The sequence below is a fragment of the Aspergillus brunneoviolaceus genome (assembly GCF_003184695.1).
Source record: "Aspergillus brunneoviolaceus CBS 621.78 unplaced genomic scaffold BO95scaffold_13, whole genome shotgun sequence".
Classification (NCBI taxonomy): domain Eukaryota; kingdom Fungi; phylum Ascomycota; class Eurotiomycetes; order Eurotiales; family Aspergillaceae; genus Aspergillus; species Aspergillus brunneoviolaceus.
Window position 1 is genome coordinate 1 of NW_020290743.1, and position 51,646 is coordinate 51,646.

Consider the following 51,646-nt stretch of genomic DNA (forward strand, 5'->3'; position numbering starts at 1 on the left):
CATTTTTAAGATTTTTATTAAGTATATAATAACTGTGCATTGAAAGTTTCTCGGTTATAGTTCCTCATTTGACCCATTTGGCAGCGATATGATACCATGGGCACTGCACTGCACTGACCTCTTTGGTTGTTGGTTGATGGCTGATCGGATCTCCGATAAGCCTCGCTCCGATGCCGGCGATAGCCTTATCTAGGCGTGGGGCTGTCATACCGCCGATATGCACCATTACCACTTCTCAACTTTCCCCCTCCAATTGTCGTCACGTTCTACCCTTGGGAGATCCCTGCTTGAAGATCCAGATTCGCAGGGATTCAGTGAAGGGATTGCACATGATGCAATGATTCGTGATTACCCCAGGTTTTCGTAGATGCGGGGAAAAGCATCAAATCCGTATCTGTCGGAAGTAACTCGAACATGTATGCAGAGCGGTATCTGAATTACATACAGTACATACGATACCCCGCCACGCCTTACCGATGACAGCATTCGCAATTCGATAGAATGATTTTACCATGCCTTCTAGGCTCAATACGACTGATCCACTTGCTCCTGAGATATCACCCTCACTTGCCAATCACAATCGCCAGGGGAAGCTGCTGTACTCAGTCCTGCAGCGCAGATTGCTATCGTGGACAAATCGCCGTTGTAGTGCGCGACGCTTGCCGGCGGAACCGGTCCGCCCGAGCTTTTCTAAAGCGGAGCAAAAAGCGGACGGGCAGCTGTCGGAGTGTGTGACTCGATTTCCTTTCCTTCTCTTTATTCTCACCTCTTTTTCACTCATCTTCCGGTGTTGCAACATCTCTTCCCCTTCACGCTGTTTTTTCTGCACTTTTCCGACACAAAGTGCGAAACATACAACAATACCATCCACTTACAGCCTATCCTTTCCAGCTTCCAATTCGACCATGAGCCCCGCGGCCGTTGACTCGGGCTCGGCTTCCGCTGCCGGACCATTGACAGTCGACGCCATCCCGGCCCTCAGAGCAAAGGGCGCAAAGATTCCCTTGGGCGTTGCGCCTGCGACCCATAGTGACCTCTTCAAAAGCCCAGTACGTCCGTTTTCTGGCTTTGCTGATGGCGCACGGAACTAACCCCTCATCTACTATTATCAGCACTGCTACACCAAGCCACAAGCCAAACGCTGGGATGGTTAGTACCCGCCACTATGTTCTTCGGACTGAATCCTGATTTGTTCCCAGATATCTTCTCCATCGAGGCAAAGGCTCGGAAGGTTCGTCCGTCAAACCCCACTGGCCCGGCTGCTCATTTCGAAGCTAACTTGTACTCGTTGGATATCTCTAGACCTCAACATTGAAGGGTGCGGCGCAGTATCTCAAGAACCCGGGCTTGATTTCCCTCGGTGGCGGTCTTCCCTCTCCTGAATATTTCCCCTTCGATGAACTCTCCGTGAAGGTCCCGACCCCTCCTGGCTTCTCTCCCGAAGAACGCAGCAAATCCGGTGCCGTTTTGACTGCAAAGAAGGGAGACACGCGTGACGGAACAAGTTTATACGGTGAGTGTTATGTGACCGCTTTCCTCTTGAGAAGCTTATTCAATGGCTGAGACTGTTTTCATCAGACTTGGAGGTCGCGCTTAATTACGGCCAGGCCACGGGATCCCCGCAATTGCTGCGGTTCGTCACGGAACACACAGAGGTATGTCACTGACAGGCAAACCACACTGCAAGAAGCTCTGTTCACGACTGATGCTTGGCGATTAGCTTATCCACAACCCCCCTTACTCCGATTGGCAATGCTGTCTGACGCCTGGCGGTACCTTCGCCTGGGATGCTATCCTCCGCATTCTCTGCAACAGAGGTGACTACATCATGATGGAAGAATACACTTTCTCGAGTGCCAAGGAAACCGCGCTTCCTCTCGGCCTCAAGGTAGTCGGGATCAAGATGGACGAACAGGGTCTTCTGCCCGAGGCACTTGACGAAACTCTCAGCAACTGGGATGAGGCAACTCGCGGTGGCCGCAAGCCCCGCGTACTGTACACTATCCCGACGGGACAAAACCCCACGGGTGCAACTCAGTGGACTGAGAGGCGTAAGGCTGTGTACGAGGTCGCTCAGAAGCATGACATCTTCATTGTGGAAGACGAGCCGTACTACTTCCTGCAGATGCAGCCCTACACCGGCGCCGACGGCACTCCTGCACCGCCCCCGGCCAATCACGCTGAATTCATTAAATCGCTTGTCCCTTCATATCTGAGCTTGGATACTGATGGCCGCGTTTGCCGGATTGAATCCTTCTCTAAGGTTCTCACTCCTGGATCGCGTGCCGGATGGCTGGTTGCTCCGGAGCAGTTCATCGAGCGCTATATTCGTCACAGTGAGACTACTGCCCAGAACCCGAGCGGTATCTCGCAGATTCTTCTCTTCAAGCTTCTGGACGAGCATTGGGGCCATGCTGGGTACCTTGACTGGCTGATCAACCTTCGTATGCAATATACCGGTCGCAGGGATACCTTGGTAGTTGCTTGTGAGAAGCACCTCCCACAGGAAATTGCGAGCTGGGTCGCACCCGCAGCGGGCATGTTTGTAAGTGCTCAAATACCTTATAATGAGTGGATTTCAACAAGCTGATCAGTTTTCTAGCACTGGATTGGCATTGATTGGCAAAAGCATCCCGGCCTTGCGGCAGGCAAGACTCGTAACCAGATAGAAGAAGAGATCTTCCTTGCTGCTATTGACAACGAGGTCCTTGTTTCCAGAGGTAGCTGGTTCATGGCCACTGAAGTTGGCGAGGGCAAGATGTTCTTCCGCGCAACTTTCGCTGCCGCCAGTTTTGAGAACATCGATGAAGCCATCCGACGTTTCGGCAACGCTCTCCGGGTGCAATTTGGTCTTTAGACGTGTAACTTCTTTTTGATACCCTGGTTGGATAAGTACATATGAGAAGAGGTTTAGCATGTAGGCGACGGGGGCGGAGGTACTCGGGTGCTCTAGGTACTTGACATGCCTTTTTTTACGATCTTGGCTTCCTAATAATCTCAAAGCTAGAGCTAGACAGACATCTTAAACGCAATCTACCATCACTTCATGACTATTACTTGCATGTGCTTACTGCAGCACGATGTGGTCGGTCCGGATCTGAATTCGTAGCCCAAGCGAGAAGCATAGCCGCGTAAAAACAATTTTCCGCCCCTGATCCACAAGTCGAACGATTGATTAGGAACTTTAATCGAACGTTGCTCAACCCTGATAACGCGTTACATGTCGGAAATCCGGTCCATGGTGAGATAATGGCGAGCTATTTTGACAATTTATAATCCTAGACTGAGTCTTACAGCATTGATACCCCTAGTGTTTCTTTTTCATCGCCTGTTTTCCTGTCATCTCTACGCTTAATCTTGGACTCGTTGTATCCTCACCCCTTTGTTAGCCAGCTGGATTGGTTTACTAGGGAGCTACTTGTTGGTAAGTTCGACCTCAAGCCTCCTGTGGAAGAGCATATCCCCTATGCGTGCTATTTTTTTTTTGCTTTGTCGGGATTCCCTGGCCCAGGTCAAGCACAATTCAAGCGCTCTGTTACTGCTGTGTTCTCATTCATCACGTGACACTGTACAACCCCATGCCAGCAAGCTCCTCAGCTGGGATCCTCAGCTGGGATTTGAGTCTGTAAGGTTACTTTATCATAGATGAATGATCTATAGCTTGTCGAAGTCTGCAAGATATTTGCGCTGTGTTGTTTCTTATGCCGTAGGTATGGAAGACAGAACTAACTTGGCTATAGATCAGCATATCACTGTACATTGTGCCAACTCAGCACGAACCCACAAGGTGTGCTTTGAGAGGCCCTTGCGTCCTACCTAGTATCGACTCTCGGTGATTCTTGGTTCGATCCAGTCGAATCTACTCGAATCTTCTACCGGTTTCTATCCAGCCACTCACTGGCGGAAGCTGGGGATATCGATCAGCAGGCTGTTGTTCCAGTGCATTTATTCCTGTTGACATCTGGGCTGGAGCGGTTCTTCTCAGTTTGAGACAACGCTAACGCCTTTGGGACTGGCGCTCCCGTCTACACATATCACGCGTGGCAGCTGCCGATATACAGGCATATATCAACACAAAAGGAGTATCAACGACGGTGAGTATCTACAAGTTTACAGACCGTTTTGTCAACCCTCGATTGCAAAATAAAGTATAGATATGGATAGAGACTAATATGAACATAGTATACGTTCTTTTCTCCGGCAAAAGTCGACTGAAAACCGGGCGTGGAGCTCGAATTCGTGTCGCTACACCGAAGTCTTCGCCGTGCTCGTTTTGGAGACTTGACGACTGGGCACATACACCACCGACAGGCGATACAACTGCCTTTGGATCAATCAATTGACTAAGCTACAAGGTGTGTGATCGCCAGGATGAATCGTATACCCTCCTGGCTCGACTTCCTTCGAGCCTGCTTCCTTCTCTTCTTCCTCTTCTTCCTCTACTCTCTCCTCGTCACCAAACCTCCCTCTGTCATCAACCTCTCTATATGTCAACGCCATCCTTTGGAATCATCATCGTTCATCTTCATCACTTGATGAATCCATCTCCACTACCTATCCGTTCTGCTTCTCTACTCTCCTGAACCAAGACCTCCATCCTACCTCTACCAGCATTGCGGGTTGACCATGGCTGGGTCCGGGCTCTCAGAGCGACGTAGAGGCATCTACGGGTTTGCAGTCATCGTTCGTTATCTCGTCGAAAGCGTGCTAACACTCTTTGCCTATCGATAGAGCGTCGCCCGATCTCGCGCACGAACAGCCAACAGAGGTTCAACAGACTACTGTTGGAAGATACCAAGGAAGGCACGAAAGCCAAGACAAGACCGGAGGGGACAACCCAGAACCTGAGACTAGCTGTCAGTCATTCATCACAAATAAGCCTGCGGTGGTTAGCTAATGAGATTGCAGTTCTACTAAGCGAGTCCAGTTCAGACTCAGAGGGTGAAAAGTACGTTCAGACGCTTTCGACTATATGATTATAACTAGATTTCAACACTAACATGACGGGGCCAGGGACCCGAAACCTTACGCGGTCAACCAGACTCCGCCACTAGAACCGCCCACAGAAGAGGAACAGAAAGCTTCGAGGCGATTCAAGTGGTTCCACAAAAGACACACAGGTTCGAAGGATTCAAAGGGCTCCAAGGGCTCCAAGGGTTCGACAGGGTCTGGAGGTAGTGGGACTCCCAGCCATCGGAAGTCAAGCTCTGGAGAGCAGACCGGCGTCTCACGGAAGGACAAGCGCAAGAAAAACTCGAAGAACTTGCCACTCATCGAGCGGCTTGCACTTGCAGACGCTAAATTACGTATTGAAGAAGCGCAGGCAATCTCGACCCAGGACTCCCAGCCTGCAAAAGATCGTTCTCCCGAAGGCAGTACTCCTAAGCGACCATCTCTCAAGAAATTCTTCCATATCCATTCGAGTAAAAGCCAAGGCGACAGCGACGCTATCGAAGAAGAACATTTGACGTCGGCAGAAGAGTACTTGTTGTCCAATAATCCACTAGTCTCTGGTCAAAACACACCTGAAAGCACAGGCCAGACACCACCAAGCAACTCTCATTCCCGTGAATCGAGTGGTGGGCCTGCAATCCGGTGCCTGCTCTGTCCTGAGATTGTTCGGCCAGCAGGAGACCCACACTTATCGAAGCCTCAGGCACCCGTCGAGGGTACTCCAGCATCACCAAGAAGTGCGTCGCCTGACAACCTTATCTACCTCACCTCCATCTTGTCAAGTTCAATCTCTCATTCTACTTCCACACCGACAAAGACCCCTCATTCTACTTTTACTCCGCACCCTTCCCCAGAGAGCAGACCTGACACATCTGGTGACACATCTTCATTCGACGACTCTCTTGTCCCGGCACCGCTCCGAATCACCCCTAAGGACAAAACCGACACTCCCGCACCTCATTCCCCGCTCGACAAAATGAATCCACCCCGTGTTTCTCGTCTCCTCGACCCCGCCATGGCGGCTATCACCAAGCATAAAGCTGAAGCGATCAAGCTCGCTCGTGAGCAGAGCTCTGCAGTCCAAGAGATGTGCCGGAGAGCGAAATCGGATGTTCCTGCCTACGAGTTCGAGGAACTGATTGGCAAAGGCTCATATGGTCGAGTTTACAAAGGTCACCAGCTTCCCTCCCGCAAGCTCGTCGCGATCAAGGTTTTGGACATCGACTCAATCGACTACAAATCTCTGCGGGACTTTCGAGACGAATCAATCAACGATTTCATCCGTGAAACGAAAGTGATGAAGCAGGTCAAAGAATCTGGCGCGAAGAACATTAACGAACTCATCGAGGCTATCTCTATTCATTCGCAGCTGTGGCTGGTTTGCGAATATTGCCCTGGTGGCAGTGTTAGAACCCTGGTAAGTTTCCGTTATTTTTACTCGGTCTGATCTTCCAACATTAGCACTTTGTCTCGTCTCTCTTCCACATTTCCTAGCATTCTTTGCAATTGATCACTGATGATTTCTCCTCTTAGATGCGAGCCACTAACGACCGCTTGGAAGAAAAATTCATTATCCCTATTGCACGTGAACTTGCCGCTGGTCTCCGTGCCATCCACAGTGCTGGCATCATACATCGAGACATCAAAGGTATGAGATCACTTGGACCAAGCCCCCTCTTTGAGAATCTCTACTGACATTCTTTTTCTAGCCGCAAACGTCCTGATTCACGAAGAAGGAAAATTACAGATCTGCGACTTTGGTGTTGCTGGCGTCCTTCAGTCTCAGTTGGACAAACGCTCGACCTGGATCGGAACCCCTCATTGGATGCCACCAGAGATGTTCTCGACCCGCGGCGAAGCTCACCAGTACGGAAGTGAGGTAAGTGACACGTGTTTCGCATAGACAATATCATTGCTGACTGGTCTAGATCGATGTGTGGGCGTACGGATGCACGATTTTCGAGATCGCCACGGGCAATCCTCCCAACTCGAACCTCCGAGAACGCATGCAGATCGGGAGACAGCTGAATCGCAGCACCCCCAAGCTAGACAATTCGAAGTACAGTGACGGCCTGAAGAGTATCGTATCCTTTGCCCTGGAATCAAACCCCGTCTCTCGACCTGCAATGGCAGACATTCTGACCCATCCATACATCGCTGATACCGAGGAAACCCACCCCACTTCGTCCCTGAGTGAGCTTGTTCGCATGTACTATCAGTGGTCTCAGCGGGGTGGACAACGTATCTCGCTGTTTCACCCTGGCGGTGCTGCCGCTGCAGAGATGCCAGATTCCGAGCCTAGTGACGAGGACTGGAATTTCAGTACCACTGATGGTTTTGAGCGTCGCTTCTCTGTCATCGATCTCGATCAGCTGGCGGCCTCTATCGCTGAATTGGAGGCAGAAATCAGCCCGACCACGAAACCTCAATCCATGTCAGACATCCCTGATGAACCGAGCGATCAGGAAATGACAATTGAAGACAAAGCGAACTTCGATGAGCGGGTTCGTCGTGGTGCCGAAGCCATGGAAGGTCTTTTCAATGAAGAAAAGCCAAGCTATACTTATGAGACAAAGAATGACTTCGTTCCTATTGAACCCAAACCCCCCGCATCCGACCTCCCCCTGCGTACAGAGACCGATCGCTCTTCCGTCACCTCTACCTTCATCGACATTGACATCGGATCCTTTGACTCGTCGCATTATGCGGCTGGAGCGTCATCTGCGCAGCCCTTCCAGCTCGCAGACGCCGATACCATTCGCGCCAATAGATCCAGCGGTCGTCAACAGCGCAACTCCACCGATGGTCGCTCTCGATCTTCCAGTAGTGGCGTGAGCAGCACTCGTGACACTGACGATGTGCCATTCCAGCCATCAACCGGCCCACGACCTCCGACCATGGATTGGAAGTTCCCTGTCTTCATGCAACCTGCGACAGAGGAGGAGCCTAAGCCCGCGCCCGCGCCCGCGCCCGAGCCCGCGCAAGCGCCGAAGCCAGCTGAGCTAGACACCTCAGAGAAGCGCGCTACAATGGAGTGGACATTCCCAGTCATGACTGCTCCAGCCGACGATGACCCCGTGAGCCACGAAAGCGATGCCGACGTGACCCGCAATAACACTCTGAAAGCGCCCATCATGAGTCTGCAGACCTCGGACACCATTCGACGCTCGAGCATCGGGGAGCCCGGTGATTCGCGGCCTTCCACCTCGCGATCCATTGATTCCAACGTGTCTGCGAGCTCCGAGACCGATTATGATCCATTCCGCTTCGACCGTCCCTCCACCCCGCCTGGCGCTCCAGCTGCTGCGGAGCCTAAGACGTTTGACGAGTCGGACTTCCCCACAATGTCATTCGACGAAGACGAAGAAACGGATGTCCTTGATGGCCCGGGACCCGATGAAGAAGAAGAATCGACTTCTGCCTGGCATGAAAATCCCGAGCAACAGCACTCGCACTCGGAGCCATTCCCCACCGCCATTCCCGTCAAAGACCTCGAGCTCGCCCCCTTCCCCTCTACCACGGACTCTCCCACCTCCGAGCCGCTCCCCACCGCCAGACGCAACCTCCCCATCCTATCCACCGAAGACACCGAGCCCGTTCGTTTCCCGGACGTTCCTCTCCCCCGCCTTGATGCCCTGACGGAAGGTGTCGGTGACCACGCCATCAAAGAGGAACTGGACCGAATGCTCGATGGCTTCCTGCATGCTCTCAACGCCACCGGACGTGCAATCTCCCAGACCACGGTTGGACCCGAGGCGGAGGTCAATTCCGACATGGTCTCGACCCCGGAACATTCCGAGTGAGGGACATTATCTTTCAGACGGCGACCGCCCGCGAGACACGACACGAGACAACCCCGAAACCCAAGACCGAGTTTTCTTTTTCTCTCCCTTACTTGAAGTTACGAAAATAAAATTAACAGGTGGTGCATTGGAGAAAAAACGTTTTTTTGGAACCGTATGCCGAAAATTCGGGTATGCTGGCTCATGCATGTATTTGACGCGACGGACTGAGAATGATGGAACTCATGAATTTCACGAACGAATGATCTTGCATTTACGGGCCTGTACTTATAGAGAGAATGCAATTCACACGTGATATCCAAATCTAGATTCCTGCTGGTATAATTGATAGTGTAAGATCCCGATCTGAGTAGAGAGGCTGGACGGATGGGTGGCTGAGATGAGGTGCATGGCCCAGGGGTGAGACGGGCTTTGGTGCCGAGTCTAGAAGCAACCTTGTTCTGTGGGTCAATGTATGGTTGGTTCTATTACCAACACCAGATTGACCCGTGATATGCTGTAGCTGTATATGCTGGGGAATCAGATCTCAATCGCCCGAGTGCATGGCTTGATCTCGATAAATCTATAAATGTTGCGGCACCATTTTTTAGGCTTTGAGGAAAAGAATTAGTACAAACAATTGTATGGTCCTGAAAAAGTAGACATCATGTAAGGGGATTAGCCTGGTCAAAGAGCAGACGCAGCGGCCAATTGAGTGGTAGCATAATGATGCTGCGGCTGAGATTACCTTACCTATTTAAAGTAAGATGGACTGAGTCTCGGTATTCTTGATATGAGATTGGACGGAAATGGTCCACTGAAGTCCTTTCGTTGAATGTTTTGCAGTCAGTAATTTGACATGAGGTCTTGTCTTTGTCTAGCGCCATGCAGTCAGACTCACTAAAGTACCTAAAGTAACCCGCTCGGCCCACGGCAAAATGGCGAGGTCGGCGCCGCTAAATCCGTCACCACCCCGTCTCTCTCGCGCTCAATTGTTCTTAAGAGTTCAAAGTCAACAATCTTTCTGTCATGCATCCTTGCTTCATGAACACAAGCGACCCTCGTTGACTATCATACTATGAGTGCCGGGAACGACAAACCCCTGGAAGGGGCCCCCGGACTTCTTTCTACCTGGTGGGGTCAATTCCGTTATACGACTATTCCGTTATTATCAAACAACACACAGCAACAAAAGCAGCCACGATGGAAGACCTGGCTCCCTCACGGTCTTTCACAAGATCCCAATGAAGGACGAGAAGGACGAGAAGGACGAGAGTGGCTCAAGGGAGCCGTCATCTGCTCCTGGATCACTGCGACAATCCTGGCCGTCAATTCCATCATGTTGATTGTGGCACTCATCTTCGCCTATCGCCAGTCGAGCAACCACGGTCAATTTCAGATGGTCGAGCTCTTCACGGGGAATTGCTCCCTGGCAAATCGCTCCGCGACGGGTATACATGTAGTGATCAACGTCTTGGGAACGATTTTACTTGGGGCCAGCAGCTATGTTATGCAGTGCCTAGGTGCGCCCTCTCGCTCAGATATCGACCGGGCCCACGCGCGCTCGCGCTGGCTGAATATAGGGACCTTTAGTTTTCGCAATTTTGCGATAATGGGTCCCAAACGAAAAGTTCTGTGGGGGCTACTGTTGCTCAGTTCCACTCCGATCCATATGATATACAACTCGGTCATCTACTCATCCATTGCGGAGCTCGACTCCGGGAAGCTCTTGATCCCGCACGACCTCTCGTCGAACGAGTCTTTGGTCAATGACGCGGCGAGCCGCGAGAGATTCCGGGCCAGAGTTGGCCTCGATCCGGCGATTGTGCAACAGCGGATCTTCGATGGAACTTTCACCAATTTGACAGACAAGGATTGTTGGACCAAGCGGGCCGATGAGACATTATACAGTACACTTGTCTATGTCGTTGACAGGAAGTACTTTCACAATACGAGCAGTCTGTGGGTAGACGGGGGACAAAACCCTTCCTCCGAGAACTACTACCCTGTGGAACCAGTCTATTGGAGCTATCGCGTGTGGAACTACACAACTGTCGCGAGCGGGCATCCATACCAGTTCAACTTTGCCGATGATTCTTTCCAAAGTCTGTGGAACCCCTACGACAAAACTAATGCAAGCACTGCGTTGCAGGCTGACGTGGTGGGTCTGCTAAGTTACAATTCGCAATACAATCCGACTCAGGAGGCTCTGCGCGAGTACTTAGACACCCCCTCACACTGGCAGAACAGCTCCTGGGCAGCCGCAACGACATTCGAGTTCTTCGAAGAAGGCGACTTGGAGCTCGGAATATATCCACAGGTCCCTGTTTCGCACTGTCTTATGGATGAAAGCCGACAGCGCTGTCAGCTGCTCTTCAGCCCACCGATTGCAATCGTTGTCATAATTTGTAATGCGATCAAACTGAGCTGCATGATGATAGCAGTCGGAGCCAGGCGTAGAGATCTACTTTTGACTACAGGCGACGCGCTGGCCTCGTTCCTCACCCGACCTGATCCAACAACTCGGGGTCGATGCTTGCTCTCTCGCGCAGAGGTGGCTCAAGGACTGCATTTTTGGGGCTGCTCTGCACTCACTCCCGGTCATGAGACAGGGTACTGGGTGCAAGCACAGAGCTCAAGCCGTAGCTCCAGCCCAGCTCCTAGTCTAGGTCTCGGGCAGAGCCCAGGATCCTTGAATTACCCGATAGACAACATATTAATATCACCATCCGCGACGCAGACAACCACTGAACTTCGCCCAAGAGAGGTTACTCCGCGACAGAGATGGTATCAAGCTGTCAGCTGGCCTCGCAGGGTAATAGCCTTATTCTGGTTAGTCGTTGTCAACCCCGACGAGCCCTCCCCTACAGAAGCCCCATCTACACCTGTCAATCCCACTAACCCAACTCCTAGCTACATATCATGCATCGCAGTGAGCTTTGCCCTTCTCTTCCACGGCATCGGTTCCGAAACCTTCCACGAGGCCATGTCCATCGGCTTCAGCAAGTACTCGGAATCCTATCTAGCCAACACGAACACCACAAACATCCTCGCCCTTGTACTGTTAGCCAACACTCCCCAGCTCGGCTTGTCCGTCCTATACTTTGTGACCAACGGCGTCTTGACCTGCATGCTCCTTGACGCTGAGCTCCAGCGGTACGCCACGCAACGCCGCTCACTCCGCTGTTCCTGGCCCAAGGGCCAACAACGATCGACCTACTACCTGACTCTGCCTTACCGGTACAGCCTCCCGCTGCTGACGGCATCCGCTTCGCTTCACTGGCTTCTATCCCAGAGCTTCTTTTTTGTTCACATCCGGCGGGTCGATATCTCCCAGCGATACGTAGTGGATGAGGCGCGGGGATGCTGCTACTCCCCGTTAGCGATCTTTATCACGATTTGGGTCGCTGTTGCGGGGCTCTTGGTGGTTGTAGGGCTCGGGTTCCGGCGGTTTGAGAGCGGAATGCCGCTAGCCGGGGGTTGTAGTATGGTTTTGTCCGCACTGTGCCATCCACCGGAGGATGATGAGGGCGCGGCCGAAAAGACGGTGATGTGGGGTGAGATTTTAAAAGGTCCTGAGCTAGGTCCTGCACAGAATGACAAGAGGCGAGTCCAAGAGAGGTTTATGGAGGGTAGGGGGGAGACGGGGGCTGCCACTGCCGCCCGGTATGGGACGATGGAAGGATGTGCACATTGTTCATTTAGTTCCTTGGACGTGATGGCGCCAGGCCTGGATCGGTTATATGCTTGATCGAAAGTAGTAGGCTCGAGATGAAATGATTGATCTTGCCCCTTCTCAAACACACGGTTGATAACCTGCCGGGGAATGCTGGCTCAGCGCCTCACAGTGGAGGGCTTCCAGTCAGACACTCACATTGGCGACCGTCCGATTACTATCAACCCAAGTAGCAGCATCTACCACAACTCGCCTGTAAGGCTCTCTGTACTAACCGGGATCTCCCCTGCACTCAACATCAGAGCTTTCTGTTGAAACCCCTTTCTCAGTTCATCCTCCCGCTTTACTAGTTGTGTGCATGCACAAGACATTATACAAATGCAGCCTACTACTGATGCTCATAACACTGCTACGTTTATAAATATCCAGTATATGAGAAATTCACTGGTGATATACTCTTAATAAACCTGGGACTGTAGATCAAGAATACAGAAACGCCCAGGTTGGTGTATTACAAACTGACGACACCGTCTTGCTCCGGGCGCAGTTGACTCCATGTTCCGTGGAATTAGGGCTGTGGTTCCGACGGAGCTTCCGCTGACAAAAAGCCGCTTTGCTTAGTTAGTTAGTCACAACACGACCATTGTATAGGTGTAGCACTCTTGGCTTTCGCCTTGATCTTACCAGTAATTTAGTTTCCTCGGTGATGAGATATCGCCATCGCGGCCTTAACAACCACAAAGATGAGATGAGTTCGGAAGCCGAGATGCGTCAGCATCCCTGGAAATGTCATCCGACCAGAAGAACCCCTACGAAGATTACGAGAGTACGGAGCAGGTAAACAACAAAAGATCTTTTGGACTTATATATAGGCGTCGTGGGAGTCTTCGAGTTTGATTCCTCCCTCTCTACCATTCCCAACAGTTGTCTTCTCCTTGTCTTGCATTCTCACCCGTCGACATCACCACCTGAACATTTCTAGTCAGAGAGCTGAAATATGGGAATCAAACCCGGTATCACGCTATATACCGAGGGCACTCCCAATGGCCTGAAACCCACCATTCTGCTGGCTGAGCTAGGTCTGGAATACAAGGTACAGTGTCTCACAACTTGAAGCTCTTGACGTCCAATCCAAAGAGACAATGTCATCTAACCTCCGCAAAAGCTTCACCCAATCAACATCCCCAAGCACGAGCAAAAAGAGCCATGGTTTCTCGAGATCAACCCCAATGGTCGGATCCCTGCCCTAGTCGACGAGGACGAGAATGGCAACAAGATTACGCTTTTCGAGAGCGGCAGCATGTTGCTGTATCTTGTGGCCCGGTACGACAAAGACCACAGGGTCTCATACCCCTATGACTCTCCCGAGTACTGGGAGACTGTCAACTGGGTCAGTGTTGCAATTCCCGCGTTTCAGCCGCCACGAAGATTTTCCATCGGTTCGAAACTGACAGACACATAGCTGATGTGGCAGATGGGAGGCGTGGGCCCGATGCAAGGCCAAGCCAACCACTTCGCGAGTAAGAGAAGACAAATGCTCGCATTTGATGATAGGAGACGTGCCTAACCTGGTTGGTTGTCTAGGAATGGCACCCGAGAAGCACGAGTACGCCATCGGCCGCTACGTGAACGAAACCCGCCGCTTGTATCGCGTTCTGGACGGCCACCTGGCCAAAAGTCAATCCGGCTACGTGGTCGGTGACCGGGTCACGGTGGCGGATATCGCTCTGTGGAACTGGGTGGCTGCTTACAGTACGTGGATGCACCCCCCACCCCCCTCCCCCTCTTCAACACAGAACACTGACAGTCGGACAGAATATAGTGGCCTGTCCAGCATCGACGAGTTTCCGCATGTTCAGAAATGGCTCTTCGAACTGTTGAAGCGGCCCGGCTTTGAGGAGGGGCGGAATGCCCCCGGGCCGCACATTTATCTGGAGCTCAATAAGCTGTCGGACGAGGAGTTGAATGCAAAGGGCCGCGCTGCTGGGGCTTGGATTCAGGAGGGCATGAAGCGGGACGCGGAGGTCTGATTGTGGACTTGGTTCAGGCTGATTTGGACTCTTTGGGCTTGGGCTTGGGCATCGTATGAGTGCGGACCCAGAACATTCTTCTTATCATGAGAGGCCATGTATCCGTCGTGTATGTGCGAGATGTCCTTTCAGGGCTGCTCTTCCATCATCCTTCATCTCTCGTGGTTTCTTTCCACGTTGGGAAGGACAGTGATCTATTGAGACTTGACCTTGTTAGTTGTTCTAGTTGAAATAAGGAGACTCTTGATTTGTGACGACTCAAAGCGAGCTACGCTATTCGCCATTCTCAATCCCCGGCTGTTAAAAAGACCGCCGAATAGAGCTGGATAGGCTTCTTGTCACTCAAGCATGAGCTTTGAGTCAACTCCGAAAACTTTATTGATTGTGGTATGGCGGGTCAACAAGGCTAGTGCGTAGTCGAGAGTATATCGCCGCCCGGGAGAGACTGCAGGTAGGTTCGACTATCATCCATAGAATACTTCTACTTCTACTTCTATAGCGAATGGCGAGTGGGATCGTCACTTGCACATGTAACAAGATGCTCAAACTACTATCTGGAACGACCTTTGCTCGACACCTTGCTATTTGTTCACTTCTAAAAGACCCATTCATAAGACTCTGAAGAAGAGACGAGGCTGATGCCACTGACGATGATCGGTGATCTGATGCTGGGTCATTCAAGTGCAAGCCGCTGGCTCGTCTAAATAATTGGTATATTGGGGAGAGCTTTTGCAAGGAGTGAAAGAAGAAGAAAACTACATCGTTTTCATGTGATTACAACGAAAGCTGTCTCTATGAGCTTGCGATAAGCTGATCAGCTTTTGCTCATTTAGTCGATGAAAAAACAACAACTTCGCGAGAAACGCAAATTTTTTTGAAATTACGCCACGATATCCTGGGCTTACTGTGTCCGGCAAATAGTACAGGGTTAACCTAATCCCATCAAGCAGTTGTTCTGGCCTGTGAACGCGACTTGGATTGAGTGAACTCCCAGATTCAGATAAGCCTGTATTCCTCTTTTTAAATCCCTCATGCTGGACCCGTCCAGCCACTACGGTGCAGCCATTCCTCAAAAGAGGATGCCTTCAACCCCAATTCCTCAAAGGAGTGGTCCTCATTCTCAGCGAAGGCCCCGTAACAGATCTTGTCCGCTGGCAGTATGGCAGCCCATTCCATCATCTCGGTGGCATCCTTCTTAAAGGCCGGCCCAACGAACGGAGCTGTCTTCTCTCCGAATTCCTCTGCGGTTATTGGATCATGAATTGCGGGTTGACCAGTGACCTTTGTGAACGTCTCTATCATCTCAACAGGGGTGACTCGAGAGCTTAGCACAAGGTACGTCTTCTCACGGGTTTTCTCAGCACCCAGCTCGAATACCCCTACCCGAACAAATTAACATTTCAGTCGTACTTCAATGCGTCTCAGAAGCTCGACACTATGTATATTCGAGGATAGAAACTTACTGGATGCAAATATACCCATGTCATGGCTCGGATCAGTCCACTGCGCAACCTGGCCGCTGGGAATAGGGATGCGAAACCGAACAACACCGTCCGCTATGCGATTATCACATTAACCCAAATCTGTACCGAGAACTGAATTTTTCAAGCTGAACTTACATTGACGGTCACAGTAGTGAGGCCAATACAAATTGGTATAAAAGAACCCTATGCAACAAATCAATTGTCAGTGAAAGGTGTGCAGCTGTGGACCCTCACAGCAATTGCTGCTGCAGAATCACGAACCCGGGATGAGACAAGTCACCGCGCCGAGCCTTTGCTTGGCGAATTTCTCGACTTCATGCTTGTTGTTCATGTGATGGATATTCGGGTATCGACCTTCGGTTGCGCGGACCATATCCGGCAAGCTACTGAAGACGAAGTGCTTGACACCACATTCCTCCGCTGCCAGGACGATACGACGACCTGCCTCAACCTCATGTTTCAGGTCTTCTTCTTTGTCCAGGATTCTGCCAGCTTGGGTCTCGGAGGTCATGGCAAACACGCCGTATGCGCCTGCGAAGGCGGCTTGGAGGGACGTTTGGTCGTCGACGCGCCCGGGGACGAGCGACAGGCGTTGGTCGATGGTCTGGTGGTCGGCCAGAAAGTTCTTTGCTTTTGTTGAGTTGGGATCTCGTGTGATTCCTCGAACGTGCCAAAGACCTCCGTCCGGTGTTCTGGAGCCCAGCAGGGCACGAACAATCCCCCCTCCTTGGTTGCCTGTGGCCCCCATGACCACTATAATGCGGGAGGTGTTGGGGACAGACATCTTTTTCTAGCGTGCAATGTTGCTAGATACACAGATGACAGGGTACAAGGATAAGAAATGAATGATGAATGAGTCGAAGAGGAGTTCAGCTGTATGGGTAGAAGTGAAACGGAATGCACTCCGGAATATACATGGTGATTGTCGCATTCGTCAGGTTTTTGTACTTGTTCTTTCAGTTGAGATGTACCCAGTAGGATACCGGCAGGTTCCACGGAACCAGGGTTCCCTGCATCTAAGACTAAGGAAATCAAGTTGGAACACAGAAGTATTCTCAAGGCTACGAGTGATGGCCCTGGGTGGGAAGAAGTTGTTAGTTGTCTGGGTTAACTTACCAATCCGCAGAATTAGTCAGCTGGCCGCCTGCTTCCGCGGAAGCAGCTGAGTTAATGAGGGTACTTAAATTACCAAGCAGCAGCTCCAAGCAGCAGCTCCATGGAGGTGCAAGTAATCTCCTGAGAAGACAATTCCGACAAGCTACAATGGACTCCAGTAATCGTCCAAGAAAGGTCGGGACTAAACTCGGAAGCCGTGTTTTACCCCGAAAAACATCATTTAACTGTATTTCGAGCAGGCATGCGACCTGTGTTATACTCGCAAGATCAAGTGCGACGGGCAGGAGCCCCGCTGCTCCAATTGCATCAACTATGCAACCGAATGTACACACATTGCTCTGCGCCGTAAAGCGAGACCGAGAGCACAACGTCGCGCCACGCAGAGTTTCCCATCTCAGCCAAAGGCGCAAAGTCGGGCAATTCATCAAGCCGAGCGGCTCAGGGAGATCACAGGAGAAGCACCGGTTGACGATCAATCGCCCAAGGATCCGAACCATGCAATTGACATCATGAAGCTTCCTCCACTGCCAGAGGCTATGGCAATGGTTGGAATCTTTCTCAACACAGTAAACACGGCTCTACCGCTTTTCCATGCCGACACACTCTTGCGTATGGTTGGGCAGTGTTATGCCCTCCACCCGCGACAACGCGATCCACTCGTTTGGGCTGCTATCAATACCGTCTTCGCTCTGGCCAGCCAACACAGGCCCAGTAGCACGATTGAAGGTGTCTTCCATCGTCAGACTGAGCACACGAATGAGTATCTCAGCAACGCACAATCGGTTGTCTCAACGGTGATGACGGGAGATGTTTCCCTATTGAATGTACAGACACTTCTAGGCATGGTGATGGTGCTCCAGACGGCGCGTGACCCGACTCCAGCTTTGACGTTGCTATCCGCCACCATGCGTCTTGTACACAAGTTGGGCCTACATAACCGTGCCGCATCAGCGCATCTTGACCTTGTGCACAGGAGACAACACGCCCGCGTATTCTGGATCGCATACATTCTCGACAAAGACCTCAGCCTGCGGGCGGAAATCCCCCCCGTGCAGCTCGATGACGATATCGACGTGGACCTGCCTTCTTCCTTGCCGGTGTCCCTGGATGATAATGACAACACTGCTGGCACCCTTGTCACCGATGATGGGAAAGCCAAGCTGAGTTATTTCTTCGCCCGGATTCAGCTCGCCAGCATCGAGGGTCGTATCTATAGGTATCTCTACTCGACGCAAGCCTCAAAGCAGAGCCCGCTGGAAAGGACCCTGCTACGAGATAGTATTAGTGTCGCATTAGATGAATGGAGAGCGTCCATCCCGCTCGAATTCGGCGCCGCGGTTGTCACCTTGACCGCGAGAAGCAAGCCGGCGAGTCTGGGCTTCTTCTGTGTGCTTCACTCAAGCGGGCTGCAGTGCAGGATGCTCATTAACCGAGCCCAGGCGATGGACGAGCAATGGATAAAAGGGGTCCGCAATTTCAGTCGAGGCATCAGCCCTCTACAGATACCGCCATGCTGGGAAGGACTTGTACACGAGGCTCGAGACTTCGTGCTCTTGTTCCAGGAAATCTGGTCGCGAGACAGTTGGTTCCGATGGTATCAACTCCTACTCCCTTTTCGGAAGGTGTATACGTGACCGCTAAAATCACAACAGGATAACAACCTGTCCTTACATATCTGCTACAATGCTGTTGACAGCAAACAGCCTCTACAACATTCGGCATAAAAAAGTCGCACTAGACATCGAGCTGATTGATGCCGCCCTTTCTTGGCTGAATGACCTCATATTAGAGGATCCATCGGATGCTAAGAAGAAGTTTCGAGATATTTTCACCGAGGCCGCTCACAAGGTGAAGCGAAAGCTTGCTGTCAATGATAGGCTCGAGTGAGCAGGGTTCTCTAGGTATCGGTGCTAAGTTCGGCACTAGCTAGCTATACAGTAACTAGTGCATAAGCTACGCGAGACTAAGTTGCTTAGTGTACGATGACTTTCCCATATCTATGACTGCTGACTGCATCTGTCTCCCCTCTTCGTACTCTTCGTTTCTCTCACTTCACATCTTCCTTTCTATTCCCCGCCTCTGGGAGATATTTTCATCCTACACACGCATACACATACAATGTCCGATCAAAAACAACCACAACCTCTCACCTGGGTCGTCACCGGCTGCTCCTCCGGCATTGGTGAGGCCTTGGTTCGCGCGATCTTGGACAAGGTGAGTCAGTCCTCTTCCTCAATACAGCTATGCGGATGCTAATCAGAAGGGACACATTAAACAGGGCGACCAAGTCATCGCGACTGCCCGCCCACGCGACGGTGTCAGCGGGGGAGACCGTCTCTCGGCTCTGAAAGACGCGGGCGCTGCTGTGTTCGAGCTAGATGTAAGCAGCTCGCAAGAAGAACTCGACACTAAGGCCCGCGAGATCTGGGAGATATTTGGCAAAGTGGATGTGTTGGTCAACAACGCAGGATATATCGATGCAGGAATTTTCGAAGAAATCACGTTTGTCCCGCCTGTTCTACTTCTAAATCCGTCATGACAGTTCAAAAGACCTAAGACTTTGTTAACCTCTTCTAGCGAGTCGTTTCTCATCAACGCCATTCGCACCAATGCCTTGGGTCCTCTCAACCTGACCCGCGCCTTTCTTCCTCTGATGCGCGCCCGGCAATCCGGAACCGTGCTCTTCTCCAGCACCGTAGGAGTCTACTACGGTGCGCCGGGGGCTTCGAGCTACACGGGTGGCAAGGGTCTGCTGGAGACCGTCGTCCCCAACCTGGCCCTCGAGCTGGCGCCCTTTGGCATCCGAACATCGCTCCTCACCTACGGCTACTTTCGCACGGAGGTGATGGCGCCCGGCAATATTCATTACCGGGCCCCCCGCCAGCTGCCGGAGTATGCGGAAATGAACCGTCTGGTGGCGGCTGGTTGCGCGGCCTCGAACCACAATCAGTCGGGCGATCCTGCGAAGGCAGCTGCAGTGGTTGTTGAGGCGGTGAAGGGGACAGGTCGATGGCAGGGCAAGCAATTGCCTTTGCGGTTGCCTATTGGGAAGGATGCTATCAGTGCCATCCGCAAGGCTTGTGAGGAGAGACTGGCGATCTGTGCGGAACTGGAAGGGATCGTGGATCAGACTGATCTTTAAATGTGCTCTTTCTTTCTTTCTTTCTTTCTTTCTTTCTTTCTTTTTTTTTGACGGGATGTCAGTGAATGGATACCTATATGGTGTTTGTTAGGAGAACTTCTTGAAATCGTCGGTCAGTGGACTTGTACATGGCCTGTCGATGTGATCGGAGTTATCCGCATGCCAAAAGGGTATGGGGCAGTAGTCTGACACGATCGCAAAGATCATTGGTGATTATGTGCAGCATCGGACGGAGTAGGCATCTAGGACCAGATAGTTCGAGAGGGCTGAGGACTTACCGAGCTGGTAAGTGACAGGAATGCTAGCCATACGTTCGACATGCACTGTCAGATTTCGGGATGTGAATTGGGTTGACATTCACTTCCTGATCAGGAAGGCATGGCATGCCGGGACTGCAGGCATGTGAGGCGTCATCCCCTCCTCATCCTTTCCCCATCCACCGGGAAGCCTCTACCCATCACATGAATGACCTCATCAAAGAAAGACAAAAGTTATTCTTATAATTGCACACTCTTCAGCTCACACGCCAAACACCAAATCAACACGCACGCCCCGCTTGGACGTGTCAGAGACGTGATTGTGGAGACTGCCCCATCTATACAAAGCTTACCTCAATACCCTCGCAACCACCTTTCTAGTCACCATTCAACAGCTCCTGACTCGCCTCCTTCTGGTCTGGCTATGGTGTCACCCATCATGGCTGAGAAGAGCATCAACTCTCCTCCATCCAGCCCTCCCATCTATCCTCAATCACCTGAAGGATGGCAGGTTGCCCTCCGTGCCATAAAACGTCTCTATGCCCAGCGACAATACAAGCAGTGCACTGCGCGCGTCTCGGAGCTGCTCATAACCGCGTTAGAGCCAGTAAGTATCTAGCTCTTGGGAGGCGAGTCGACCAGATCCGAAATGATTACCCCGAGCGAGCCGGGGGTGTGCGTGAGTCGCGTGCTTACACCGATCCTTCCAGATCCATCCTGTCTACCAGACGTTCCTCTATTTCTACAGCGCCATCTGCTATGAGGCAATGGGCCTTTCCGCTCACAATTACTCTCGCAACAAGCTCCCATTGCTGCACTCTGCTCTAGACTGTTTCACCAACTGCAGTGCTGCCTTGCCGAGCCCAGTCCCAACCACCGAGCGCTACTCACACATTTCCGAGGCTTTGTTTACTTCAGTCCCCTCGGATTATTCCTCGTATTCTGACTCCCCGGGATCGAGAACTAGGCCCTCGAGCCTTGCAAGCAGCCTTGCGGACATGATCGAACGATCTCTCATCTACGGCAGCGTGGATGGGGATCCCTTTGTCTCGAACGATGGCGATGATGAAGACAGGCAGTTTCAAGAAGAGCTATGCACAGGGATTCTAGCGACAAGCGCCAGTCAAAGCCACTTGATTCCCTCTCCCTTGAATGTCAGAAAACCTTCCGGGGCTTCTATTTCTAGCATATCAGGCACATGTGATGATGCACCGAACGCAAGCAAGACCAGTGATTTACATGCTTGGACAAATCGCCCAGCAGCCAGCAGTGTCGGCACAAGCAAGATTCCTCTTGCCCGTCCACCTTCCAAGGTTCCTGTCAAAGTTGCTCCACGACCCGTTCGAACCCCTTCTCCCGAGCCTCGACACGGGACAAATTTTGCAGATGCCATTTCTAGCTTGGAAGAAGGGCGGAGAATTCTTCCATACCCCACAGAGTACACCAACCATATCTCAAACTACAACAGCAGTATACGCTCTCTTAACACCCAGATCACCTCGAGCATCACCACCATCCGGGCCATGATTGAGGAAGTAACCGAGATGCAGCACGCTCGCCGGGTGTCGAAGAGTATCCGACGCTCGGCATCTTTCTGGAGCTTCAGTCCTGTGAAGGAGAGAGATCGGAGTTCTTCGTCGGCCGTATCTCGTGCCAAGTCTGCTGATAACAGCTCGGGACGAGTACTCGTCACCGAGAGCATGGAGCAGCGAATTGAGAGGCTACGCAGTGAAGGGTGGCAGACAGTCGGAACCAAGTCTCAGCGGCGAGGGTGGAAAGGAGAGGAGTACTACCGGGCCTACTGCTCCAGAGTCTTGGAAGAGCTATACCTGAAGGAAGTGCAGTGATCCATTGCTTTTAGTGGTTGCATAGATGTATTGGCGTTTGAGTTACATTGAGCTTGTTTGCCTCTGGCGTGTCGGTCCAGCGATCTTTTGAGGGTTGCGCTTGGCGTTGAGGATTGCATATGCATAGCATGGTCGCGTCGTTTGTACAGATAACTTAGCATTGGGGTGAGAATTGTAAGGGTAGCCGGCGCACGGGGCTGTCTATACTTGAAGGAGATGCAGAAACTCTTCTGGTTCCGATTGCATCAATGGGCTGGTCTCCGTACCTGAGACCAAATGAGAGCACTAATTAGGGCAACCAGATAGCCACTGCACCTTCAATTACATGAATCGGGAATCGATAAGTGGACACAGGATGCATTTCATGCATATCATTCATTTCTTCCTCGAGACTTCCATGCATCGACTTAGTGAAACACAGCTTTGGGGAAAACTCCTTCAACCCTAGCAGTAAAGGGCCATGGAGCTAGTGGGACGTGTCAGAGTTGTTTCACAGGGCTCCGAGCAAAAAAAGAGACGACAGATTGGCTCCAAGCCTGCACGATCCAATCCGTGCCGGGCGATTGAACTACAGACTTTTGTGGCTGGTGATAGTCGATTTAGGTAATGTAGTACTCATTTACAGCTCCGATTGAGATAGATCCGATTTCGAGGTGCAAGCTTGAATTTTTTTGTCCCCCTTGGGGGCCAAATGTCGCTGTCTGTGGTTTAGCCAGTGTGCAGTACGAGTACGAATTGCTAAATATAGCTAGTCAGTTGACATGGCGTAAACTTCTAGCATAGCAGTGACAATTGCTGTGGGCGTTTGTGGATTCCCACATGTCTTACTATGGACAGGATAACTTCACTTATCTGCGTAGTGTACGTTACCTTTCTCCTATAACATCCGTGGGCGGCACAAAATTTGGGCGAGAGGGAGGGAGGGGGGGGGGCGCCGCCTGGGGATTTAATTAAACAGGGCTGATTTAGCGTCAGGGACTGGCGGTTTCAGGTTCAGTGCGCGAGTTCGGTGGGGTGCCTGATTTGCAAGGCTGCATTAGTATTTCAAGTAGATTTACCTACCCTCCAATGGTCATGAGACGGACTTGTATTGGCCTGATCCATTGGGCTGAGATTCAGTTCCAATTGGGAGTTGACGTCAAACACGATAAGTTAAGTTGACTTGAGCAAACAATGGAAGTTTATGTAGTGTACGGAGTACTGTACATGCAGAGGGGAGCTCCATTAATGCGGCAGCCTTGTCAGTAGCAAGTAGAAAGTAAATGTAGCCGTGGCTGTGCTTTCCACCACCCACGGGCCAGAACTTGGGACTTTCGTACTTCCTCCCACTGCCTCCCCACTATCCACTATCGAGGTCTCGCTGTCTCTCCCTGACTCTCACCTCTCTTTCCTTTTCAAATAAAACCCTCGCTGGCCCTTATACCTCGCTCTTATTGACTTTCTCTGCCTGAATCTCCCCGTCTCTCACTCTCTCACTCTGCATTGCATTGCGTTGCCTTGCACGTGCGTTGCCGATTAACGCCTCAGGTACAGTACCGCTGCCGCCCGCCCGTGTTTACACCCTCAGCTCTCTCCGCCCTCTTTTTTTACGCTTTACACTACCCCCCCCTTATCGCTCATCCACAACTTGTCTGCTTGCCTTTCCCCCTGGATTTTCTACCTTACACCTGACGCAGTTTATTTCTTTTGATCTGGTCAGAGACTCACCCGTAATCACTGCTCCTCTAGTCCAATCTCTCTCCCACGACTCTCGACCGGGATTTTCTCCGACCTCGTTTGAACCGCCCCGCTACTATTCGCACGTGCGGGGTTTCCCATCGATTCTTCGCGCGCTCGCTGGTCAGAGCCCACCCACCGCACACTACTTTTTAGATCCTAAGGCCAGGATAATCGGCCTTATCACCCGTCGAGATGAGTTGTACGTTGTCAGCCTCTTTCATGCTTGCTTTCTCATCGCCCATCCCCGTCCCACGAGACATGGTCCACGCCTCGTGGTAGCTTCGCTTGCCTTGAAGCGCTATCGCTGTTCCTTATCCTATCTCCTATCTTGCTGGTGGTGGTGTCTTGGAGCTGTCGGGCTTCACAACCTCCCCATGAATGCCTCATTCCCAATCACCTTTCTCTGTGACCCCAGTGTCCGGGTTTGGGGTGGATTTCTCATTCTGATCTGCTTTCTTGGTCCGCCAATCTCGTGAGGCATTGTTGTTGTCTCCGTTTTCCTTATACCGTCCATCTGTCTTGCCTTGGGAGTGTGTGTAGCTCATGTGCATTGATCTGTTGCTTTCCTTTGCAAGCAAATGACTCGACCAGCATGCGCTAACCTTGGGATTCTCGTTTAGTCTCTAATATGCTCAACAAACTGTCTGGACAGCCGGAAAGCTACGAGAAGAAGTACGGTTCTCTCCCCTGCTTCATATTGTGTGGAAGGCGTACTAATAAGTGCTTTTGCTCTTTCGGTATAGATCCCACTACAAATTCGGAAGAACGCTCGGTGCTGGCACATATGGTATTGTCCGGGAGGCGGATAGCAGCAAAGGGAAAGTCGCGATCAAGATCATCCTGAAGAAGAATGTCCGAGGCAACGAGCGCATGGTCTACGATGAGCTGGAGATGCTCCAGGCTCTGAACCACCCCAACATCGTCCACTTTGTCGATTGGTTCGAATCAAAGGTCGGTCAACACGGTGGCTCGCCTCGTCGTTGCTTCTCTCTTTAACAGCTCGATAGGACAAGTTCTACATCGTCACGCAACTGGCCACAGGTGGAGAGTTGTTCGATCGCATTTGCGAATACGGAAAGTTCACAGAGAAGGATGCGTCTCGAGTCATCCGACAGGTGCTCGGTGCCGTACATTACCTGCACGAGCGAAACATTGTCCACAGAGGTGAGTGCGCTCCTGCCTCGCTTCCAGATTCTACGAAATTGCCCTGCGCAGAAAACTGATTTCCAAATGTGCGCATTAGATCTGAAGCCCGAGAACCTTCTATACCTCACCCGCGCCCCTGATTCCCCCTTGGTTCTGGCCGACTTCGGTATCGCCAAGATGTTGGATAGCCCCAGCGAAGTTCTCACCAGCATGGCGGGATCGTTCGGCTACGCTGCCCCCGAGGTGATGTTGAAGAAGGGCCACGGCAAGGCCGTCGACATGTGGTCCCTCGGAGTCATCACCTACACCCTCCTCTGCGGCTACTCGCCCTTCCGGTCCGAGAACCTGACCGACCTGATCGAGGAGTGCCGCTCGGGGCGGATCATCTTCCACGAGCGCTACTGGCGCGACGTCTCCCAGGACGCCAAGGACTTCATCCTCACGATGCTGCAGCCAGACCCGGTTAAGCGCGTCACGTCCGAGGACGCCCTGAAGCACCCCTGGCTGACCGGCGAGACCGCCAGCGACCGCGATCTGCTGCCCGAGATCCGCGCCTACATCGCCCGGTCGCGTCTGCGCCGCGGCATCGAGATCATCAAGCTGGCCAACCGCATCGAGTCCCTCAAGATGCAGGAGGACGACGACGAGGATATCCCCAGCGTCGTCGAGGTGGCGGGCGGCGAGGCCGACGCCGCGGCCCCCCACTCGACCGACCCGGCGGCCGCCTCCCCGAACGGCAAGTCCGCGCCTTCGTCCCCGGAAAGCGACGCCACGGGCCGCAAGAAGCGCAGCCTTAGCAAGGTCGCCCGCGGCGCGATCTTCCGGGAGGTTGTCCTTGCCAAGGTGCGCGAGGCGAAGGAGACCGAGGAGCGCGAACGCGTGGAGCGGGAGGCTCGCGAGAAGACCTCTCATGCTTGATGTGGTGGTTGAGTCCTACGAAGTTTAGCGAAGTTTCCCGATAGAGAGGGGCAGAGAGGGGGTGAGATGTCTTTCCGACCCCTACTATCTGTGTGCCACTTTTTGCTTTGGGGGTGGGGGGCATTGGCTTCTATTCCCGTTTTTCTTTTGGACACCATGAACACACACCGTGGAGAATGCTCCTTCTGCAATTTTCTTTTCTTTTCAAATGATTCCCCGTCCATAGTTTCCTTGTCTTCTAGTGGGTTATGTCCAACTTTGTGAACGAGAATCTGATTTTGCATCTGGCTGGTTACATCGTACGGTTTGTAACGGAGTTAGAAGACAGTCATCGAACAGTATTAGTAGAGATATCGTGGTTCATTTCTTGGATTCACAGATGGAACAGAAGACCAGACAAGGCAAGACGGGGAAGCATTAGGCGAGGCAGTAAGAAGATATGTGGATGTGGAAGTCCAAATGCTAGCGGAAGGGTGGGAGGAGGGAGGTGGGAGATGGGAGATGTGAGAGATCCGTGTGAATCCCAGCCTCAGCCTCAGCCAGCCAAGGGATTTCGAAACCAGAAACAAGAACAAGAAGAAAACTCCAGATACGCCCGCGCCAGTAAACCCCCATGCAGATGGAAAACACAACAGACGACAGAGGTGTGAAAATAGAACCCAAGAACGAACCGCGGGAAAGAGATCACTCAAGTATGGAGTACATCACTCCCCGATCCCGCCTTTCAACCCTCTTCATTCAATCACCCTCACCCACAATTCCCCCTCCCCCTCAATCCAGACCCCAGAACAGGAAGAGGAAGGGGCTATACATTATCATCATCATACATGAAATTGATATCCCTGGGCCGACGGCGGTTATACGAGACGAAATCCTTGTCGCCGGGGGGCCGCTCGTTGCGGCTGTTGGCGGTCAGCATGCTCTGGATGCTCATGCAGACGCTCTCGACCGTCTGCACGGGCGACCAGCCGGCCGAGCTGAGGAGGTCGAGGCAGATGATCCCGTTGCTGTAGATGTGCGGGTGGATGGGGATGGTGCGGCGGGGGTGGGTGGTTGCAGTCGCGTTATTCTCGTCGGCGGCGGCGGGAGTGGTGACGAATTGGACTTCGGGGGGTTCTATTATTTTCCCCCGGGGGTCATTAGCGATGCGTATTCTCATATATATATATATACACGGGTACCGATGTGTATGGTGGTGATGGTGGTGGGAGGTTTAAGCCTTGGGGAGAGCAGCGCGGGGTTTGGATTCAGATCGCGGGGCATCCATCACCCCCCCCCTCTCTCTCCGAGTCTCTATCTTGTGGCAGCAGGGGGGGGGGGGGGGGGCGGGAACGCACCAATTGGATATTTATTGCTGAAGGTGAACTTCAACCGGTAGGTTTCGTTCAGATATAGCGGGTTCTCGTCCAGCACTTTGATGTCCATGAGCCATTCTTCAAGGTTGTCGGATTTGACGATCGAGATGCCGGGCGGGAGGTGTTCTTTTATCTGTATAGTATGGCACGAACAGGCGCGGGGTGTTAGCTGGTGGGCTGGGTCTTTTTGAGGGGTGTGTTGTGTTAAATCTTAGATGTCGAGGAGAGCGAGGTTCTTGCGAATGGGGGCAGAGCCCTTGATTGTTGAGGGACCCGTGGTGGGGAGAGGGGGAAAGGCAAAGTCAACTCATTCATACCTTGAGAAGCTCCTGCGACAGACGGTGTAACGTTAGCCGGGGAAATTTGTCTTCGCGGGGGAACATGAGGAGAGACACAAAAAAAAAATACCTTGCTTAACCGCTTTGTAGCGAACATCTTGTAGAAGGGAACCTTGCACAGCACACTCTCAGAAGATCAAAGGCATCAACTCCGGGTTCCAGCGGTGTCCAAGTATCAAAGCCGGTGGCCGTTGAGTGAGGCTCTGCGGAGTCGAGTCGTACGGTCAATTTGGAGATGACGTCTAGAACTTTATGGGTGGGGCAGATGCGAAACAGGAATGCAGTCTCGGAAAAAGTAGGAAGGTATATCTGCGAGTTGAAGGGGGGGTGTTTTCTCTGGCAGAAAGGTTTATGCAAGATAACTTGAAATTGTATGAAGCAAAGACAGAGAGCGTCTGGTCTCGGGCGGCTCCCCCAGAAGTATGGAATGGGAAGAGTAGCTCCGCCCGTCGATCAGCTGGAGATCTGCCCGAGGCCCCCGTCACCTGATCTTGGTATTTCCACGTGATCGTTCTTCGGCCGTACAGACGGGACAGTATAGTAGTTACCACATGCAATACAGTACATGATCAGGTCAACTTCTCTTCCCTCTTGACCAATTTAGGTCATCTCACCCATGATCATAGATACTAGGTACCTAGTACTCTGTATCATCAATCATCCTGTTACTCACTACCATGTTTCCAGTGTCAACAGTTGTCAAGATTTTTGAGGTCACTATACACAGGGTGATTTGAAGATATAAAAGGAAAACTCGAGACATGGTCACAGTGCAGCACGAGACAGAAAACATAGGAAATCAGAACAAACAGAGTCAACGCCATGAAAACCAATTGGTACAACTGATATATCACCACAGCTCCCTGCTCCCACACACTTCCCATACACGCACAAGTGATATAGACAATTAATCTTTTTTTCTCTCTTGGTCATTTGTATTCGCTTCTAAATAGCAAAAGAAAATAGTTGGGTGCCACATATCAGGATCACGTGTCTTGAAGCTGTTTTACAGGTCTTGGAAATAACTCAGCCACGCTTCATTCAACTTCTACCGATCGACTTCACCGAACACAAGATCCATAGTACCTAAAGAACAGTTAGCTGATTGTTTCCTTTCTGTGAGTGAAGAACGGGCAGGACATACCAATGATAGCGACAGCATCGGCCAACAAGTGACCACGAGATACTTGGTCGAAACCACCCAAGTGAGCAAATCCGGGAGCACGGATCTTGCAGCGGTAGGGTCTCTCGCTACCGTCACTGACCAGGAACACACCCATCTCACCCTTGGGAGCCTCAATGGCGGAGTAGGTCTCTCCGGGGGGCACAGAGTAACCCTTGGTGAACAGCAGGAAGTGATGGATCAGAGCCTCCATGTTCTCCTTCATGGCGGCACGAGGAGGAGGGGAGATCTTGTAGTCCTCGACACGGACGGGACCAGCGGGCATCTTGTTCAAGCACTGGTGGATAATGCGGAGGGACTGGCGGAATTCCTCCATACGGCACAGGTAACGGTCGTAGCAGTCACCGTTGACACCAACGGGCACGTCGAACTCGACCTGGTCATAGGCGTCATAGGGCTGAGACTTGCGGATATCCCAGGGAACACCGGATCCACGCAGCATGACACCGGTGAAACTCATGTTCAGAGCCTCGGCGGCGCTGACGACACCGACACCCTGGGTTCTGGCCTTCCAGATACGGTTGTCCGTCAACAGCTCCTCGGTTTCGTCAATGCGGTCACCGAACTGGGTAGCCCACTGGTAGATATCGTCGAGAAGACCGATGGGGATGTCCTGGGACACACCACCGGGGCGGACGTAGGCAGCGTGAAGACGGGCACCCGAAACTCGCTCGTAGAATTCCTAGAATAAATGATCACAGATTAGCTCAATGGAGCTCAATTGACGCGGACAGCGCGGCTTACCATGAGCTTCTCACGCTCCTCGAAACCCCACAAGAAAGGCGTCAAAGCACCAACATCCATGGCGTGTGAAAGGACGGACATGAGGTGGTTCAGGATACGGGTGATTTCGCCGAACAAGGTACGGATCCACTTGGCTCTGTCGGGGATCTCAACGTTCAACAGCTTCTCAACAGCCAGGGAGAAGCACTGCTCGTTGGTCATCATGGAGACGTAATCCAATCGGTCGAAATACGGCAGGGCCTGCATGTAGGACTTGTACTCTATCAACTTCTCGGTACCACGGTGGAGCAACCCAACGTGAGGATCTGCGCGGACGATTTCTTCACCATTGAGCTCCAGAATCAACCGAAGCACACCGTGAGCAGCCGGGTGCTGGGGACCGAAGTTGACGGTGTAATGGCGGATCTTGCGATTAGCCCCTGTGTCCGTGGACTCCATGTCGGCGGCGTAATCGTCTTCGGAGGCACCTTCCTTGTTGGCGAAGGAGGAAAAGGTCGGGTCAGTCGGAATGAGCTTGGTCGCCTGGTAGCTGGTCGGCTCGGCCTGCCGGCGAGGCAGAGTCGTCGTGATCGAGCGGCATCTGGGGAGAGCAGTGTTTCTGGAGAAGGTAGAGGGGCGGAGGCAAAGCCTTTTGGGCGCATTGCCCGCCAGGCGAGCGAAGGGAGCAGCCATTCGGAAGAGCGGGGTAGAAAGGACGAGGGTGAGAAGAGGCGGAACAGCCCTCAGCCCAGACACAATGGAGGTGTTGGAAGGAGGGGTGGAGATGCGGGAATTGGGGATGTGGAATTGAGGCGGGCTCAGTGACGCCTTCTGGAGGTTGCGCTTTCCAATCGAGATACATTTTGGATCGTCACGTGAGAGGAGCTTTCTGGTCATCAGGCCGTCTCTGGTTGGTCTCCCGCTCGGCCCTCTATTGCTCAGCTCCCTAGTGCGGCCGACAGCCATTGCCGCTGGGTGCAGAATAGAGAGCCCTGCTCTGCTCCCCCTCCCGCTCTTCGCCGCCTTTGGCCCTGCAGAAAATACTGCCGCTGCGGTCAAAGAACTTTTCTGAGAATCCGCTTCAAATTATTGTCCCTTCGTCACCTTCTTCAATTCCCCCACTTTTCTCGCCCATCATGGCACCCCTCATCGCTTCGCAGGAGGAAGTCCAACGTAGACGGGTATGCCTGGCTCTTCTGCTCTTGCTTCTAACATCTTCTCCGACCCTTCGTACTAATTGCGCTCCCAGATTGTCGATATCAACCCCGAAACCGTCTCCAACTTCGCCTCGACAGATTTCCCCGGTCACTGGCCTGGCGAGTCGCACGAATGGAACTTGCAAAAATTCCGTGATGTATGTCCGTCCAGCTCAAACTCAAGTCCAGCTTCCTTCACTGCCAATTTGTTTCTTGCGCGCATGCGCTAACGTATCTTACTCTCGCACGACATAGAACTTCAATGTCGAGTTCCACCGGAACGAGCAATTCGAAGCTTCCTTCTCGCTGGTCGGCGTCGACGCCTCGATCGCCAATGCCTTCCGCCGCATCCTCATGGCCGAGGTGCCCAGCATCGCCATCGAATTCGTGTTCGTCCACAACAACACCTCCGTCATCCAGGACGAGGTGCTCGCGCAGCGGCTGGGTCTGATCCCCCTCAAGGGCTCCGTGGAGGGCATCAACTGGATGCGGTGGTTCAAGAAGCCCACCGAGGACGACCCGGAGGGCGGCAGCACCCCGAGCGACTTCAACACGATCGTCCTGCGCCTGGACGTCAAGTGTGAGAAGAACCCCCACGCCGCCGCCGGCGAGGACGACCCCCGCAAGCTCTACAAGCACGCCCACGTCTACGCCCGGGACATCACCTTCCACCCCGTCGGTCGGCAGGAGCAGTTCTTCGTGGGCGATGACGCCATCCAGCCCGTCAACCCGGACATCCTCATCGCCAAGCTGCGCCCCGGCCAGAAGATCGACATGGAGCTGCACGTCATCAAGGGCATCGGCGCCGACCACGCCAAGTTCTCCCCCGTCGCGACCGCCTCCTACCGTCTCCTGCCCGACATCAAGATCCTCCGCCCCATCGTCGGCGAGGACGCGCGCAAGTTCGTCAAGTGCTTCCCCGCCGGGGTCATCGGCCTGGAGCAGGTCACCCGGGAGGAGGCGTCGCAGAAGGGAAGCGGCTACGAGGGTCACGAGGGCGAGATGAAGGCCGTCGTGCGCGATGCCTTCAAGGACACCGTCAGCCGCGAGTGTCTCCGACACGAAGAGTTCCAGGGCAAGGTGAAGCTCGGTCGCGTTCGTGATCACTTCATTTTCAACGTGGAGAGCGTTGGCCAGGCCGACAGCGACGTGCTGTTCTTGGAGAGCGTGAAGGTGCTGAAGCTGAAATGCGCGAGATGGAAGCGGGGCCTCGTTGACCTTGCGCGCTGAATTCGGTTTTCCTCCCCGCACCTAAAATGATTTGAAGCTATATAATGCATTGGCCAGGCGTTGGATTCCTATTTGTTTTTGTTGTCCTGTGCTTATTTCTGCGTTTGTACATTTTACGGACAAAAGTTGGTCCACACAAACCTTCTTTACAACTTGTCGGGAGTCCGGACAGGGAAACAACTTTTGAAAAAGAAAAAGCAGATTTGACTCCTACTAATTGCTTGACATGGCTCATCGTAGGAGAATCGTGTACTCTTCGTAAACTAGTGTGCATTTGCACTATGTAAATTCCGGTACCCGCAGAATATGGTGTGGCTTTTCCTTAGCTGAAATCCAGCCTGTACCGGAAGTCGATGGTATAGGCGGGGTCACTGACTGCGATCTCCTGGCCATCGGCGATCAGATCGCTGAGCTTGAGCTTCAAATTGGGCCGGGTCTGCTCCTCCAACTGCGGCGGGAACCGCTGGTAGAGGGTCTTCTCCTCCGTGCGCATGCTGGGCTTCTTCAGCTGGGCCTCGGGTCGCTCGCCCAGCGCCTCGATAAAGGCCTCCAGCGTCATGTTCGGGTCCACGGTCATCGCGCGCGCGAGGTTGCCGCAGACGGGGCAGTCGGGTTTCTTCTCCGCTTCGAAGGTGTACGTGTAGACGCCCTCCTCGCCGGCGTACATCATGTAGTTCTCCAAGTACGGATTGCACGAGGTGGCGATCTTCAGGGCCTCGGAGGTGGTGGCGGCGGCGATGACGGCGTTGGTCGAGGCGATGGCCGGGATGATGTTCTTCACAACGCCCTGGGTCATCTGGAAGGTGACTCCAGGGATCTGGAACTGGCGGGCCCGCTCCAGCGCCGCGTTGTAGATCCAGCCGATGTGTTCCAGGTCGTCGCTGTCGAAGGTGTCGTCCTTGCGCTGTTCCTGCCAGGCGATCTGGTGGGCCCATTCGATGCAGTGCTGGGGCTGGCGCGGGATGGTGGCGATGGTGCAGAGCGGCACCGCCGGTCGGGGCGCGTGCATGTCCAGCTGGCACTCGATGCAGGAGGAGAGCGTCGGCAGAATCACACGAGCTTGACCCTTGAACCCTGTTTTCCTGGACATGAGCCTCCGTTGGGTGTCTTTGGGGGAAAATCAAGGGACGCAAGTTACCTTCGGTTCCGCCATCGATGATGGGCTTCAAGCTCTCCGGGTTCTCGAAGTCAACCATGCCGACCAGTGTCGAGTTGATCCAACGTCGGGCTTCGATGCTGTCAAGGCCGCAAACAACGATCTTGAATTGCATGTAGTAGTCTTCGTCTTTGTCTTGGATCTTGCCAACATAAGGGGTGATCTTCACGCCTTTGACACGTTTCTCCACAAAGGCAGCCGCAACCTCGGCTTTGGGTTTCCCGATATCAGATTGACGGAACAAGAACTGACGGTTGAGGTTGGAGATGTCGATTGTGTCTGTCGTGGTTGATTAGTTGGTGGTCAACTCGAGCGCGGGGATGAAGAGCAACTTGCCCATGTCGATGACGTGAATGTCTTTAAAGCCTGATAAGGCCAGGTTCTTTAGGATTTCACATCCCAGGCCTCCAGCACCTCTATGGACGGTCCCGGTCAGCTCTTATCAAGTCGCTGATGATTATTTTTGAGCTTACATGACCCTATTCCCTATTAGTGAAAAGCACGGTTGAGACAATCACTGATACTTACAAGATCTTGGATGATTCTAGAGTGCTTATCGTCTCCGGTCCAGGAACCCAGTCCTCGTCACTGAATGGGCCCGACCTCGTCAAGACATTATACAAGTGCTTCCTGGACGGGTTCAGCATCTGTGCTCGTAATTCGCCGGGCCAGAAAACTGTACCATCGGAGCTTTTGGTCTATGGCAACCATTTTGGTGGGATGGAGTTATAAGAAAACGCTAAGAAATTCCCACCGGAATTGCTGATACTCCAGGTTTCTGGGGCGCGTGTACCTCACCGGTACAGCCGAGAGACAACAGTTCTGTCGCTTTCCGACCGCTGGATTGAACGCAAACTGAATGGTATAGCCGGCCAATATTTCGGATTCTCCGACCTTCCGTAACTGCGGGTGTAATGCAGCGGATGATGAGACCACAAGAAGTTCGTTGGTGACGAGGGGCAAAGCAAGTTGGAATTGAATCCTCGATCGTTCGAGGGACCGGATTCCGACTACAACACCCGCCTCACGTGACATGACATCCCATACAAACTCCTTCCACCTGAGGTAATTTTGCTCGTCTACACCACGAACCGAATCGACGGTTTCATCCACTCATGACATGGACAGCCTTCTCACAGTCGTGAAGACGGTCACGCCGGATCGAGAGACGCTCATCTCAGCGGCTGCCGAGTCGTCGTCGCCTGTGGTCACCCCCGAGAAGCGGATTGTATCCGAACTCAATCGGGACGTCTCGTCACCTGAGGATATACTAGCGCTTTTGAAGTCCAAGCCCGACCAGGACCAACTCGCTCACGCCCTGGCAGTCCTTGACCCGGCAACTAAGACAGCGACAGTGAAAGACTTTGACATTCGGGTTCCAGGTCCCAAAACAGCGCAGATCCTAAATGTCCTGGTCACCGTTACTCTTCCGGATCATTGGGATGCCGTCCATGCGGAATCCCGAAGATCGAAATCGAGCTCCAAACTACGTGCGGCCTTGTTAAGATGCCTCAGTAGCGTTGCAGGTATTAGTTGCTTGTTGGCCCAGCTTCGCTCTCTCATCACCGCCTGTCGGTCATTTGCTCAGGAAGCGAGTGCATCGGGCCATCAGCTACAGGCTAGAGGCATCCTGTCAGTGACATGTGCTCTGCTGGAGCCCAATGATTTGATGTACCGTCTGTATACCGATATCGAAGGTCTCTATCGTAATCCAGCTCAGAAACAAGCGGCATGGAGGGAATTGCTCTCCCACATTGCTGCTAGTAGGATCCTCTCGACAGCCGCGGAGGCGATATCACTGATTAAAGACCTTGATGGGGTCAGCTCTTTGTCGTGGGTGGGAGAAGGGCTCAAGTATGCCTCCTGGCTCGGCACAAACATATGTCACATGGCTTCAAAGTTGCCTCTCGATAATGAGGAGGCTTGGAAAGCCATGGCTACTTTGACCGGACGCTCGTTGAGTCTTGGGTATACTGGTAAGATGCGCTGCTCCGACATTATCTTCGGTGTTAACGTGGACTCTAGACCATATGGTGCGGGAGATCTATCTGGGGCTTCTTGTAAACGAAGCAAACTACCAGCAGTATTATACTCTTTTCGACCATCTGCGACCGAATGAGCAAATCGCAATCATAGAAGCCATATTCAGAGACATTGAGAAGAAGCATTTTTCATCAATCATCCCTGACGAGACACAGAGTGTTTCGCAAGAAGTGCTTAGCGCTGCTGCAGCCTTGTGCTCCCTTGTCACGAAGGATAGGCCGCAAGTACAGGCACAGATTATTGATTGGCTGTCGAAAGGCCAGGGCGGCTCCATACATACTATCGAGTTACGCCGTGCACTGCTGGCAAGCTTTGCCCATACGACAGGTGAGAGAGAGCAGGAAACATGTCACTAGCTTGTGTACTGACTGACATATGTTCTCGAGATTTGATGGTCTCTTTGGTCACTAAGAGCCTTGATCAGTCCGGAGACAAGCTCTACATTCAACATGCCCCAATCAGATGTCAAGAGGGTACTGTGTCCCTGAACCTCCAGTCTAGTCTCGCACTGACATATCTCAGCAAACACCCAAGTTATCCTTCTGACTTGCGGATATCTTCAACAAACTGATCCGCTGGAGGTGATGCGTGTGGGTCGGTCGGGGATATTCCTTAATACAGTATCAAATCGCCTGGCAGCCTCTTCCGGGCGAGCGCGCTTTCTTGGGATGCTCATTGGTACAGCGATATCGCAACTGATCGAGCCAGCCGGCAAGGGCATGAAGTTTGACCTTGAAGAGATGGAAGGCGATGAGGCAAAGTGGTATTTGAGTTTGCTCAATCTGCAGGACAATGCAGGGTCCCCCGAGTCGATCAGATTTCTCAAGGGGTCGACACCGTCAACACAACAAACGCCTTCACAGAAAGTTCCTGCTATCAAGGGGATAGGTACCTCGAAGAAAGGCAACACAAGGACGGCCAAGATTGTTGCGATCGAAGAGATCGAGGACTCCGAAGAGGAATCCGAGGATGATGGCCTTGTTCCTTACGAGAAACCCGATGAGGATTTCTCCGATGACGACGAAGATCCGACACTGGTTCAGCGGAATAAGCCCACAGCACCTGTGTAAGCTCATAAAGCGGGTCCTCACCACAACACAACTAATTTGATTTTAGATACATTGGCGATCTTATCACCTACTTACGGGACACCGAGAATGTCGAACGCTTTGAATTGGCCGTCTCCACCGCCCCTTCCCTGATACGACGCAAGATTGGATTTGGTACCGAGCTTGCTGAGAATATCGAAGAGCTTGCTCTTGTGGTGGTAAGCCTGCAGGAACAGGGGAAGCTTTCCAAGTTCCACGAGTACCAGCTCCAAAGCATGATCGCGTTGATCGTCTCTCAGCCACTGAAGATGGGTCACTGGTTCGCAGCGCTATTCTTCGACGGAGACCTTTCTCAACCGCAGCGCTCTGCTGTACTGACCGCACTCGGCCTAAGTGCTCGCGAATTAGCTGGTAACGGCGAAGCCGATGCCAAAACTCTTGGTCTTCCAGCCCTGCCAGATGCCTCTTTCCCATCGAAGAAGCTACCAAGTAGCCTGGAAGCCTTCTACTCGACAGAGTCACCCATCGCAGGCCTGACCAGGTCACTGGCGCAAGCTTCTCTGGAGCCGCTTGCAGCTCATGCGGAAGACTCACTGTCTGGACCCAACGCCCTCAAGGTGCGCACGTTTTCTTCGCGCATGGAGGTCGAAAAGAGGCGCCAGCAACGTGAAGCGCAGCGGCAGAAGTCGACGGTCAAGGATCTGTACAAGGTGTTGGCACGAGGGTTCTTCTATCCCCTCAAGGGACGTTTCGAAATGATGATGATGCAGTTCGGCTCGTAAGCCCTCCCCCATGTCTAGCCTGGCACCTGAGAGCACACTAACTTCTTTCCTCTGATTGCTAGATCCACCGCTCCCTCGTACAATCCCTTTTACGTGCCGCATTTGCTGTGCCTGTTCATCCAAACACTGACCCTCGTCCTCTCAACCATGGGCCCCAACACACCGTACCTGCCCAACCTGACGGGAGAAGCCCTGTCATTCTTGCTCTCGCTCCACGGCCGCCCGCTCGCCGAAGACCCAAGCATCCTCTCCGCCCTCCTCTCACTTTTCCTGGCCGTAGTCGACCTGAACGTCGCCTCCGGCACGACCGGCGAAGAGCGGCTGGTCACCGAGTTTGCGACGCAGGTCGTGGAGCTCCGCGACTGGGTCGGGGAGGTCTTCGACCGGACGCCCGCCGTGCAAGACACGAGCGATCCACGCGAGCAGGTGCGGACGTTGGCTGCGGGCGTGATGGTGAAGCTGGGGGAGGTTATGGAGAGATACCAGGGGCGGTTGATGGGCGTGAACTCGGGATTCAGATATTAGATTTAGCTTTGTTCAGCGGATAGCGCAGAAATGCTGATCTGGTGGATTCTCTTCCGAATTCAGCTCTAGCCCCAGTGACATACATCCAAGGCCAAAATCCCACCTGCACACTGGACTGGACTGTACATGATACTTATTTTCACACGTACAGTATACAACTACACATACCCTACCCCCATCATAAACATCCCTCCTCCTCCCCCTCCACCATCAGAACGTGCATCCACCAAAATCTCCACTGCAGACACCAAACCCCAGCATACATAAACACCGTCCACTTCGTACAATCCAATCCCCCAAAACAACCCCCCGAAAATTCCCACACAACAGCTCAGCTGGCCGCCACCAACACTACCCCAAACTCAGTCCCAAAAGGACCCCCACCAGGACTCAAACCCACCCATCCACGTAAAACATACACTATGCCGCTTCGCAAAAGCACATACTGTACATACCATACCATACCAAATGCCTAGCATCCAGCCGGTTGTGCCATCCACCATCCACAGCAATAAGATGACAGTGCTAAGTCACGTACCTCCTGCACAAACCACAAAAGCTAGGGCAAGTTACCACTGCATCCACCCATCCCATCCACCCATTAGGCCCCGAGCACACGACCACGACCCCCCCCCGGCCTGGCAGTTATCAACAAACCCTAAACGACCCAAAATCAATTGCAAAGCAGACAGACCCACACAGCAAAAGCCCTAGTGCATGAGCATAGACCCTCAACTCCCCAGACCCCAACCCCAACACCTCCCCTTCTCTTTCTTTTTGCTTGACTAAGACTGAGACATACCATACCCTGTGGATAGTGGAATATGAAGTTTCGGGGCGAACGGAGGAGGGGATATCGTGCCTGTATGTAGTCTGCCTGTAGGGTGACTCGGGGGGAATGGGTGGGAAAGGGCGAGGGTAAAGGAGAGAGCGAGCGGGTCGTGCATGAAAATGAGGCGCACGGGGCAGGCAGGAGCAGGTTTGAGAGTTGCGGGTGGTGGTGGTGGTGGGATTCGGGTGCTTGCTTTCTACTTTTCTTCTTCTCGGGTTGGAGAGAGCCTAAAAGGCATTGGGGAATGGACAATGACTCGGGATAGAGTGCCTGTCTAGTCTATTGAGGCATATAGCAATGGGATGTTCAAGATTTGGATGGGCGTTTCAAGCAAGCCGAAAGAAAGTGCCGGATGTAGCCCTGCGACGCGGAACACAACTGATCGGAGAGCGTGTAGAGTAACAATGCCAATGTACAGTACTATTAAACAGCTCAGCCACCATTCTTGCCCTCAGAGCTTTACTTGGAATACACAAAATACAGAGAATGCAGATACATGTTCATGTCAAATCTTTATTAGACAATTAATGTATGTAGCGACCGTGGTGACACTGTTGCTTGTGTCTCTAAAGTGTATATGTTTCCAACCAAATTCGAACCATGACATAGGAAAGTGAACAGAAAGAAAAAGATGCAAAACCACCTGCCATTGCCCAATCCATGCTCCGCCCAATTGCAACAAGGGTATATCAGCCAAGCACTCAGAACAGGAAGAGTGCGCCGCCTTTCTGTAAGGTAAACCCCCGTCGAAGAATTCCAGACAAAACCCATTGTCAAAGCCCAAGAATATCTCGTGATAGAGAACAGACAGCCATATGAAAAAGGGCAGGCAAAAGACAAGTAGAAGCCAAATCCGAACCGGGTCAAACAGCCCTGCTGCGTGAAAATTTCCTCCCGCATTGCATACCATGCCCTGGAAACGCGAAACAAAATCAACCACTTCCCACTTGGTATCGGAGTAAGAAATCATGCCAGATGTAGAATAGAAACGACCAACTCCCCAGTCTAACAGACATGACAAAGGAAAAAAGAAAAAAAAACGATAATAAAGACAAAACAACCAGTGCTCTATGGTCATAACTCTGGGTATTCAAGACATCACGAACAACCCACCCAAGCCGTTGTACCATGTCCTGCTTGTCCTTGGGGATATAAGATAGAAGGGGGGGAAATATAACGGAGGAAATAAACAGCAAAAGAAAATATAAACGGGGTATCAACACTCAGCCACGTCGGGCGAGTCGGAAAAGAGAAAAAATGGTGGAAGGAAATGATGCTGTTGTACAAAGGAGGAGGCCCCATCATTGAGACAGGCCGCGTCGCACAATGTGATCATCGCGCGACGTAGAGATGAAATGTTGAATTTGCCCCTCTTCGCTGTGAGAGGTTTGAGAGAGGCGTTCGACGTGGACGAGGAGGGTGATTGAATTTACTCCTCGTCGTCGCCGGATCCACCCTCCTTTTCTCCTTTGTGGACCTTCTTGTGTCGGCGCAGGTTGGAGACAACCGAGAAGTGACGACCACAGCCTTCCACGTCACATGCAAATGCTAGATCCCATGCTGTTAGTTTCACAGAACCCCACGTTCGACAGATTCGGTCTGGAACTTACGCTTTTCGCCAGTGTGACTATACATATGGGTCTGGAGCGACGACGGGCGGGTGAACCGCTTGTCACACACCTTGCATTTGTGCTTCTTCTGTGTGTTGGACGGCATCTTGGAGCTAAACTGACTCATCATCGACTGGGGTCCGGGTGGTGCGCTTCCCGTCAAAAGGTTCGAGGGGCGCGGAAGGGTCCGCGACAAATGACCGTTCTCGTAGGATTCCGAGGTGGTCGAGCTATAATCGGTAACCGATGATTCCACAGATGCCACCGAGGCACTGTAGTAGGGGTAGTTGCTAGCGGAGGAGATCGAGGATCCCGAAGAGTGAGTCGAGGGGAAGCCATAAGAGTCGCCCGAGCCCCGCGCGCTGCGAGGACCATAGATGTTGCGAGGCGTCAAATCCTGGCTAAGCGCGACCATTCCCCGGCTGGCATCCAGAGCATCACCGAAAGTCGGGGCAGAGGCAGGATGCGATTGACTGACGCGAGCATCACTGTGAAGCAAAAAAAAAACTGTAAGCATATATTCGTTTGTTCTTTCCAGGCGCTCTGAGCAGCTGCGCATTGGAGGGTCATCTTACGCATGGGATATCCGTCGGTCTTGGTGCATGTGGGGAGCATAGCTCAAAGGTGCATAGCTGGCTGGCGCATAGCTGGTCATGGGGGAAGCTGTGGTGTAAGCGGGAGCTTGCTCAAATGATGTGCGTGGGATATCGTGCGACAATCCCATCATCTCCGGTCCGGGGTAGCTTGTGGCCGTGGCAGTGGAATAGTTGCTTCCGGCAACCATGGAGGGGGCGGAAACGGGGATGCTAGAGTATGACATCGACATCGCCGCAGGGCGGCTCACTTCCTCCTGCTTGACATGGTTGAGGCCAATCGGACTGGGTGCGAGAGCTGTCGCATATACGGGAGGGTTGGAGTGGGAGGTTGTTTGAGCGGCGGCCCATGGATCGGTGAATTGAGGAGGGGTGTGGTGAATGTTGTGTTGATAGACACTATCGAAGCCCATCCCGCCGTATTGGCGGTTTTGGTTTTCAATGACCATCGTCATGGAGAATAGTGGTGATCGCGCGTAGCGGACGTGGATAGTTCGAGGGAGGTAGCGTGGTTGACGTTGACGATCGGAGTATCCCTAGGAAGGTAGGGACACAATAAACCAAGAGCAAGCAACTGCGCGCGTGCTATTTGGTGGAAGGAAGGATGAGGAGGAGAGGGGAATCAAGAAGATCAGGTATAGATGATCGAGGGTGAAAGATGATCAACACAAGAAGAGGTAATGTGTTGGAAGAGAAAAAGGTAGGTAGCTGGTAGGAAGGTAGGAAGGGATCCGCGCTTTAATGTATAGAATGGAAGAAAGATGCGCAGGGGAGAGCAGCTGTGTAAATAGTCGAGGAGATATTTGGTTCTGAGACAGAGACAGAGAATAGTTATGTAGATGGCTCTTTGGTCAAGGACCCGACAGATAGGAAGAAGGAAAGACAGTCTGGGGAAGGGCCCGAAGGGGATCGGCGAAGCTTATGAACAAATACAGGATCTCAGCATGAGGATAGACCGCAGGGACGAAAGGAAGCCCTGGCGTTGCCGTGTTGGTGATGGGTTTAGTGCCACTGACGACGTCCCGTCGGGGACGGTTGCAGATCGTTCCTTTGGGCCTCTTAGGCTTCGAAACGGCGCCAATGTTGAAAATGATTCAACAAAACAAAAATTAAATCAATTCAATTCAATTCAAGCAAAATAAAATCACATTTACCAACAGAGAAAAAGCAATGAATTAGTGCTAGTCTTAGTTGATTAGTGTAGTGATTCGAGTGGTTTAGTTAAGTTTACTTAGTGGGTAGCAGGCACCGTAGAGGAAAAAAGTGGGAAAAGGGAAGTCTCCAAATAGGAACCAGTTCCTCGGGTGACTCTCAAGGTTTTGGATGGGTCTTCCTTATTTTTGTTTTCCCTGGTTGTTTTCTTTTTCGTTTTTCTTTTTTGGGTTTTTTGAGCGGGAGAGGAGAGGAGAGAGAGGGGGGGGGGGGGGAGAGGTGGAGGGGTGCCAAAAAAGAAAAGAAAAACATCAAAAACAAAAATTAATGATTTTTGTTTTTGGTCCCTCTCGACTTTCCCTTTTTCTCTTCTTCTCATTTCCTTTTTCTGTTTTGTCTTTTTTTTCTTTTTGTTATTCTTGCTTTTTCTACTTCCAATCACTTTCCATTTCTCGCCTTTCCCTCTTTCGACCAATCTTCTTTTCTCTCTTTTTCTTTTTCCCAATCTGAGATTTCCATCTTATCCTTTTTTGGTTCTTGCTTCTTTTTCCTCTCTCTGCATCGCTCCTCTTCCTCAAGCCATCTCATGACTAATAGATCTTTCTCAAATCTAACCTACTCTTTAGTTCAAATCTCTCTTTCTCTCCTTCTTCAATCTTAGTACGATGTACGTAGGTTCATAGATTTCTATTTTTGCATTGGATGGCGGAGAGAGAGAGGAGGGAGTAAGTACTCTCGCCCCGAGTAAATCTGATACTCAGGCATCAACCCCCGGCCCGCCAAACAAATCAACGAAACACAATGCAGCAGAAAAAATCCTCATTCGAAACACGCACGTCAATTACCTACGCCCCCCTTCCCCCGAGTTTTAACACCACATACATGCATTCATTTATTAAAAGGCACTTTAAATTCATACAGCACACAAAAAGAACCAATTGCGCCCGGCGTCAGGAAGAGTACTGAGTTATGACGAGAGATCACTTTCGAAACGAAGGTAGGATCTTGAGAAATTTGTTTACCATGTAAAACGGGGCAAGAAAGCAGCAGGGGTAGCGGCAAAAGATCTGAAACTCCGGCATTCAGAAAAGGGAACCACAATCATGTGTGTCAATGCACGTATGCAAATACGGTAGAAGACGATGATAATGGTGATTACTACCCCTTCAAGAGGTACAGTACTTTGTAGTAGGCTTTGACTTTTCCACGGTTCTGCAACATGTGGTTGTTTAAGATTGTAATCTGTAAAATTGCAATCGGTGTCTCTAATCTGCATAGTAGACTCGGCTAGTCTAGTTGTGAGTAATGTCTGGGTGGTAGGCAGTGAGCACTACTACCTATCTAGTATACTCCTTCCTTCGTACACGCACATGAGACAGGCAATTACAATAAATGCTCACTCATATAAAATGAGTGTTGGCGCGGGAAGGCGACTACAGCCACAAGGCAAGAGAGAGAGAAAGTCAATGACCAAAAGGGCAAAAGCAAAAAGGAGGCAAATGAAGAAGAGGGGAAATGGGAGGGGAGGGGGGAGGGGAGAGGGGAGAAAGAAGGAAAGCAAAGCAGAGGTGGTGGAGTTTCTCTATTGTGCAGAAGTAAATGCAGAAGGGAGAAATAAAAGAGCATGGACATTTGACATCACGAAAAGAGACAAGCAAAAAGCAACAAGTAGCAAGCAAAGCAAAAGCAAAGCATTAGAGTAAAAGGGAATGGCGTGTAGTATGGAGTCTTCAATTCAGGTACCGGGCCAATTTTGCACTGTGTGTCTGGTGGTTTAGTCACCGTCCCCGTCCCCGTCCCCGAGAGAGGTACGTACTCTTGACTCCATAATCCATCCATCCATACTTTCCTTCCCTTCTGATGTCTGTACGTACCTTAGTGAGTGACTGAGTGTTATGTGGCAGGCTGGCAAGTGCGGCAATAACGCTCCATTCACTGTGTCCCATTCAAGTCATCATCATAAGGGGCGGCGGCATTGAGCCGACAGACCTTACCCAGAGTGGTAGGTTCACTTAGGGGAGGCATTGAAGGTAAGTGGAGAGGAGGGGCGACAATTGAGAGAGGGGAGGGGGTTTGTGCCGTGTCTATACAAAGTAGTCCAATAACCAATGTCGGGAAAAGAAGACCAGCACCAAAACAGCAAAGCGTGGCACCAGGGAAGGCATGAAAAGGGTTTAGGGGCAACTGAAGCATGGATGGAATTGGGGAAAGACCAAAATCTACAGGAGGGCAGGCAGCGCCAAGAGTTAAGCTTACTGTGTAGATGCACTGATGCAGCGACCAAGGTTCACCTTGAGCCCTTGGAGTGTGTGTGTTTCAAGGTAGCGGGGAAAGTGGCAGATCACAAAGATACGTCAAAGGGTACACCCGTTCCGTGGGGGAGAAAGGTCACTCTGCTGAACAATAAGATGGTTGTTTTAAAAAAAAATGTTCCCATGCGTACTGTACCTGTGTGGACCAAGCCTTCTTCTGCTCCCCTCCCCCCACCCCCTACGTACCAACTAATCTCACGGAGTATGGCCTCTGCTGAATCTGATTGAATCATCTCCTGTCTCTTTTTTTCTTGTCGGCTCCCCCATCCAGTTCCCATGCTTTTGCCGTTTTGGAATCTGGTAATTTTGGGGAGTGGCGGCGGAATACACTACGGTGGCCGGTAACATTACAGCACGATTAAGTCGATCGATATGAAATGGAAGCACTCCAGAAGGGGATTCGAGAAGAAGGTTCGCAGTTGCACTCTTCAAACACATCACAGCCAAAGAATGGGCAAACGGGCTTCCTCCCCTCCCCCTTAACTGTAACTGTAGAAGTTGATGGGTGTGCGCGTCCAATGGTGGCATTCCACCCACGCCATCTTGCACAGAACATGTTACGCAAGAAAGCGGCCAAGACCTCCAAAGTCTCCGAGTTGGGGCAGAGTGATTGGTCCATCTAGAGTTGAAGTGGTGAGGGTGGTGGTGGTGGTGGTGGTGGTGGTGGTGGTGATGACTTGGCCCCCTCGGAGAACCCTGCTGCGAGCTGCTGCGGGCTTGTAGTATGTCAGTGATAATGGTGGTGGTGTCCAGGAGGCGGTATGGGTGAAGGATTCCCCTCAGGGACTGAGCGGAACCAGATGCATAGTTCAATGATATATTGGTCATCTACTATGTACAGTACGACTGACTCGGGCAGCCTTGATTCGATGCATCTATCGCGAAAGCGCAGTAGTCAGATAACCCCGCCGCAGAAGGTGATTACTGATGTATGTACATAGAGTATCTCTGTATGTACAGCGATGCAATGCGCGTGCGAAATTGATTCTTGCGAGCTCGGCAGCAGACAGCCATTCACATCGCCCGGCTTCAACCGGGATCTATGAGATGAAGCTGCATTTTTCCCTCCATCCATCACTCACATCGGAAAAGGCTGGGGGGGTGAGCGGGGGATCCGCAAAGGCTGTCGTCGGTCAACGGTTGACGATGACGATAATGTGCCGCCATCCATGAACTAGGTAAGCATGCAAGCGAGTCTAATACCTTTCCGTGGTTATCGAGGGCCATGACTAAAGAAACCACCAGATGACCGCACTGTGTATGATGATGGTGATGATGGTGTTGTTGTTACAGTAGAAATGAATGAGGCCCCCAATGCAGAATGACGACATGGCTTGAGGATGAAATCGGGAATTCATCCATTTTCCGCATTCTGCAGAGATGGCGCTCGCGTGCATTTCATTTGAGTACGGAGTAACTTTGCGATCCTTGCCTCCTCTTCCTCCCAATCCTCTTTCTCCTCCCGCAGCGAAAGGCCAATGTGGGTGGGTATCTCAATGCGCGGGCGGTGATGATGGAGTCGGAGGCTCCTTCGGAATGAAGCTGTTGTCGGCGTCATACAAATCCAAAGCTCAGGCCTTACGCGATGGCTAGTGGCCAACAAGGCCCCGCCTTGAAAATGGATAATGACGAGCACGGGAACATCGAGCATCAACCGCCGTCATCAATATCATCCTGGGGGTGCAGCATCGCATCGGCAGGGTCTCTTCGAGCAATCAAGCCGATATTAAAAAGCAATCATGCGATCGAATTACCAATCGCAGAGACACAAGGATGCGGTTTCAGCCGGTCGATGTCGGTAAATTGAGGTAGTATCAGTGTAATCTGGCCTAATGAGATGACATTAAATATGAGACCACTGAAGTATGAACAAGCCCTGGTAAATAGCTAATTTGCTACACAGTATGTGACTATGTGTGTGTGTGTGCTTCAAGGGTAGTAGTTAGTGGTAGACAGCAGCGACGGCAGGCGCAAACCATGTTGCGATTCAGATCGCAGCCACGTTAGCGGGATGATTTCCATGGTCTGACCCGCCAGTCCCTCGGTTCAAGGCTTGTCTGATGACATGGAGACTGACTGGCATTGGAACTGGATCTTTCCCATCTCTATCTTCGAGTTATTGCCTAGTAATTCATGTTTGTTATGTCTGAATCCATATGAAACTATTTTGATTTCTGCTTTTGCTTCTCTAGGATAAAGCACAGTTCAAGTGGCAGATAAGTTATTACATATTAGGTGACTGTCGAGATGGGGCAGATATTGACATAGCGTTGTTTTGTTTTTCCATAATCAGGATTCCTGCTTTTCCACAACTCTGATTGTGGATGTGGACACTAATCTGAATCGAACTATTCAGAGATCTTGAAATTGCATTGTCCTAAATGGTCGCACTATTGGACTGGATCCCCTCCACACCGACGTCAGAGCACGGAAGATACCAACCCGTCTCCCTAATGCTACTAGCGGCACGGAATCGGGGAACTTCAATTTAGCAACCAGGCCCAGTGACGAGGTTCGAACACATCACACGCAATAATAAAATAGGTTTCTCCAGTCTGTTTACGCAGTGTCCCACCGGTGTAGTGGAAAGGGACAATAAAGAAACAACTAACTAGCATGGACTAACTTGTTACTGAGTAGGAAAGAAATCTCTTCCCCTCTCTCCCCCACCACCACTATTCAATATTAGCGATGGGGGGCAAAGCGGGATAGAGAGGCGAAATATGTGAGCACGGAGTTGGAATTGTCCTTGCACCCCAACCCAATTACGTGCATAGGATGGAGAGATACCCGAGTCGAACAAAGGGTCAATGACCTCAACATCCGAGTTTCGTACCTAATTTGATGACGCTGCAATCGTTACCTCGTGGAAAGAAGGAGACCTTTGATCTGTTCCCTGGGATCTGGTGTCAACAGACCAATTGATTGACAAGCTCTTTGTCTGGGGTATTGTCGATAAACTTCCAGCTCTCCTCTCTTGCCATATGGCCCCGGATGAATCTGTATAGAGTCGATCACACAGGTACCGGTACCGGTACCGGAGATGGGCACATGGGCAAGTTCCCGAGAGCATATTCAACCCAACCTCCATCCATCCACCACCACCACCACCACCACCACAACCACCACCTCACAGTCCACCCCGTCGACAATCCCAGCATCCACCATCTAAACCCACAAGGCTAGGGAGATGTCAAAGTGGATGCTCGGGTGCAGGATTGACGGACGCCCACTTTCTGCAACCGCTCGGCTGGGGCGTTTTTTATTTTTTTTATTTGTTCGCCCACTTTTTTGACCTGGGTGGTCGGTGGCTGCTTTAGCTGCACATGGAGCATCAAAAAAGAAACTTAAAAAGGAAAAAACAAAGTTGGGACGATCGTAAGGAGGATCAATATGATAGGTACAGCTCGCTATGGCTCGGGACTAGCGTCGTTGTTTTAAGTTTGACTGGACCCTACTGATGGGATGGGCTGGTCAGCAAAGGTGATTTGACCAGGAAAAAGAGAAAAGGACAATGGACTAACAGGGACTGAGCGACAGGGGAATCCATTCCATCTCGCACGGCTGTAGAGTGACCATGCAGCGGTGCAAGATCCATCCACACATTCCTTGCCTTTTCTACCCCCCCCCTCCCAACCTCAAATCGCGCGCACGGGAGAATAGGTGAAGGTTCCACTGCAGTCCGACTATCAGATATGCAGAAAGACGGGGCACGCACCCATGAACGGGTGGCTAAGGGCTTTGCCTGGAGAGCATGATAACGTTTGTCTGGTTCAAACTCGTGATTAGAGTTGAAAAAAGGGACTTGAGGGATATTTTCTCCTGTCCGCAATTTCCAAGCAAGCGGTTCTTCGTTGGACGAAGTTGATGGGTTGGGATACAGAGTCCACGAAGAAGAAGCAAATTGGACGGGTAGAAGACCGAACCCTCCCAGAAAAGAATTGAGACTTGGCAACCTTCTTGAACCCCACTCGAGAGGAAAAACTGGGACCATGGAAGGGTGAAAGTCTCGACATACCGGATAGAGCAGGTGCATAGTCAAGGAGCCACTGATGTGGGCGCATGGAGACAGCGGCGACGGAACGTGGGTCGGGGAGGAGGAAGGAAAATTCCCCACCCGGCTTTTGGTACGAAGCACGAGGGCCGGCCATGCGATTGCCAAAGATTTCAGACCACTTTGCTCGAGTTCTGGACCATGGATCCCCAACTAGTGGCTCTTGGAGGAGCGAAAGAGCAAGATCAATGGAAACATCCTCCAGAACTACCTCACGAGACTCAGTGAACTGCTCGTACCCTTGCCGAGACACGAAGCAGGGACTAACCTTGTTCCGAGAGCCATCACCACAGGCTCGGGTCCTTTGAGACTCCATGCTCCAAAGAGACGCGAATCAATAGTCTAAGTCGCTACTACGGGGAACTAACTATGCCAAGCTTGGCTGACAGCATGAAGCTAAGCTGCCCCTCTTTCTCAGCTCTTGAGGGATTGCACGAAGAACTTGGGCCTTCCGCTTTGTACATAGACCAGAAGTACGAAGACAATTCTGGGGACATGGATTCTCATTTCCGAACGTCGCAAGCAAGAGAGAGCGAAAGGGTCAAGCCATCCTTGGTCCACCAAGACATGCCGTCCTGTACAGCACGGAATTAGCGCATGTTTGGAATCAGCTCACAGCCTCGAAGGCATTGCGTATACCTCTTGGGATGCTCCTTTTCATTGGTATACAATTGCACGCAGCAGGTGGGCTGCAGTTTCCAATATAGATGGTGGCAAACTGTAGCTCGCACCTGAGAATCCGCCTCTGGAGTCCGCGCGACGCATCATCAGTGAGGCTGTTGTGTGCTTATTCCGTCCCTCCTCGGTAAAGCTGCCTTGGTAGATGAGCGTCACAGACGAGGGGCCCATTCTGATACAGTTAGGAGAAGCATCGCTTCTCCGATTCGTAGATCCTTTTAGGTCTCGGGATTGTCTCAGCCCTGGCTGACAAGAGTGTGCGCCATCCATTGACATGATGCCACTGTCCCTCCCCGTTTGTTGTATTTCATCTATATGTCTGGCCAATAGAATGCATCATCACACACTACATATCTCTGTCCTGACTTTCATTTCCAGGCCAATAAGGGTTGAGCTTCAAGCTCATCAACTCCGTCCTCGGCATGCACAAACAAACAGGGCCCGGGTTAGCAGGTAGGCTTAGATCCTTTCGATCCTGAGGCACCAAACAAGCATTTAATCTCAACGCCTACTGCCAAATGTTCTCGTTGAGGCGAAGCTACTGCTCCTAGTACAATATTGAGGGGTTTGAGATACACGATGAACTACCAACTCATAATTCAATCTGTCTTAACTTCAGCCCTCGGACTTTGGGCATCTAGGATTGTCTGCTAGAGGTAGGGCAGGGTGGGATGTATCGAGGGTCCCCCTACGAAAGCGCGGAATTGCAATGCTGGGTTGCCCAGAACAGGAGAGCCGAAATCGCAGCAGGCATGCGGGATGGATGAGGAGGTCCAAGCGGGTACGCATTATTGCGTAGGTAGGAGTCAACCCGCCCCCGACAATTCGAGGAGGGAAGGTTGGTTACCCTGAGTTGTGTGTCAATGCTCGGGCCGGAGGAATGAAAAGAGGATTGCAGTGTGATGTAAAATTGTACTCCGGACTCCAGTTAGTCGTGATGAATCTCGGCTGGAAAGTGATAGTGCAGCACCCTACTGTGCACTATCTATTCGATGGATTGAGAATCGGTGGCTGTATACCAACCTAACTCATGCTGATTTGTCTTTTGACCGCCGGATCCGCTTTTTTCCAGCGCGGACCCCGTGCTTCCTCGAGTCCTTCTTTGCGCCCGCCTGCCAGCTTCACCGCTTTTCTTCCTGCCTGTCTCCCCTCCTTCAACGACTCGATCTTCTTTTCCCCTCCTTTACCTGCTTGCTGCCCGGGGGAGGAAAGAATGGAACAGACCGGGGAAATAAACCCGACTCTGTAGATAAACAAGTTCCATCACAGAAACACCGTCCTCCTGCCATGTCATCCCTCCATCCTCCCCCAAATCTTCATCACCACAGGCTGGCAGTCTTCCTGACTAAACGCTTTAGGAACGCTCCCATTGCAGGGATTGGACCTAAGCCTATCTTGGCAGCTCGTAGATTACCGGAATAGGTAGAGCTGGGGGTGTGGAGTTAGGATGTGGGTGGATTTCTCACACACACCATCTCCCGGGAAGCCCCTCCAGGGCCATCCATTTTTCTTTTTCTTTTTTGTGCCAATTTAAAGTGTTAGCTTTGACACGGCACATCATCTCCCCAAAAACGCGTAACCTGGGCTCCATAAACGGTCACCCAATCATCAAGCCACATACCCACTTTCAGTTTAAGCTGAGTCCTGACTGCTGTGCCCCTCTCCCTCAAGGAGGAGTCAAGAATCTGATTTCACCCCCCCCCCCCCCCCATTGCGGAGAGCCCCAATCGAGTAACCCGATGGGGAAAACCCTATCCTCTTCTGGGTTAGGATGCCAAAGGTTTGCCAGTGTGCTTGCTCACTGAAATAACTTAGTTTAAGTGGTTGGCTTTTTGAGGTGGTTTGTTCGTCACTCTACTTTACCGGTACTTTAAGAACGGGAGAGATGTAGGGAGTGGATCTGCGGGCCACCCGCTCTGCCTTCCTTATTTGCAGGTCAGCTCTAGATACCGACTGACTTTCCCTTCTGCTCCCGACTCCCAGACTATGAGGACTCAGCCTCTTGAGGGCACCTACTAATCTATTGATGCATGATTGATGTTGGTGGCGCGGCTCAATACACCATCTACTTGCATTGTGGCTTTTTTTTATATGCATGCTTGCTTGCTCACGCTATGGACTACTCCGTCCTTTCGTACTCTCAGTGGTGGATTGCCCAGTGCTTGCCTGCTTTTTCGCTGAGTTGCCTAGATACAAGCCTGAAGTATAACCAAGATACTACACTGCATAACAGGCTCAGATATCCTCAGGCATTTTCCTCGCGGAAGCACCGGGATTGGATACCCTTATAACTTCTGAGTTCTTCTCCACCAGACACCACGAACACTCTACCTGCACTGGCAGTAGAAGCGAAATTAAAGCATGCACAGCACACTTACGAGTCCCTACTAAGTTCATCTTGGCTTCTAATTTTAACAGCGGAAGCCATATTCCACGCGGGAGAGAAGGGCAGGGAGCTCATGAACTCGCCCCACCCCTTTCAACAGATTCACAGTTCACAGTAGCCGCAACAAGTATATCTGCTGTCCTGTCCAAGGGGGAACGAAGGGGATGGAGTGGGTGGCCCATGTGTAAACCGAAGCGAGCTGGCGGCCAGCGTCTTGGCAAATTGGGATATGGCACATGGCCGGCTGGCTGGAACAAGACCCTGTGGAGCAGATGGTAAATCTATAGAAACCGCTGAGTGATGGTGATGTGGTGGTGTGCTGCTGTAATTGTGAGGCTAGGTATGCCACTATGATACTCGAGTGCATCTGACTATTGCT

General features: G+C 51.8%; 16 protein-coding genes across 16 annotated transcripts; 10 read left to right on the plus strand and 6 right to left on the minus strand.

Annotated features, from left to right (window-relative positions):
* Window positions 1-534: 534 nt before the first annotated feature.
* BO95DRAFT_440035 (aminotransferase-like domain-containing protein) lies at window positions 535-3,051 on the plus strand. The gene is made up of 7 exons (XM_025585862.1): window positions 535-1,049; window positions 1,113-1,149; window positions 1,200-1,231; window positions 1,303-1,513; window positions 1,579-1,655; window positions 1,721-2,545; window positions 2,603-3,051. Exons 1-7 carry the CDS (start codon window positions 906-908, stop codon window positions 2,855-2,857), a joined length of 1,581 nt encoding a protein of 526 aa, XP_025445083.1. The 5' UTR covers window positions 535-905; the 3' UTR covers window positions 2,858-3,051.
* Window positions 3,052-5,929: 2,878 nt separating this feature from the next.
* BO95DRAFT_450844 (putative serine/threonine protein kinase) lies at window positions 5,930-8,756 on the plus strand (the record flags this gene model as incomplete). Its single annotated transcript, XM_025588045.1, has 4 exons — window positions 5,930-6,370; window positions 6,487-6,601; window positions 6,663-6,832; window positions 6,882-8,756. The coding sequence occupies 4 exons, from the start codon at window positions 5,930-5,932 to the stop codon at window positions 8,754-8,756; spliced, it is 2,601 nt and encodes an 866-aa protein (XP_025445084.1).
* A 1,603-nt stretch (window positions 8,757-10,359) lies between these two features.
* Window positions 10,360-12,614, plus strand: BO95DRAFT_440038 (uncharacterized protein). The gene is made up of 2 exons (XM_025585863.1): window positions 10,360-11,567; window positions 11,649-12,614. The coding sequence occupies exons 1-2, from the start codon at window positions 10,408-10,410 to the stop codon at window positions 12,484-12,486; spliced, it is 1,998 nt and encodes a 665-aa protein (XP_025445085.1). The 5' UTR covers window positions 10,360-10,407; the 3' UTR covers window positions 12,487-12,614.
* A 724-nt stretch (window positions 12,615-13,338) lies between these two features.
* BO95DRAFT_440039 (glutathione S-transferase family protein) lies at window positions 13,339-14,678 on the plus strand. The gene is made up of 5 exons (XM_025585864.1): window positions 13,339-13,504; window positions 13,577-13,801; window positions 13,874-13,931; window positions 13,996-14,163; window positions 14,227-14,678. The coding sequence occupies exons 1-5, from the start codon at window positions 13,409-13,411 to the stop codon at window positions 14,439-14,441; spliced, it is 762 nt and encodes a 253-aa protein (XP_025445086.1). The 5' UTR covers window positions 13,339-13,408; the 3' UTR covers window positions 14,442-14,678.
* A 792-nt stretch (window positions 14,679-15,470) lies between these two features.
* Window positions 15,471-16,961, minus strand: BO95DRAFT_471500 (NAD(P)-binding protein; the record flags this gene model as incomplete). Its single annotated transcript, XM_025589597.1, has 4 exons — window positions 16,187-16,961; window positions 16,061-16,108; window positions 15,905-15,997; window positions 15,471-15,820 (listed from the first exon to the last, which is right to left on the minus strand). The coding sequence occupies exons 1-4, from the start codon at window positions 16,707-16,709 to the stop codon at window positions 15,471-15,473; spliced, it is 1,014 nt and encodes a 337-aa protein (XP_025445087.1). The 5' UTR covers window positions 16,710-16,961.
* Window positions 16,962-17,136: 175 nt separating this feature from the next.
* BO95DRAFT_42140 (uncharacterized protein) lies at window positions 17,137-19,343 on the plus strand. Its single transcript, XM_025584563.1, has 4 exons — window positions 17,137-17,215; window positions 17,281-18,635; window positions 18,694-19,255; window positions 19,320-19,343. The coding sequence occupies exons 1-3, from the start codon at window positions 17,189-17,191 to the stop codon at window positions 18,926-18,928; spliced, it is 1,617 nt and encodes a 538-aa protein (XP_025445088.1). The 5' UTR covers window positions 17,137-17,188; the 3' UTR covers window positions 18,929-19,255; window positions 19,320-19,343.
* BO95DRAFT_356393 (NAD(P)-binding protein) lies at window positions 19,160-20,183 on the plus strand (the record flags this gene model as incomplete). Its single annotated transcript, XM_025582301.1, has 3 exons — window positions 19,160-19,255; window positions 19,320-19,543; window positions 19,619-20,183. The coding sequence occupies 3 exons, from the start codon at window positions 19,160-19,162 to the stop codon at window positions 20,181-20,183; spliced, it is 885 nt and encodes a 294-aa protein (XP_025445089.1).
* A 626-nt stretch (window positions 20,184-20,809) lies between these two features.
* Window positions 20,810-22,406, plus strand: BO95DRAFT_407629 (uncharacterized protein). Its single transcript, XM_025584076.1, has 2 exons — window positions 20,810-21,047; window positions 21,151-22,406. Exons 1-2 carry the CDS (start codon window positions 20,865-20,867, stop codon window positions 22,285-22,287), a joined length of 1,320 nt encoding a protein of 439 aa, XP_025445090.1. The 5' UTR covers window positions 20,810-20,864; the 3' UTR covers window positions 22,288-22,406.
* A 2,108-nt stretch (window positions 22,407-24,514) lies between these two features.
* BO95DRAFT_42194 (serine/threonine-protein kinase) lies at window positions 24,515-26,377 on the plus strand. The gene is made up of 4 exons (XM_025584582.1): window positions 24,515-24,678; window positions 24,750-24,957; window positions 25,014-25,170; window positions 25,250-26,377. Exons 1-4 carry the CDS (start codon window positions 24,635-24,637, stop codon window positions 26,068-26,070), a joined length of 1,230 nt encoding a protein of 409 aa, XP_025445091.1. The 5' UTR covers window positions 24,515-24,634; the 3' UTR covers window positions 26,071-26,377.
* A 498-nt stretch (window positions 26,378-26,875) lies between these two features.
* BO95DRAFT_460828 (ubiquitin-conjugating enzyme E2) lies at window positions 26,876-27,808 on the minus strand (the record flags this gene model as incomplete). Its single annotated transcript, XM_025588774.1, has 3 exons — window positions 26,876-27,186; window positions 27,408-27,558; window positions 27,743-27,808. The coding sequence occupies 3 exons, from the start codon at window positions 27,806-27,808 to the stop codon at window positions 26,876-26,878; spliced, it is 528 nt and encodes a 175-aa protein (XP_025445092.1).
* A 643-nt stretch (window positions 27,809-28,451) lies between these two features.
* Window positions 28,452-30,620, minus strand: BO95DRAFT_440045 (NADH-quinone oxidoreductase subunit D). Its single transcript, XM_025585865.1, has 3 exons — window positions 29,691-30,620; window positions 28,908-29,628; window positions 28,452-28,849 (listed from the first exon to the last, which is right to left on the minus strand). The coding sequence occupies exons 1-3, from the start codon at window positions 30,564-30,566 to the stop codon at window positions 28,812-28,814; spliced, it is 1,635 nt and encodes a 544-aa protein (XP_025445093.1). The 5' UTR covers window positions 30,567-30,620; the 3' UTR covers window positions 28,452-28,811.
* Window positions 30,621-31,113: 493 nt separating this feature from the next.
* BO95DRAFT_440046 (DNA-directed RNA polymerase core subunit RPC40) lies at window positions 31,114-32,303 on the plus strand. The gene has a single exon (XM_025585866.1). It carries the CDS (start codon window positions 31,220-31,222, stop codon window positions 32,093-32,095), a length of 876 nt encoding a protein of 291 aa, XP_025445094.1. The 5' UTR covers window positions 31,114-31,219; the 3' UTR covers window positions 32,096-32,303.
* Window positions 32,304-32,369: 66 nt separating this feature from the next.
* Window positions 32,370-34,211, minus strand: BO95DRAFT_440048 (NEDD8-activating protein UBA3). The gene is made up of 6 exons (XM_025585867.1): window positions 33,934-34,211; window positions 33,780-33,881; window positions 33,725-33,730; window positions 33,588-33,667; window positions 33,234-33,530; window positions 32,370-33,169 (listed from the first exon to the last, which is right to left on the minus strand). The coding sequence occupies exons 1-6, from the start codon at window positions 33,960-33,962 to the stop codon at window positions 32,418-32,420; spliced, it is 1,266 nt and encodes a 421-aa protein (XP_025445095.1). The 5' UTR covers window positions 33,963-34,211; the 3' UTR covers window positions 32,370-32,417.
* A 132-nt stretch (window positions 34,212-34,343) lies between these two features.
* BO95DRAFT_383232 (telomere length regulation TEL2 family protein) lies at window positions 34,344-37,678 on the plus strand. Its single transcript, XM_025583412.1, has 6 exons — window positions 34,344-35,227; window positions 35,277-35,621; window positions 35,681-35,767; window positions 35,817-36,360; window positions 36,411-37,121; window positions 37,188-37,678. The coding sequence occupies exons 1-6, from the start codon at window positions 34,372-34,374 to the stop codon at window positions 37,648-37,650; spliced, it is 3,006 nt and encodes a 1,001-aa protein (XP_025445096.1). The 5' UTR covers window positions 34,344-34,371; the 3' UTR covers window positions 37,651-37,678.
* A 2,057-nt stretch (window positions 37,679-39,735) lies between these two features.
* BO95DRAFT_42355 (C2H2-type zinc finger protein) lies at window positions 39,736-41,332 on the minus strand. Its single transcript, XM_025584636.1, has 3 exons — window positions 40,668-41,332; window positions 40,093-40,580; window positions 39,736-40,030 (listed from the first exon to the last, which is right to left on the minus strand). Exons 1-3 carry the CDS (start codon window positions 41,138-41,140, stop codon window positions 39,912-39,914), a joined length of 1,080 nt encoding a protein of 359 aa, XP_025445097.1. The 5' UTR covers window positions 41,141-41,332; the 3' UTR covers window positions 39,736-39,911.
* Window positions 41,333-47,553: 6,221 nt separating this feature from the next.
* On the minus strand, window positions 47,554-48,689 carry BO95DRAFT_42372 (uncharacterized protein). Its single transcript, XM_025584643.1, has 2 exons — window positions 47,674-48,689; window positions 47,554-47,606 (listed from the first exon to the last, which is right to left on the minus strand). The coding sequence occupies exon 1, from the start codon at window positions 48,517-48,519 to the stop codon at window positions 47,935-47,937; it is 585 nt and encodes a 194-aa protein (XP_025445098.1). The 5' UTR covers window positions 48,520-48,689; the 3' UTR covers window positions 47,554-47,606; window positions 47,674-47,934.
* Window positions 48,690-51,646: the final 2,957 nt, after the last annotated feature.

Coding starts and splice junctions, on each gene's coding strand:
- BO95DRAFT_440035 (XM_025585862.1), top strand. CDS start 906: ATGAGCCCCGCGGCCGTTGACTCGGGCTCGGCTTCCGCTGCCGGACCA. Junction 1,514..1,578: donor TGACGGAACAAGTTTATACG/GTGAGTGTTATG, acceptor TGTTTTCATCAG/ACTTGGAGGTCGCGCTTAAT. Junction 2,546..2,602: donor CACCCGCAGCGGGCATGTTT/GTAAGTGCTCAA, acceptor TCAGTTTTCTAG/CACTGGATTGGCATTGATTG.
- BO95DRAFT_440038 (XM_025585863.1), top strand. CDS start 10,408: ATGATATACAACTCGGTCATCTACTCATCCATTGCGGAGCTCGACTCC. Junction 11,568..11,648: donor AGGGTAATAGCCTTATTCTG/GTTAGTCGTTGT, acceptor CCCAACTCCTAG/CTACATATCATGCATCGCAG.
- BO95DRAFT_440039 (XM_025585864.1), top strand. CDS start 13,409: ATGGGAATCAAACCCGGTATCACGCTATATACCGAGGGCACTCCCAAT. Junction 13,505..13,576: donor AGCTAGGTCTGGAATACAAG/GTACAGTGTCTC, acceptor CCTCCGCAAAAG/CTTCACCCAATCAACATCCC. Junction 14,164..14,226: donor GAACTGGGTGGCTGCTTACA/GTACGTGGATGC, acceptor ACAGTCGGACAG/AATATAGTGGCCTGTCCAGC.
- BO95DRAFT_42140 (XM_025584563.1), top strand. CDS start 17,189: ATGGACTCCAGTAATCGTCCAAGAAAG. Junction 17,216..17,280: donor CCAGTAATCGTCCAAGAAAG/GTCGGGACTAAA, acceptor TATTTCGAGCAG/GCATGCGACCTGTGTTATAC. Junction 18,636..18,693: donor CGAGACAGTTGGTTCCGATG/GTATCAACTCCT, acceptor AAATCACAACAG/GATAACAACCTGTCCTTACA.
- BO95DRAFT_407629 (XM_025584076.1), top strand. CDS start 20,865: ATGGTGTCACCCATCATGGCTGAGAAGAGCATCAACTCTCCTCCATCC. Junction 21,048..21,150: donor TCATAACCGCGTTAGAGCCA/GTAAGTATCTAG, acceptor CGATCCTTCCAG/ATCCATCCTGTCTACCAGAC.
- BO95DRAFT_42194 (XM_025584582.1), top strand. CDS start 24,635: ATGCTCAACAAACTGTCTGGACAGCCGGAAAGCTACGAGAAGAA. Junction 24,679..24,749: donor CCGGAAAGCTACGAGAAGAA/GTACGGTTCTCT, acceptor CTTTCGGTATAG/ATCCCACTACAAATTCGGAA. Junction 25,171..25,249: donor GCGAAACATTGTCCACAGAG/GTGAGTGCGCTC, acceptor TGTGCGCATTAG/ATCTGAAGCCCGAGAACCTT.
- BO95DRAFT_440045 (XM_025585865.1), bottom strand. CDS start 30,566: ATGACCAGAAAGCTCCTCTCACGTGACGATCCAAAATGTATCTCGATT. Junction 29,629..29,690: donor AGGAGCGTGAGAAGCTCATG/GTAAGCCGCGCT, acceptor CATTTATTCTAG/GAATTCTACGAGCGAGTTTC. Junction 28,850..28,907: donor CGATGCTGTCGCTATCATTG/GTATGTCCTGCC, acceptor ACTGTTCTTTAG/GTACTATGGATCTTGTGTTC.
- BO95DRAFT_440046 (XM_025585866.1), top strand. CDS start 31,220: ATGGCCGAGGTGCCCAGCATCGCCATCGAATTCGTGTTCGTCCACAAC.
- BO95DRAFT_440048 (XM_025585867.1), bottom strand. CDS start 33,962: ATGGTTGCCATAGACCAAAAGCTCCGATG. Junction 33,882..33,933: donor ATAGACCAAAAGCTCCGATG/GTACAGTTTTCT, acceptor GAACCCGTCCAG/GAAGCACTTGTATAATGTCT. Junction 33,170..33,233: donor CATCGATGGCGGAACCGAAG/GTAACTTGCGTC, acceptor CCAGGAAAACAG/GGTTCAAGGGTCAAGCTCGT.
- BO95DRAFT_383232 (XM_025583412.1), top strand. CDS start 34,372: ATGGACAGCCTTCTCACAGTCGTGAAGACGGTCACGCCGGATCGAGAG. Junction 35,228..35,276: donor GTTGAGTCTTGGGTATACTG/GTAAGATGCGCT, acceptor CGTGGACTCTAG/ACCATATGGTGCGGGAGATC. Junction 36,361..36,410: donor AATAAGCCCACAGCACCTGT/GTAAGCTCATAA, acceptor ATTTGATTTTAG/ATACATTGGCGATCTTATCA.
- BO95DRAFT_42355 (XM_025584636.1), bottom strand. CDS start 41,140: ATGACGATGGTCATTGAAAACCAAAACCGCCAATACGGCGGGATGGGC. Junction 40,581..40,667: donor GACCGACGGATATCCCATGC/GTAAGATGACCC, acceptor TTTGCTTCACAG/TGATGCTCGCGTCAGTCAAT. Junction 40,031..40,092: donor TAGTCACACTGGCGAAAAGC/GTAAGTTCCAGA, acceptor CATGGGATCTAG/CATTTGCATGTGACGTGGAA.
- BO95DRAFT_42372 (XM_025584643.1), bottom strand. CDS start 48,519: ATGGAGTCTCAAAGGACCCGAGCCTGTGGTGATGGCTCTCGGAACAAG.